The sequence below is a fragment of the Centroberyx affinis genome, unplaced genomic scaffold, assembly GCF_046629955.1.
Source record: "Centroberyx affinis isolate AG114_WGS23_722 - 3 ecotype Tasmania unplaced genomic scaffold, CSIRO-AGI_Caff_v1 ptg006039l_1, whole genome shotgun sequence".
NCBI lineage: Eukaryota > Metazoa > Chordata > Actinopteri > Beryciformes > Berycidae > Centroberyx > Centroberyx affinis.
Window position 1 is genome coordinate 1 of NW_027283070.1, and position 72,089 is coordinate 72,089.

The window sequence follows — 72,089 nt, forward strand, 5'->3', positions numbered from 1 at the left end:
ACTCTTAAAAGTGCCACATGTAGTGTTTTACCATCAATAAATGATGAACACTTTAATTTGAGACATTAGTATATTTATTACCAAACAGGCTGAATTCTGTCAGATTTAACATCCAACTGTTGTACTGACATGTACTTGTGTGTAAATTTGTTGTATTTTAATACTCAATGATAAAGCTTAAAGACAATGGTGAATTCATGTGGCTCCTGTTTGCATTTAAAGCAATATTCCACTTAGTTTTAACATGGAGGTTATTCAGCACTTGACCACTATGAAAACCACAATATAAACTACTCACCAAGATCAGATGCAGCTGGACGAGTTTGTAGTGTTAGGATTTTTACTTCCCATTCATTTGAATGAGGCCATGAAAATAGACTGAAAACTGACATTTAACACGTTGGTGAACAGATTCAACAACAGATCCTGCTGCTGTGATTTTCAACTGACATTTGGTCCAAAGTTTTAGAACGTAATTTTGCCAAATAGCATTTTTATTGATAGAAGAGAACATAGCGGAGGGATACCATTTAAGAGAGATAGTTCCTGTTTGGGAGACCGGATCTACTTTTATTTTTAAATACTACTTTTAGTGTAAACCAAGAATAGAAATGGAATAGAAAAGGACCCAGGATCTGTTGTTTCACCAACGTGTTAAATGTCAGTTTTCAGTCTATTTTTCGTGGCCTCATTCAAATGAATAGGAAGTAAAAAATCCTAACACTACAAACTCGTCCAGCTGCATCTGATCTTGGTGAGTAGTTTATATTGTGGTTTTCACAGTGGTTAAGAGCCAAATAACCCCCCATGTTAAAACTAAGTGGAATATTGCTTTAAATCTGAATTACGCCGCAATACCTGCTTTCAGATCAGCCGGTGCTGGCTTAATGGCTCCTGGCATTACTATTGAACAGACATCAAAACGATCGCTCGAGGGACGTCTTTGTAAACCACGAAAACTGAAACCTGCCCTTCTGTAAAACAACGGGGGGGACCGCTAGTATCAATATCGAGATTTGCAGAAGATATTCGGAAACAAGAACGAAACGGCAGCGTCTCGTGTTGTTTTCCCTCTCTCCCCCCCCCCCCCCCCCCCCCCCCCCCCCCCCCCCCCCATCCATCCCGCCGGGGACACACGGACGTCGTCGGCGTCCGGCCCGGGTGACATTCCTTTCCCAGTGCCAGCATTTGTGCCGGTGCTCAGAAAGCCCTCGGCCAACAGCTGTAAGCCAGTGGTGGGTCCGTCTCGGAGATGAACTCATCCCCGAACAGGCGGCGGGGTGGGGGGGTGGAGGTGGGGTGGGGGGTGGGCTCTCTCTCTCTCTGTCTCTCTCTCTTCGTCTGCCCATCTCTTATCTATTTCTCGCCGTGCCGTTGTTTGACTGACAGCGGCTGAAGACTAAACACGAGTCTCCGGGGGGGGGGGGGGGGGGGCAGCTTGTGAGTGAGATTGTGGGTGGGCCACTCTCGCTGACACACAAAAGCAAGCGCTCACTTTCTCTCTGTCTCTCTCTCTCTCTCTCACACGCATGCGCACATACACACACACACATATCGAATTTGGGAGAAATGGTGTCAGTAGTTTATAGAATAAAACAAAAATGTTCAGTTTACTCATTTTACTACATTTAACACATACCTATAAATAGTAAAACCAGAGAAACTGATAATTTTGCAATTTTCCAGAGCTGTATATTCTAAAATTAGTCAATACTGCACTGGTTGTCTATGGCAGTGGTTCTCAACGTGGGGTCCGGGGACCACCAGGGGTCCTTGAGGGGGTTCCAGAGGGTCCCCAGCAAATTTCTGAGTTGTTAAACTTCAGCATTATTTCATTCATAAGAAGTTAACACAATTAGAGAATGTAGAAGAATGACTATTTTGATCATAGTTTCTCTGTTATCTCTCTACCTGCAATGCAGATAGTCATGGAATTCTGGACCAAATCATATCTGACAATAAAAATATTCTCAGATTTGGGTTCGAGAGACAAGATCTCATCAAATGGGGGTCCGTGGCCCTAATGTGGACTAAATTAGGGGTCCTTGATATGAAAAAGGTTGAGAATCAGTGGTCTGTGGGAAACCCTTAACCTACATCCACCTTAATGTACATCCACGTTATCATCCTGGGTTTCAGTGGAGAGTTTTCGTGTCCCATGATGGTCTATAGTATATACCAGCGTCGGCCTTCGAAACCCCTCCCCCCCCACTCCATATCGGTCGAACACCCCCCCCCCCACCCCACCGCCAAACACACATCGCGCAGTTGGTGGTTTGTTTTTTTTTGTTTGAAGTGCTTCCCAGACATTCCCGAAAGGTCAGTAGCGATTTGGTCGAAGTGGTGCTCATCGGATTCCAAGCTCGGGTCGACAACAGGGGAGGAGGGGAGGGGGGGCTTTCGCGACCCGCCGCCCACACATTTCTGAGCGGGGCCCAATAAACGCGGCGCCATGCACTTTACCGACTTAGCGGCTCGCAATGCGCAGTATTCACCCCGCGCCATGTGTCGGCAAGCGGAGGTGGAGCTGTCGGTTTGGAGTCGGGGAAACAGTATGCCCTGTATGCCTATTCCCATGGATTTTACAATGTTATAAAATGACATTGCGTTAGGTGTAATGTTAAGTTTTGTCTATGTAAACTTAGCATTCTCGTTTTCAGTCTCATGATGATTTGGCAGCCCCCGTAATGTCCAGCTGCCCTTTTTTTTCCTGACAGCTATTGTTACCGTCAGGCCCGCTCCAGGAACTGCTGCCTGAGTTTTGTGTGTGTGTGTGTGTGTGTGTGTGTGTGTGTGTGTGTGTGTGTGTGTGTGTGTGTAAGAGAGAGGCAGAGGGAGTGAGCTCGATCCGTGTGTGTGTGTGTGTGTGTGTGTGCGAGCGATACCAGCATGACAAACACACACCCCCCCTGATCCCAGTCGCCTCCTGCTCCCTCTCTCTCTCTCTCTCTCTCTCTCTCTTCTCTCTCTCTCTCTCTCCCTCCCTCTCTCTCTCTCTGCCGGTGTTTATTTCTCTGTCTTGTTTCCCCCCTCTGCCTTTACCTGCCAGCGGGGCCCCCGAACCCTGCCAAGTCACGGCAAAAAAAAAAAAAAAAAAAAAAAAAAAGCCCCGAGCCTCGTCAGTCATCGCCTGGGCCAGTTCCGTTTATTTACAGGAGGCCCTTGGCTCCGATCCCTGTTTTCCTAACATCGCAAACTAAAGCGTATTAAGTGACACATAACACGCGCGGTCCCACCCCGGCCCCCTTTTTAATTGTTGCCGGGACGGCCGGTTAACGAAGCGCCGGATGCCAGAGGCTTGGGTGTCGGAGCTAAGCTCTCTCGTTGAGACGCATTGACTGACGTGTTGATGGTGGAGGCCGGGGATAGGAGGCCATTTTTTTCTTCCCCCCCCCCCCTTGTTGAGATGTTTGAATACAATTTCTTCTTGGCTGTGTATTCCACGATTGGTATTGATTGTGTTGTTTCTGTCCCTGAAATAGCAATTCAAGAAGAACCTGAAGGGAGTAAACGGAAACAAAGACTTTGACCAGGACATGTTGGAGGATATCTACAACGCTATCAAGTACGCTGATGTCACACAGTCACACCCACCTATTCACTTCAGGATATAAGGAAATGTAATCAAGCTAAGAAATAGAAATGTATACAAATAAACTGTACATAAAAATCTACAGGAATTCTATAAAACACATTTTTACATATACAGTATATATATATAGTAGGGTCCAAAAGTCTGAGACCACTGCCAAGAACTGTTTGTTTTCATCATTTATCAAAACCATTTATTTTACTCAGTTGATACTTCTTAATTCAAGAATACACTATTTAGAATATTATTTAGCATATTTAGAATTGATACAAATCAAAAAATTTCGATCTTTGAGAAATACCTCCTATGAAACTGAAATAGCCTATATCTGAATATCTTCACACACCATTTGGTAAGGTTTTCTCAATTTGCTGTCACACCATATGTTTAATTCAAAGTGTGATTAATTTAATTCACACAGTGTGAATTGTTCTTGGTAGTGGTCTCAGACTTTTGGACCCCACTGTATATATATATATATACAGTGGGGTCATACATATCGTTTTTCACTACTTTGCTTTGAAGTTATGGACATTATCAAAGATCCTCACAGCACCTCATGCTCCTGATTTCTGCCATCAGTAGTGCATAGACATAGTTCTCTAATAAACCCCTATAAAGCAGGTGCATTCATTAAAAACAAGTCCAGTTAATGTAATAATTTGTAATTATTTTAAAGTTTTTTTTGTAAGAGTCAAACCACACAGAGGAAGTCAATTCATAAAATTCCCACGCCCCCCCCCCCCCCCCCCCGCCCCGCAGGAACGAGGAGATCGTGATGCCGGACGAGCAGACGGGCCTGGTGAAGGAGAACTACGTGTGGAGCCTGCTGCTGCACCGCGGAGCCACACCCGAGGGCGTCTTCCTCCACGTGCCGCCCGGCAGCTACGACCACGACCTGTTCACCATGACCTGGGGCCCCACCATCGCCGCCCTCTCCTACGTCTTCGACAAGAGCCTGGAGGACACCATCATCCAGAAGGCCATCGCCGGCTTCAGGTACGCCCGAAAGGCCGAAATCCAGCTAGTAGCTAAAGTGTCGGGGCAGTGAGATCCTTTTGTCTTTGTTTGCTGCTGACACGTCTTCAGTGTAATATGGATTTAAAGGGACAACAAGTAGGATCTCTATTGTGAAAATGGGACTTTCAGGGTTCCTACACAGGTCTTGGGATCATTTCCAGGTCTTGAATAGTTTGGGAATTTGAAAAAATGGCTGGAAAAGTATGGAAAATGTTGCGGTTCAGGTCCGATACACACATAATTCTAGCTTTTATGTCGTTGTAGACAACATAAAAGTCGACAGTTTTTGTTGATGTGAAGAATAATGTTCAGATAGAGGGACGCTCTTATTGCCCAGCCGCTGTCAGCATGCATTATATCAAATACAGACCAAAATCAAATCCAGGCAAGAACATAGGGTCTGGGAAAAATATGGAATTTTAAAATGGAAACCGTGTAAGAACCCTGGACTTTATTGTGTCGATCACAGGCCACCGTAGTTCAAGTGGATGGGAGGGGTGGGGACCAGAGACTTTTTTTTTTAGGTGGAGATAAGTTCTATCAATGTTGTTACGATTCCCTCAGGTTGCCAGTAGAGGTCATAGATTGCGTAATGCCCCTTTAATATTAACAGATTAACATGAAGCATAAGAACAGGGCTGCCAGCTTGTGATTGTTGCTCTTAATTATCTTCCATGTAAAAACCTGTTCCAATGCGGCAACAGTAAAAAGGACCAGCTTTAGCCTCTCTACCATAATACTTTCAGTCCTTCAAACATGATATATTTTTTATATGTTTATTTATTTGTTAGTAAATGCACATAGACACTGTTGCAGGTTAAAAGCAAGAAACACATGCATTGCTTGAGGGTGACCGCTACATTCAAAATTGAAAAAGAAAAGAAAATACATTAAAGTACACTCTATTAAATGTGGAGAAAGATAGTGTTTACGAGTTTGATTCTGTTTAAGCCATTGTTTTACTCTTTTATTGTGAATGTTTTGAGTGTGTTCCATATGCTGCTTGTGTTTTTTTTTTTTTTTTAAGTCGAGGTATATATTGTTTCCGTCCACGCAGGAAATGTGCCATGATATCCGCTCACTACGGCTTCAGCGACGTGTTCGACAACCTGATCATCTCCCTGTGCAAGTTCACCACCCTGAGCAGTGAGGTGAGGCGCAAAACAAATACAAATCCAAAAAGAATACAACTCTATTGTTAACGCAAGGCGGAACCCAGGATCCTCACCTCGAATACGAAAAGAGACACTGATATTTTTTATTAAAAATCAGACCGGTCCAGTCGTCGTCCGATATCGTTCCTCTGATATGATGGATGTGATGCCGTTTGATCGATTACATGTTTAATGTAGAATTGATCAATACACCGGTTGTCTATGGGAAGACCTTAACCGGAATTGATGTGGCATTTTAATCAGATTCCAAGCAAGAATGCATCAATATGTTACAGTTATATTATATGTAGTAGGAGCAGTGGTAGTGTCATGCTGGGTTTCAGTGGAGAGTTTTAGTGTCCCATGATCTAAATGCTGGGGGAAACACTTTTTTGGCATGAAAATGGTCATATTTAAAGTGAATATTTGCACAAAATATTGGTATCTGCAACCCATATCGGTCGGCCCCTAATAATACCCGCATTGGCGTGTCCTCTCCCCCCCCCTTGCAGTCGGTGGAAAACCTTCCCACGGTGTTCGGCAGCAACGGCAAGGCGCAGGTGGCGGCGAAGACGGTGTTCCACCTCGCCCATCGCCACGGCGACATCCTGCGGGAGGGCTGGAAGAACATCATGGACTCCATGCTGCAGCTCTTCAGGGCCGAGCTCCTGCCCAAGGCCATGGTCGAGGTCAGGGCCTCCCGTTCCTTTTTGATTTGGCTTCAGATTTGCAGCTAGAATCCACGGGTCAGAATTCTAGTCTCAGGGTTCCTACATAGGTCTGGAAAGTCTAGAAAAGTATAAAAAATGGATTTGATCATTTCCAGGTCTTGAATAGTTTGGGAATTTGGAAAAATGTCTGGAAAAGTATGGAAAATGTTGCACACACACATAATTCACACATAATTGTAGCTTTTATGTTGTTGTGGAGCCACTTTGAGTCCACACTTTTTGTTGATGTGAAGAATAATGTTCAGATAGAGGGACGCTCTTATTACCCAGCTGCTGTCAGCATGCATTATATCAAATACCCACCAAAATCAAATCCGGTCAAGAACATAGGGTCTGGGAAAAACATGGAATTTTAAAATGGAAAGCGTGTAGGAACCCTGCCAATCATCTCACATATTCTGATATTTGTCGCTGTGAAGAACAATCTTCATCTATACAGTGATATGACCTAGTTAGCAGGGGCAAGATGTCTATCTGCGTAAATCATATTGAACACCAGACAAAATCTTCAAAACAAATCAAGGTCTGGAGAAAAAAAGTATGGAATTTTTTCATCGAAAATGTGTAGGAACCCTGTAGTCTGACTTTCTGAGGGGAGTTTCTAGATGGTTCTACTGCCACCTGCTGGCCCAATGCTGAAGCTCTTGTGCTGTGCTGTTTGCCTCAGGTGGAGGATTTTGTGGAGCCGAACGGCAAGATTTCCCTTCAAAGAGAGGAAACGCCTTCAAATCGGTAAGCACAAAATCTCCTCTGACACTCGCTATTACATGTGCTTCAGGAGCTCATGGGAAAAGGTTAAATCTCTTTACTGTTCCCAGACAAGATCCTCGTTGTATCATCATTTCTAATTTTCCTTCATTTGTACTCCATTCTTAGTATTTCATGTACGCTTTATTAAAGAGTTGAGCTAGATGTCTAATGAGCCGCAGACGACAGCAAAACCATTTAAATGACTTTCTCCCCCGGTGTGTGTCAGCGGTGAGTCGGCAGTGTTGAGTTTTGTCAACTGGTTGACCTTGAGCGGGGCCGAGCAGTCGGGACTCAGAGGGCCGTCCACGGAAAACCAGGAGGCCAAGCAGGCCGCCATCCTCTGCATCAAGGTACTGGACACTAGATGGGTGGACAGGATTTGATTTGATGTTTTATGATGCATGATGTGCAAGTTCACCCCAAAATGACACCTAAAAGTTAAACAAAGAGCGAGAATGTCAAATCTTGTCGTCTTGGGTATCATGTAAAATTCAACTTTCCCATTTGTATTTACCACTGAATCAATCAATCAATCAATGAAATATTGAACTTGTTGACTCAGTGCAATCGTTTGGCTTCAAAACACCTGAATTATGCTGCATGAGCTGTTTGGAGTAATAACCCACCATGTCCCGGACAGTTCTGTTGTTTTGGAGAAGGCTGACACGTTAAAAACTCTTGAAATATCTAAATTTACAGCATATGAAAGTATTAAAGGATAAGGCTGGTGTTTTTTAATGCATTGCTTACCGTCAACAAATCCTATGAAAATAACAAAATCAGCAATGATTTTGTTTTGCCAACAAGTCTCGTCCATGTAGCCGCCGCCCAATGAAGCCATGTCCCAGCAGCCATAGAACTCCATTGTATTAAAAAAACTATTAAACCACATCACTTTCATCATCACGATGCACCGGGCCGGACAACTTTTTCCTCAATCAACTTAATAAGCCGGCCGTAAACACGTTTTCCATCTCAGGAAAGTAGTTCCGTAGCACAGAAAATAGTCCCCGGCGTAATGAAGAATTTGTTCCCATTTGAATTTGATTTGGTAACAACTACAACAGCCTGACTTTTCATGGTAACAGTTAGTGATTTTTTAAATGTAATCTATGTCTTTGTGAGCTGTATTTAAAGGTTTTTAGCTTACAATTGGAGCCAATAACTTCCGGGTTGAAGGCTAAAAACGGAACATGGGAAGTCAGAAAGTAACGGGAGTAGAGCAAACACATTGTTGATTTTGTTATGTTCATAGGATTTGTTGACTATAAGAAATGCATTAAAAAACACCAGCATGTCCACTGTTATATTAATGCAGAACAGGGTTAGTAGTACAATCTTCATCCTATCTGCTTTACTAAACACAATTAGACTTCATGTCCCTTGGCAATTAATTTCCTGGAGTCCTTTTCTTATTCTAAACATTCATGAGCTGTGTTCAGTCAGAAATAGGCTGTTGCTGTATGTTTTTAAATTGCTTTTGAATTCCAGGCAGCATTAAAAATGTATTAAAAAGCCTTTTGGCTTGCTGAAATCTGCAGATACCTTGCATATGTTAAAGCATTAGTCAGGAGTAGAATGTTTAGTTTTTTTTATGTTATATTATGTTTTTTTCCCTCAGTTCCCTTCCTTCAGGGAACGGCAGGAATATTCCTTAACATCTGTTATGCTATATTATAGTCCTCCTTTCACTGTTTATTTGCTTTTTATTGTCCCTTGGGGATAAATATTGAACTGAATTGAATTTTATGTTAATGCTAGCGCATTAACATAAAATTCGTGGGATTAACAATTTGATTAACAAATTAGTGGGAGTTGGAAAGAGGTTTCTGTTCCAATGCCTGTTCCATATTTAGGTCATTTTCACTGTATAAAATGTGACATAATCATGATTTCATAATCATAATTTACTCCTGCAGCAATGCGACCCAGAGAAGTTGATCACAGAGAGTAAATTCCTACAGCTGGAGTCTCTACAGGAGCTAATGAAGGTAAATATTCATGACTTAATTATCAGCATGAAACATATTTGGAGTGTCCTACCTTGTATTGTTTTGTTGTGTTCACTAGATTTAGTGTTAACAGATAACACTAGTGTCATTTGAATTTTTCCCTATCACCATTAATGCCCATGAAAAGTCCAAACCCACAGTCAGAAGCTACTACTTACTATTGACTAACATAATCCATCATTTTAAACGTGTGTCTTTTCCTAACATGACTTTTTATTGCCACGATCATTGTATCAAAAGTAGTTCCATTATGCCAGAATTGAATGTGTAGAGATCATTGCGTGTATTTGCCCTTCTCTCTGCTCCTAGTTTTGTTTAGCCTATTCAGTAAGTGGTAGGTAATAGAAAAAGTGAAAATAGTCCTCATTAAACACAATAATTAGCTGCGTGATAAAGTTATGTTAGGAAAAACTGCAATACACCTGTTGTTCATCATGATGGATTACGTTAGTCAAGGCAGCAGTGTGTCTGTGAGTTGTTTTTAATGCATTTTTTTTTTTAAAACAATGCAAGGCAAACCTGCGGTAGAACAGACAGTAGTAGCTTCTGACTGTGGCAAACACATGTATGTGCTCGATAGGTGCTTTGGATAAAATTGTCCACCAAATGGCATTCCTATATTGCCTGGGTCCAGACCTTTGACTCCGCCCACTCCACCGAGTTGACTGATCTGGTCTGGCATCGTGACATGAAACAGCGGTTTCTCTCGGTTGAAAAATGATCGGTCCAATGAACGCCGGGGGGGACTAACGATTAGCCAATCAGCGCCACGGGCGGGACTAACGCCGTTGTCAAGCTGTTGTCAAGCGTTAGACACCTGTCCAGCTTAACCGACTACATGCTAACGCAGTGGTCGGCAACTAGCGGCCCGCGGGCCAAAACTGGCCCGCCTGTAATAGTATCTGGCCCGCCAGATGACACTGAAAATCTCTGATCTTGCCATGCTTTGTGTCGTGGTGCCGTCGTATATTGTATTCCTTGCAAACTGCAACAACTTCGTTGCAGATTAGACAGACTGGTTTGGCGTTAATAAAATCAGGTAAGATGAATGCATACTTTTCTTTCCATTCTTCTTTGTACGTCCTACCTTCGCTGTCAACTTTTCTTTTCATTGCTTTTGACAGTGACATTTTGTCTTGCTAGCTATCAATGTTTTACTAATGTCTCTGTGCACACAATGTAACCTCCCGCACAATAACGCGGGTAACGATGTAACGCGAGAGTAACGTACGTCGGATATCCAATCCTGAGTCCATAAAATAATTATTACAATACGTTAGTTAGGCTCAAAGAAGTAGTCATTTTCAAAATGGAAATGATACACATTTATTATTAACTGTGTGGAGAGGAGAAATATGAGATTTACACACATTCATGTCTTAAAAGACAGTCTGTCGGTGATTAAAGACAGCAGTCACATTATCAGCAGGTTACTATTATAAGCTGATTTATAACGCAGCCACAGAGTGGAGCAGGAGACAAAGCAGTAATAACACACTAATAACAGTCTGTAGCAAATTCAAGTTACTTTATTTTAAACAAATAACTTTCTTAAATTACTCTTTTGTACAATATATAATAGTATAGATTAGGAAAAAAAAGTTTTGTTTGGTAGAAAAAAAAGTTCTGTCCAAGATATTATGTTTTGGCCCACCATTCAGTTGCTTGGAAAAAAATTTGGCCTGAGGCCAAACGTACTTGCCGACCCCTGTGCTAACGTAACGTAACTACAGTATAACAAGTTGGGTTCTTTTGCCGCGTTTCCGTGGTGTCTTTGTTGGCGTGTCACGGTCCCTCTTCACTTCTCTTCTCGAGCCTTCCTCGTTTGTGTCCATAACGTTAAAGAGTAACTAAACCCCAAACCCAAATCTTTGGTGAACCCTGACACCTAATGGTGAAAAATAGGGTACTGAACTGGCTTTCTCCTATTGGCTGGTCTTTGTGCCAGGTGATGTCACCACCTGTTGTACTCTATAGAGCGTGACATCACAGGGCACAGAGACCAGCCAATAGCAGATGACCAGTTCGGTACCCTACTTTTCACCATTAGGTGTCAGGCTTCACCACAGATTTAGGTGGGGTTTAGTTACTCTTTAAGCTCAGATTGCCGTTTCTTTAGAATCATTGCGAATCTTCAACCCTGACAAGCAGTTTTAAACAAATCGGGTCTATATAGGAGAATTACCCCGACATCTCGGAAACGTTCGCTTAATGGCCTCTCTTTTGCGTTTTGGGATGCTTAATAATAATTTTGAATTTGATATGACCCCCTTGATTAACAAATTTATTTTACATAGACGGCATGTCCTCTCAATATCGCCCGACATCGTACTTTGTTTTTACTTGGCAAAGATGCTCTATACTTTCTGAACCGTCTCTGGTGTTGTCATGGCTACGCATCAGTGTCAGCTTAAAACGACGTTAGATTCAGGCGGATACGTCGCTCTCTAGTGATCGGTTAGGGAAAATCGAACCCCCCCTCCCCCACGGAAATCGGTCAGAGTGGAGGCAACGTCAGACTGAAGACGGAAACGGAGCGGAACGAGTCGACAGTTCTGTCTGATATCAGGCGAATTCCTACAATGAGTCGCGAGAGCTTTCGAGGCCGCGGTTGAAGAACTCGTTTCTGTCTCCTCAGGCTCTGATATCGGTCACCCCCGACGAGGAGACCTACGACGAAGAGGACGCCGCCTTCTGCCTGGAGATGCTGCTCCGCATCGTCCTGGAGAACAGGTAGGGGGGGGGATAAAACCGTTCTCCGCGTACTTGGTCGTCTACCTCCCCTAACGTAAAACCTAACGTCTCTTTTCTTTACCTCCGGCGCGTAGGGATCGCGTGGCGTGCGTGTGGCAGACGGTTCGCGACCACCTCTGCCACCTGTGCGTCCACCCCAACGAGAGCTGCTTCCTGGTGGAGAGGGCCGTGGTCGGGCTGCTGCGGCTGGCCATCCGCCTGCTGCGGCGGGAGGACATCAGCTCGCAGGTACGCTCAACACTCACACACACACACACACACACACACACATCAGGAGGGATTACTCATCACAGAAAGGTCACAGTGTCCCAGCAGCTGACGTCTGTCAATCAACCAGCCGTGTGTTTTGTCGAAGTGTCCTTGTCACTTTGGATATGAGCAGTGGTGGAATGTAACTAAGTATTTACTCAAGTACTGTGCTTAAGTACAGTTTAGAGGTACTTGTACTTTACTTGAGTATTTCCATTTCATGCTGCTTTATACTTCTACTCCACTACATTTCAGAGGGAAATATTGTACTTTCTACTCCACTACATTTATTTGACAGCTTTAGTTACTAGTTACTTTGCAGATTTAGATTATTAATACAAATTATAAATCAACTCATAAATTATGATATATTTTTATAGGTTAAGCTACCCAGTAATTCAAATTAGCTCCACCTTTACCAGCTGCAAAATTAAAGTGATGAACACATTAATGCATCAATAATTATAGTCCAATAACATGATATATATATGATTCTGAAATGGGCCATTCTGCATAATGACTACTTTTACTTTTGCTACTTTAAGTATATTTTGATGCTAATACTTTTGTACTTTGACTTAAGTAAGATTTTGAATGCAGGACTTTTACTTGTAACAGTATTTTTACACTGTGGTATTGCTACTTTTACTTTTAAGTCAAATATCTGAATACTTCTTCCACCACTGGATATGAGCTTCAGCTAAATACCTACAGCAAAATGGAGGGATGGGACGATATATCAGAATTCAATATATTTCACAATACAAAAATGTGACAATACGTATCGTGGGGCAGAAAAATGCATCGCGATATTAGCAACATTTTATTCTGCTGTAGTAATCACAAAATTCCACGTTTTTACATTTTTACATTCTGCTAAGTCGATGCCATCGCTAGAAAGATTTTCAGAAATAAACAGAATTCTGCACAGTCAGACTTTGTTGTCACTGAACTTTTTGTTTATTACATTGTTTCGTGGTTATATTGAATCGTGAACCCCATATCGCGTATCGAAATTGCATCGTTAGATAAGCGTCCCATCCTTGGTAAAATGTAAATGTTAGTTTCCAGCCCAGAAAGCTGGACAGAAAATTCAAGCCCACTTTATTATTATTATTATTATTATTATTTTATTTTTATATTATTTATTATTTAATTTAATTTAATTTGACAGCTAATGAACTTGCTGACCTTTTTAGGGAAGCTGCACATGTGCAGTACAATTGAATTGTAACTGGTCAATGTAGCTTGTTTACCTTCGCTTAATCCAGATTACATAAGTGGCTCATTTGGAGAGACCTAGTTCACAGAAGAATCCTCCCGGGACACTACAAGTAGGAACATAAGAGCTAATTAAACATCCAAGAGCCAATCAAATATCTGAGGAAAAGGAGAATGAGTCATTGGGTCGGCACCCAATGACCCAATCTCCTTTTCCTCAGATATTTGATTTCAGGTCAGGTTTTCATGTCATTTTTCTTGCAAGGTTAATAGGCTACTGATATAATCAGTCATTTAGGTCAGGAGGCCGCTGAGACCGGGTCACTCCTGAAAAGAGATGCTTCATGTGATGAACCATATAACCTATGGTATGATACAGTTCATAAACGGTGCAGTGAAAGATTGAGAACACTGATATTGGTGATTTAAAAAAAAAAATGCAGAAATGTGCTTTCAAATCTCACATAATACAGACGAAGAAGAAGAAGAAACTCACTCACACTATTACAGGTCTCCCACACAGGAAAGTGCACAAAACAAATTGCACAAAAAAACAACAGAAAAATATTGTTGTTCTGCACATTTTCTGTGGTTTGAGACTCCCGTCGCCTCACATTCTGCTGTCTGTTGCTGTGAAGCTGATGCTGCAGTGATATGGCAGAGTTAGTATGGGCAGGATGACTGTGTAAATCAGTGATTCTCTATCTTTTTCATATCAAGGACCCCTAATCTAGTCCACATTAGGGCGGCAGACCCCCATTTGATGAGATTTTGTCTCTTGGACCCAAATCTGAGAATATTTTTATTGTTAGATATGATTTTGTCCAGAATTCCACGACTATCTGTATTGTAGGCAGAGAGATAACAGAGAAACTATGATCAAAACAGTCATTCCTCTACATTCTCTAATTGTGTTGTATAGTAATGGTGAAGTGTAACACTTCATCAATTTGCTGCGGACCCCCTGGAACCCCCTCGAGGACCCCTGGTGGTCCCCGGACCCCACGTTGAGAATCACTAGTGTAAATCATACTGGACACCAACCAAAATCTTCAATCAATCAATCAATCAAACTTCAAATATAGCACCTTTCGTGCAAGATTGCAATACAAAGTGCTTCACAAGATAAGAAGATCAGTAAAGAGATACGACAAAAGAAGGAAAATCGGAATGATATATTAATAGTAATCGTGATAACAATAGTCATGCATGAAATTGGGAGCGGTGGGGAAACGGAGCACAGTAGCAGCACAGTAGAGCTGTAAAGTGAACCTCCATCGCTGGTGTCCAATCAAAAGACGGTAACCGGCGGGAGATGTGTCCCGATAAGGCGGCCAGTTTTAACGGTTGCGTGTGCTGACCTGACCTCATAGGAGGAGGGCGACCTACATTTAGACCCCATGATGTAACAGTGAAAAATCAGCGTAACGGTAGGACATTGCTTCACGCGGTGCCGTGCCCCGTCGAGCAGCGTGCACGTAACCACGGCTCAAGGTCTCAATGTGACAGGAAATCAGGTCAGAGTGCAGCCACGTGCCTTTATATAATGACTGGTCATGATAAAAAGCCATATGCTGTTTTTATGGCACATAGATAGATAGATAGATAGATAGATAGATAGATAGATAGAGTATTTTATTTATCCCCAAAGGGAAATTACAGTGTTGCAGCAGCAATTCACATAAATGACGAAAAACACATACAATGAGGTAGGTAAAAAGTCAGAACACAGAATTACAAAATATATATATAAACATCGAACAAAAGGTTCGGAAATTTGTGTTTGGTAGATTATTTCTCTGTTGTAACAATGCTTCTTGGCAATACATTTTATACCGTTGGAAAGCCTGTTTATTTCCCTTTTAAATGGTGCCTCCCTTGTGGGATGAGCAGCACAGCTGAGTATGTTGGGGGGGTTGCGCTCATGTAAAATTTGCCAAATCTTCTCTGCCAATGCCAAACAGCTTATTCTGCTGTTGCTATTGACTCTTGTTTGGTGGTGTTTGGTGGATTGGATGATTGAAGTCTATCAGTAACAAGGAAGAAACAAGACATATTGGCAATTTTACAATTTATTCATTTAACAAACAGTCAGGAGCCTCAGTAGCGTGTGGAGGAACCATACACAGCCACAACAGCCTGGCACCTCCTCCTCATGCTGGTCACCAGCCTGGTCACACACTGCTGTGGGATGGCATTCCACTCCTCAACCAGGATTTGTCGCAAGTCAGCCGACGTGGTTGTGTCGGTCACTCTAGCACGAACAGCACGCCCAAGCTGATCCCATAAGTGTTCAATTGGGTTGAGGTCAGGACTGTTGGCAGGCCATTCCATTCTCTCTACTCCCAAATTCTGGAGGTAGTCTCTGATAAACCCTGCTCTGTGGGGGCGAGCGTTGTCATCTTGGAGGATGGAGTTCGGTCCCAGACTGTGGAGATATGGGATCGCCACTGGTTGCGGAATCTCATCTCGATATCTCTCTGCATTGAGATCGCCTCCGATGATGACAAGCCTCGTTTTTCCAGTGATGGAGATGCCGCCCCACACCATCACACTGCCTCCACCAAAAGGTGTTACTCTATCGGTGCAGCAATCAGCATAGCGTTCTCCCCGTCTTCTCCACACTTTGACCCTACGATCCAACTTCCCTAGGCAGAATCTGGACTCATCGCTGAACATAACGTTCCTCCACATGTTCAGGTTCCAGTGCAGGTGCCAATCAGGTACCTGATTGTCAGCACCTGGGGGTACCGGAAGCTCAAAACAAGAGTCAATAGCAACAGCAGAATAAGCTGTTTGGCATTGGCAGAGAAGATTTGGCAAATTTTTCATGAGCGCAACCCACATACTCAGCAGTGCTGCTCATCCCACAAATGCATGTTCCTTACAAATGGGGCACCATTTAAAAGGGAAATAAACAGGCTTTCCAACGGTATAAAATGTATTGTCAAGAAGCATTGTTACAACAGAGAAATAATCTACCAAACACAAATTTCCGAACTTTTTGTTCGATGTTTATATATATACACAAATATATATATATACAAAAACTACACTACAACTACTATAAACTATACAACTACCAAATACTATACAACTACGCTACACTACAACTACTATGAACTATACAACTACTAAATACTATACAACTACACTACACTACAACTACTATAAACTATACAACTACTAAATACTATACAACTACACTACACTACAACTACTATAAACTATACAACTACTAAATACTATACAACTACACTACACTACAACTACTATACTAGATAAAAATAAATAGAATAAAAAGTAGAATTTTTAACTATCAGATGAGATATTGCTATTAATGTGCATATTAAATGTAAATTTGGGTGAGCATCTACGTTCTCCACATGTGACTCTACATTTTCTTACAGCACTTGTTTACATGCTTAGTCACTTTCTGTGCATAGAGCGGTTCATGTTAATACAATGCACATCTTGCACATCATGTATATAAACTTAGAAATTCACATATTTTCTTCACATTCTTTCTCATTTGTATGCCTTACATATATCTCAGGTAGCTTTTATACTTTTCATATTGGATAGATTTAATTTCTGGGTGTATTTGTTCTGTTTATTTGTGTATAATGCTTTTATTCATATGTTTTCATACTTTCACATTTCTACTGACGTGTTGAAATTGTCAGTTCCGTTATGTAATAACCTCTATTTGCTATATTCTTATTTATATTCTAGTTTTATCTTATCTTAGGGCTGGGCGATATGGTTGAAATCAATATGATAATCATAAGGATTTTTCTCGATATCAATATATATCACGTTATGGTTCATGGATGCAAAATCACGTTAAATAATCAAATTAATGTTCATTTCATTGAACCAAATGGTAATGTTAGGTGTGATGTCAAACAAAACAGAAATATTCAAATAATATTCCTACCATGCCTCATTTTATGAGAGTTTTTAAGTAAATTTTGCTTGTCATCATCAATTCAGACAGCAGAAATGTGTGTCACGATATCAAAATATCTTCATATCATCGTGATATGATTCCACTGAAAGACGATAAACGATAATATTGAATTATCGCCCAGCCCTATCTTATCTTATTACATTATTGCAATTGTATTGGAATCAACAGATTGGATTTTGTTCATTTTGTTCATATTGGGAGTTGTCACACACACACAAATAATTGTCCGTGAAAAGTCAGTTTTCTGTGTGAATCTATCAGAGTTCCGGTTCCTGGAATTCCTGGAATATGATAGAATTAATAGTTGTATTCCAGGAAGGGCAAATCAGGGGATTTGATAAATTCTCTGGGGAAGTCAGGAAATATCAGCTAATTTTACAAATGGGTCACTTTACAGGAATACAGCAGTATGTATTATCCGACTTGTTTTGCACAGTCATTGTATTCGATGGTTTTCAGCCCAACTGGAGTGGAAATCGGACTGAAAAAAAAATAATTTTGGTCATGGAAGCGCTCCGGTTTTGTCGCAGAACGTCGCGGAAACATCAACGCCCAACAACGGGAACCCCCGATCTAAAGCGAGAACGCATCTCCCCCCCCCTACCCCTACCCCTACACCCACAGGTTCTCCTCTCCCTGCGCCTCCTGCTGATGATGAAGCCGCACGTCCTGTCCCGGGTGAGCCGGGAGGTGGCGTACGGCCTCCACGAGCTGCTGAAGACCAACGCGGCCAACATCCACTGCACCGACGACTGGTACACCCTCTTCTCCCTGCTGGAGTGCATCGGGGCCGGGGTGAAGCCTCCCGCCTCCTTCCAGCTCACCTCCGCCAACAGCGACCACGACACGGGTACGGGTGTTGTTAGTGTTCCGTTTTATTTCAATTTGGAACGAAAAGGAAACACGAGATTTGTCTGCTTGGTCTGTCCTCAGGCGCCCAGTCGGACAGCGAGCTGCCGTCCCACCACCCCAGCGACGTGAGCTCGGACCGGGGCTACACGTCCGACTCGGGGGTCTACACCGAGCACGGCAAGTCCAGGATGCCTCGGTCCACAACCGACGTGGACGTAGCAAGCAGCGGATGGCTGGTGGTCAGTACACACACTCTCACACACACACTCACACGTATACATATAGCGTAGGCCTGAATGATGAGCTGCGACGCACATGTACATGCGTGCCGCGGTGAAACAGCAGGAATCAGATTTGCCATTGAATAAAACAGACAAATGAAGCGAGGGTGAAATAGGTTAAGGCCTGGGGGCCGGTTGCACAAAACACCTTAAGTTAAGATTTTCCTGAAAGTCCGAGTTAAGGTTTCCTTAAAATAAAATCGGTTGCACAAAACACCCTTAAGTCTTCTCCTTAACGTTTCCTCAAATGTTCACTTAAGTATTTAAGGTTTTCTCCTAGGGCTGAACAATGAATTGAAATTTTATCGAAATCGCAATATGGCCTACTGCAATTTTCAAATCACAGGAGGCGCAATATTTGTTAAAGGTGAAATGTGTGTCAAAATACCATTTTAAATGAAATATTGTGGTGCTGCAGAGATGTCTTGGCCTACGCATCATATTCTACAGACTTAAGAAAACATCTTTGTTTGGTACAGATCCCCGCAAAAATCGCACCATAATCATTTTAATATGTTTGTCAATGAAAATGAGAATAATGATGTAAAAATGATCATTCCCTCTAATATCGCAAATCATATCGCAATTGCAATATCAGTCAAAATAATCGCAATTAGATATTTTTTCAAAATCGTTCAGCCCTATTTTCTCCTTATCTTGGTCTTATACTTAAGGAGTCCCTTAAACTTAGTTAAACCGTTGCACAAAAGACCCTAGCAACCAAAGTAAGGAAAAAAGCTTAAGGTACCTCTGACTCTATCTTAACCGCAACATGGCAGAGTTTATGGTGATAAATGAAGAAAATGAACGCATCCCGAGAAGAGTGTTCCGCGACCAGGAGAATCCAGTGGATTCGCTTAACGACGAGCAATTGATTTTACACTGTAGATTTGACCGGCAGTCAATTCATGATTTGTCCGACCGTCTCGAGTTGGATCACTCTACTTTGCGGCTCAAATTTACTTTTTAGTATGTGCTTTCTTTTATTGTATTCCTCCAGAAATGTAATCTTTTCCTCCTCTTTTCCTCCCAGTTTGGTTTTCTTGTCTTCTTTTCTTCTGCCATTTTTTTTTTACTATCTATAGGGCAACTTTGTGAGACGATAACAGGTGAGGCGATAACAGGTATCACAAGCGCAAGTGCAAGCAAACAAACGGTCTCCATGGAAACTGTCGAATTTTACCGCTGTAAAATCTCTTTCAATGCAGTAAACGCCTTAACGTGTTTCCTTAACTAAGGAAACCTTTTAAGGGATTCTGTGCAACACCCTTAAGTAAGTCCCTCAGCTAAGGAGAAATTAAGTCTTAAGTGTCATACTTAAGGAGAAAACTTAAGGTGTTTTGTGCAATCGGCCCCTGTGTTTTCTAAATGTATTTTTTAAGAATGGGATTTAAAAGATGACACTGACTTCACCAGCCTATGTTTCTCAGGCAGGGCGCCTTATCATCAATCCCTCATTTCCACAAGTGAATCAAAGCCTCGCACATATTCCTATTCACTTTTTTTTTTGTCCTCTTAGGTCGGCAAAGATGACCTGGAGACCAGTAAGACCCCACCAGTGAGCTCCAAGGCGCCCCTGAACCACCCGCTGGTAAACCAGTACAGCCTGACGCTGGGCCAGGACCTGGGCCAGCACGACACCAAGTCCCTCATCAAGTGCGTGGAGACGCTGTCCTTCATCGTCCGCGACGCCGCCCACGTCACGCCCGACAACTTCGAGCTGTGCGTCAAGGCCATCCGGGTCTTCGTGGAGGCCAGCCTCAACGGAGGTGAGACCGACTTCATCTAGACTTCAGCTAGTTCAGAACGCAGCGGCTAGGCTTCTTACTGGTTCTAACAATCCTTGCTTCTCTCCACTGGCTCCCTGTTCGGTTTAGAATCGATTTTAAGATTTTACTGATCACTTTTAAAGCACGTTTGGGTCTGGCTCCAAGCTACATAACAGACATGTTGACCAGCCTTAGATCCTCAGGCGGGCCCTTCTGGCTGTTCCAAAGTCTAGACTTAAAACTAAAGGTGACCGTGCTTTTTCCATCGGGGCCCCTCGGCTCTGGAACGACCTGCCTGAGGAGAGAGGGCTAGCAGAATCAGTCACTTCTTTTAAATCACTTCTTAAAACCCATTTTTATAGACTTGCTTTTATGTGATGTCTTTTTATCGTCTTTTTATCTTTTATCGGCTTTTTATTGTCTCTTTATTGGCTTTTTATCATCTTTCTATTGTCTTTTTACGTCTTTTATCTTAACTCTGTCTTAATTCTATCTTACTTTTATTCTATTTTACTGTTTATCTTGGTTTTCATCCTACCATCCCTGTTTATTATTTTTTCATTGCCTTTTAAATTCATAATTTGAGTATTCTGCTTTTATTTTGTCTGTCAAAGCACTTTGTACACTCTGTTTTTAAAGGTGTTATATAAATAAGTTATTATTATCATCATAATAATAATAATGATAATGATGATCACCTGCCATTTCCCATTACTGTAACTACTTCTTGAAGCCAATATACAGTTGTATAGCAGGATAAATTAAACCATACTTTAATGATGACTTATCATTAAAGTACGGTTTCTGCCTTATTCTCCCACCCTACACTCCTCTGTTTCCTGTCTCTCCACCTCCACCTTTCTTCCTCCTCACCATCTGTCCCCCGAACCCTCTTCTCTCCTCCCCCCCCCTCCTTTCCGTTCGTCCCGCCCTCGTTCCGTTTCTGATCTTACAGTAAGACGGCAGGATTAAGCTCGGGGGAAATGGCAGGCGGCGCACTTTTGACTTTGGCGTGGCTGACGGGGCCCATTCATTTTCTCTCCCAAGCGTCCCCCCGGGCCATTGGATACGCACTGTCAACACAGCTTTACACAGACAGAACAAAAAACGATGGGTCGATCAAAGCGGCGGGCTAAGGCACGGCGCTAATCTGTATGAGATACTAATAGAAAGTGCAAAACCCGCCATTACCTTTCGGAGCCTTTGTGGCCCGCGCTCACATCCTTTTGTTAAAGGCGGCTTCGAGATAAATGGGAATTCTTGAAAAAGTGCCACGGCGCGGCGGTCGTTTTGAGGAGTGTTCGTTCAAACGTCGGGCCGACCTTGGGTGTAATTAACTTCATGACAGTCTCTATTGGCATGATGATGGACTGCACCGCGTACACAGGGGCGTGGGCCCGGGCCGCATGCCAGCAGAAATGGGGTGTACCAAATATGCACCGGTGTGAACGTGTCTTCTGCAATCCTTCATAGTCAGTGTCAAAATGAAGCCTAATTTCTACTTTTTATATGCCTGCTGCATTTCTACTCCACCCCCAAGGAGAATTTTGGGGGGAAATCCTGCAGTGTTAACAGAGCGTAGATGCAGGGTGGGTGGAGCCCCGCAATGGTTACCAATGTGTGCAAAACCGCTGTAGGATAGCGTCACCATCTAGGCTGTAGTGGCTAATAGTGAAGAGCAGGTCTTTGTTTTTTAAATGTTTACCGTATTTCCTCTAATAGTGGCCGGTAGTCAATTAAAAGCCGGGTCTCTGATAATGGCCGGGGCCGTGGTCGACGAACAAATAAAGGCCGGCCCCAAATACAGGCCGGGGAACAAAAACAAAGGAAAAATCAATGGTGGATACCAGTAAACTCCTGGTGCCTGTTATATAATGTAACTGTAGTTTGTAGTAACGTACAAGTGCCACAAGATGGCAGTATGCCACAAGACGGCTCGGCCGGCAGAAGTCTCTGGAGCGTGCCGTCCTCGATTACCGTAATTATCGGTAATGCACTGCAGTAACAAAAAAACGGCTACCTAACGAACCCCAACAGAAGCAGATCAGAAAACAAGGAGGCTTCGTACTAAAATATGAGCAAATATACTTATCAAACAGAGGGAATTAGAAATAAAGGCCTGTCTCTAATATAAGCCAAGCTTCCAATAAAGGCCTGGTACCCTCTGCAATTGAGGTAAATAAAGGCCTGGGCCAGTATTAGAGGAAATACGGTATTTATCCAGGGAAAGTCGATTTTTTTTCAGTGTTTAAAGTCAGAATTCTGAGTTTTTTTCATAGAATTCTGACTTTAATCTCAGAATTTTGACTTTAAACTCAGAACTCAAACACATTTTTCACTAATCCTCTTCCCTACTATGCCTACATCCCCTGTTTGTTTCACGCAAAACTTTGTTTTTGGTTTTTTTTTTCCCTATCCATCCGCCCACTCAGGCTACCGCAACCACGACAAGAAGAAGAGCCACAAGTATGACTCCAAGTCGCGGGCGCGGCGGAAGGCGGGCGGCCGGGAGAAGGAGGGCGGAGGCGGGGCGAGGCGGGGGGGCGGCGGCGGCCGGACGTCCGGCCAGCGCCCGTCGCGCTCGCACAGCGACGACGAGGAGGACGAGGGCGTCCCGGCCAGCTACCACACGGTGTCATTACAGGTTAGTCAGGACGTAAGTACAGCAGCCCTCTTTACCCTTTATACCTCTTGTTACTCTGAGCCCGGCTCTCCCAAAAGCATCTGTTCCCGCAAATGTTTCTGAGCGGGGGCTGAAAGGCCTCTGAAAGACCCTTCCGAGACCATGTGACACTAAAAGACTTCATTTAAACCAATAGATATGTAACTCCCACCGTGTCTATCAAGCGGTAGGGGAGTTTAAGGTGATTTTAGCGCTAAGATGCTTTTGGGAAACCAGGGCTTTAGCTCCCAAGGTGACATTTAGGAGGAGTGCAATGTGAAAAACTGTTTATGTATTCAAGCTCTCCTGCACATCTGCCATGCAGAGCAAAGATGGCATGTAGCATTATGACCAGTGGTGGAAGAAGTACTCTGATCCTTTACTTAAGTAAAAGTACCAATACAGCAATGTAAAAAATACTCCATTACAAGTAAAAGTCCTGCATGAAAAATCCTACTTAAGTAAAAGTACATAAGTATTAGCAGCAAAATGGAGTTAAAGTATTAAAGTAAAAGTAGTGGTTTGGTCCCTCTGACTGATATTTTATTATATATGACATCATTAGATTATTAATACTGAAGCATCAGTGTGTAAGCAGCATGTTACTGTTGTAGCTGCTGGAGGTGGAGCTAGTTTGAACTACTTTATATACAGTTAGCTAGTTTAGTCCAGTGGTTCCCAACCTAGGGCTCGGGCCCCTCCAAAGGGTCACCAGATAAATCTGAGGGGTCGTGAGATGATTAATGGGAGAGGAAAGAAGAAATAACAAAGTTCTGACTTTTTCTCTAATCTTTGATTTTTGCTGAAATATTGGATCATGTACTTAGATTGGAAATGTACTTAGTTACTTTCCACCACTGGTTATGACATTATGACATAGGACATTGCACCCCTCCTAATAGCCTCCCATTTGTCGTGTGCTCCTGGTGAGGTGTATTTACGGTTAAACTGTGTTGGGGGCGGTGACCTGACAGCACTCTCTTTTTTCTCTCTTTCTACACACACACACACACAGACAAAGCTTTACCCACTTGTTATTGTGTGTGTCGTGCGGTTGAGAGAAAAGCCCCGTCTTCACCATTAGCGATTTCATATTCCTGCTTCTGGTCTCGTTTCCCGGCGTTGCCACGGCTACGGAGTCTTATTTCCCCGACTTCACGGCGAGCAAGAGCTTTTTCATCACTCATTTAAAATGAATCTTAAAATGAATCTGATGGGATTTCCTCCTTATGGTTAACTAACACGGACTCAAAGGCTCTTTTTAAGATCTCATTACCTATTTTAAAGAGGGCTGTTTTCTAGTAATACACTTAAAGCCTTGTATTAAGTGTAAAGTTACAGGTTTATTTGTTCACAGTCCACCAGCTGCAAAATTTAATGTCAGTTGTTAAATCCCCCGTCAACTTGAATGTATTAAATTGTTGTATGACACCAATATACCACAATATTACTTTATTTACAAACTCATAATCCACTTATTTATTGACTCCAGTGGCTTCAGTTCAGTCTCATTGCCCAACATTTGGCAAGTCTTCTAGATGTGAAGCAGCGTTAACACTGGTGTGGCTTTCTGTGCCGGTGCAGCTGTTAGACCTGATGCACACACTACACACCCGGGCCGCCAGCATCTACAGCTCCTGGGCAGAGGAGCAGCGCCACCTTGAGGCCGCGGGGAGGAAGATCGAGGCGGACTCCCAGACCTTGTGGACCAGCTGCTGGTGCCCGCTGCTGCAAGGTTGGGCTTCCTCACAGTATACGTAACTTCCAGTTGGCGTTTATGTAGAATTACACTACTTTCAAAGTGTGTAAAGGTGTATTGTGAGGGGAAAAATGTTGAATGGGGTCAATTTGAACCCATTCAACATTTAACGTCTCTAAAATCATGATTAGCAGTATTTTTCCAGCTTGATGCTTCATGACTGTTTCTAATTTCATGTAAAATTTAACGTGATACGTTTTCAAGGTCCTGTATACCAGTGATTCTCAACCTTTTTCATCTCAAGGACCCCTAATTTAGTCCACATTTGATATGATTTTGTCCAGAATTCCAAGACTATCTGTATTGTAGGTAGAGAGATAACAGAGAAACTATGAAAAAACAGTCATTCTTCTACATTCTCTAATTGTGTTAACTTCTTATAAATGAAATAATGGTGAAGTTTAACAATTCATCAATTTGCTGGGGACCCCCTGGAACTCCCTCAAGGACCCCTGGTGGTCCCCGGACCCCACGTTGAGAACCACTGCTGTATACACTTTGTATACAACAGTAGCTTTATAAAACCACAGCAAATCTAAAAGCTTTCCACATATTTTCTTTGTTTGTTTTGACTGATACCGGGGGAACGTTCCCATGCAATTTTTGGATCTTTCAAAAATGTTCCCATGCTGTAGGGCCCTAACATCAGACGTGCAGTTTTATCAAGTTTTTATAGAGTTTTATCATTCAAAATGGAAGTTACTTATTTTATTGACCTTTCCCACGCCTTTCCACCTGGTACCTGGGGTGATACCTCAGACACTCACTCGTCTAATTTTGACAAAACTTGGCAGGATGATGCATCTTTCCACTGTGTTCCAGCATTTAAAAAAAAAAATCATAGCAATTGGCTGTAATTATAGGTCAAAATTTTGAATTTTTAAAGGCCCCCCCAACTCCTACAAGTCCAGCTGGCACTCATCCAGTTATCCTTAACAATTACAATGATTGGCCTAATGAGGGTGTTAGAATTAAATGTCGACATTTTAAACTCAAGTAGGATATCTCAGACACTTGGAGGGATGATGCGTCTTGGCACTTTGTTCTGGCTTTTAAAAAAAAATACACTGATTGGCCTGATGGAGACGCTAAAGGTAAAGGTCAAAATTTTGGAAGGCCCTAACTGCTACACCACCAGTCCGACATGTTTACTGTTGCCTTGTTTAAAAATGTTGCTTCTTGGTATTGCTCTTACCTGTAGGGATGCATGTAGGGAAAAAAAAACTCTTAGCTTCAGCACCCAAGTCACTTATGAGCTTCTCCCAGATTGAATGGCAGGCTGAATCTCCCTCTGCGGCTCATTTCGTTCTGTTCCGTTGTTCTCCCCCCCCCCCCCCCCCCTCAAGGCATCGCTTGGCTGTGCTGCGACGCCAGGCGGCAGGTCCGCATGCAGGCCCTCACCTACCTCCAGAGGGCGCTGCTGGTCCACGATCTGCAGACACTAGACGCCACCGAGTGGGAGTCCTGCTTCAACAAGGTAAGGGGGAGGACAAGTTACATCTTTGGCATTGGTTTCCTTCTCTTTCACTCAGTGTCAAAGCTTCTATCTGCTGACAATTTTCATCCTGGTCTGCAGGTCCTTAAAATGTTTAGAAAAGTCCTAAATTCAAGGCCTTAAAAGCCTTAAAATGTCCTCTGTAAAGTAGTAATTAGACGTCATTTTGATGCAGCTGTAAAATTAGTCAAAGTCAAAGCAAAGTCAACTTTATTGTCAATTCTGCCATATGTACAGGACATACAGAGGATCGAAATGCCGTTTCTCTCAGATCACGGTGCAGGCAAATACAAGTACAAAACAACAAGGGTATAAAAATACTAGGATAAAAAGGACTAAAAATTTAAATAATTATAAGTTAAGATGGGGTCTAGAAGGACAATAACAAGGCACAGATCAAGAACAAAGGAACTGCAATAATAACAGTAGTGCAAGTAGTCATAAAAGGATTTGTAAGTAATAATAAGTCATCCACAGGATGAGTAGTAGCAGCAGTTTTTGGAGTAAACCTTTGTACAAAGTAGCAGGTGCTGAGTGTAGGCGTATGTGTGGGAGGGGGGGAAGGGGGTGGGATGGGTGGGTTACAGTCCAGACTTTTTGAAAGCAGAAGAGAGAGAGTTCAGCATCCTGACAGCCTGATGGATGAAGCTGTTACCCAGTCTGGTGGAGCAGGCCCGGAGGGTTAGAAACTTCGACAGTGGTATTAAGGGATTCTTCGACAGTGGTATTAAGAGATTCTTAGACATTGGTATTAACAGATTCTTAGACAGTGGTATTAACAGATTCTTAGACAGTGGTATTAACAGATTCTTAGACAGTGGTATTAACAGATTCTTAGACAGTGGTATTAACAGATTCTTAGACAGTGGTATTAACAGATTCTTCACATTCAGTGACAATTAGTCAAGTTGGAAAATAAGGCAAATGAAACTAGAAGGGCACTCAGAGAGCACAGACCTCCAAGGTTCGTGCTATTATTGCTTGTTCGTGAGTCGGATCTGGATCCGCTCCAAAATGTAATGGGTTCTTCCTTGGCCCATGCTACACCCTTCCACCAAGTTTCATAAAAATCGGGCCAGTAGTTTTTCTGTAATTCTGCTAACAGACAAACAAGCAGACAAACAAACAAACAGCACTGAAAACATAACCTCCTTGGCGGAGGTAATAAGACAAATACCATGAATTGTGTAGTTTCCCCAAAAGATGTGAATGGCCTTACTGCACTTTCCAGATGGTCACAGTAAGTTTGTCCTGTCCAGTCTTAGACGAATGCAGAACAGGGTCAATACAATATACCAAACATGTTGGACATCATGTCCCTAAACATTTAATTTCCTGGTGTCATTTTTCTTATTCTGCCCATTTATAGTTTCAGAACATTCATTAGCTTTGTTCAATTGAAAATAGTTTTGACAGAGTTTTGTTTCTTTATTATGGCTGTCAAATTGGTCTAAAAATTTAATTCTGACTATGTTGCATTCCCAGGATGCAACAAAGTCGAAAGCATGTGTTCGAGGATGTAATTGACTTTCAACTGTAACTGGTTTAATTTATGCTAGATTGATGATACAGTATGTAATAGTGGTGGCTGATATAGCCAACATTTTATATCACAATATCAATTTTTTTTATATTGTTTTTAAATTTTATATATCACAATGTTTTTTGTTATGTCACAGTATAAAATGTTGGACAGTAACGGTATATATAACAGTATAGTGTTTTTTCTGGTAAATCATGTTGAAAAATGGTTTATGAATGAAAGAGCCCTCTGAAAATGCCTATTTTCGGCTTAAAGTATAAACACTCCAGTTGACTGAATATTTGGCAAATAAAAGGTATCCTATCACACTTGAAGTATTTAGTCTTCTTTTATCTACTTAGCCTTGAGTGTTTTACTCATTGTTGTTTTCTCAAATTAGTTTTCAAATGTATCAACAGTCGAGCCCCAGAGCCTCTTTCCAGATATATCCAAAGACTGGAACACATTACCAACTGAAATCAAATTAATTCCAGATATAAAATCTTTTACAACAAAGGTTAAGTGCTGGCTAAAAGCAAACCAGAGCTGTACTCATTTTTAGCTAATCGGACTCTAAATTACTAAGCGTGTATGGTGTATGTGTATTGGTGTATTGTGGTATGTGTATTTTATTGTATTTCCATATCTGTAGTGTATTGTGGTTTTATGATACTGAAAGCTGTATATTTTAATTACACTGTACATGTAAAAGTCCAACTAGGGACAAGAGTTGAAAATTAGCAATAGCTATAAACTCTCTGTGCAGCACATCAGTTTCATGCTCTGTATTGGAACTATGTTAAATTGCATCGTCCCTATCAAATAAAATTCAAATAAAATCAAATAAAATTTTGGAGCATTCACCAAACTTTATGATGAAATAGAAACCGAAGATAAGATTATAAAATGATTGCAAAACAAATAAAATAATTTGTGAGTGTCGGGCAGGTTTACACATCTCCGATAACGAAAACGTTACTGTTTTAACGCTCAACCGAGGTAGAAACAGTGTTGCTAAACCACCACCATTATGTAATAATGAATTCACAGTGTAGATCTATTATGTTGATGTGTGTGTGTGTGTGTGTGTTCCCAGGTGCTTTTCCCCCTGCTGACTAAACTGCTCGACAACATCAGTCCAGCAGACGTGGGCGGCATGGAGGAGACCAGGATGAGAGCCTGCACCCTGCTGTCGAAGGTCTGAAAACGTTCTAATCCGCAACACTCTCATAAAACGACATGTCCGTTTTTCTACCGACACACCAGTGATTGAACCTGTAGCCAGTTCATGAAAGCTTTTCCATCTCTTTTTCCATTCCTCCAGGTGTTCCTGCAGCACCTTTCCCCCCTGCTGTCCCTGCCTACCTTCGCCGCGCTGTGGCTCACCATTCTGGATTTCATGGACAAGTACATGCACGCCGGCTCCAGCGACCTCCTGGTGAGGACACACAGTGATCCAATAGGAAAGGGTTTACCTGAAATGCCTATGAAATGAGATATCCGTAACAGGGTGACACCTAGCCCGTATATCGGGCTGATATTGGCCTTTTATTCAAACTTGGCTATATGGTCCAGTGAGTGTCGTCCACCTCTGATATGATGCAGTTTGTTTGATTTGATATTTATTGTATAATTCATCCAATTGTCAAATGGAAAGTCCTTAACCACCCATGGTCTAAAGGCAGTTTCAGAGGCTTTTCCACCTTGACCAAGAGTCAAATTTAGGGAGAAACACTGAAAACCTGTAATTTTTTTTACTTATTACGTATTTTTTTTTAACTTTTTACGTATTTTTTTCCAATTTGAACATGGTCAAATATTTATATATCTGCAGCTTCAGTCCAAAATTATCAGTACCGGCCTTAAAAACCCATATTGATCAAACCTTAATTTCTTTAATTAGTCTATTTAAGTGTTTTTATTCACTCTGATCGGAAATACAATCAGTTGTAATTGTCTATCATTGTCGAGACTGTGATAATGAAAAACTAGAAATCCACCACAGCATATCGATTGCCTTTCAGCGCTGGCACACAAATAAAATGGTAAATAAAGGGAACGTTTGCCAAGACTTCAAAGCAGGAGAGCGTTATTGATTCACAGCTGATTCAGTCTCTCACCTCGGCGATATCGCGCCTCTCTCCGTTTCCGTCCGCAGCTGGAGGCCATCCCCGAGTCGCTGAAGAACATGCTGCTGGTGATGGACACGGCGGGGATCTTCCACAGCGCCGACTCCCGGACGGGATACTCCGACCTGTGGGAAATCACCTGGGAGCGGATCGTCTGCTTCCTGCCTCACCTGAGGGAGGAGCTCTTCAAGCAGACCGTCATACCAGGTACACAGCAGCCACGCATGGAGAGAGGGAACCGAACGTGAAAATATCTAGTTCAAGTCATTTCAAATGTGGTGTGTGAAGCATTTTTAAACATCAATATATATACTTGTGAAGTTAAGTGTGATACCTTGGTGTAAATACCGTAAACCAGAGGTGGGGACTCGAGTCACATGACTCACTTGACTCCCAGTTTGAATTGCTTGAGACTTGATTTGATGCATGAAGAGAAGACTTGAGACTTGACTTGACTTGGGTTCTGGTGACTTGGGACTCGACTCTGACTTGTACTCTGATGACTTGAAAAGGTTTCTAAAGTCTTGACTTGAGATCTTGTGTTTGTGTAAATGACTTAGATTGAAAGTGATGAGATTTGTTCCAGCGGACGACTGAATTTAAATTCTGTTTTCTGAATTTGTATGGAATGATTGAATTTATTGAAGTTGAAACTGATTATAGAAATCAAACTCATGATGCTCTTACCAAGTTTTTATCCTATTAAAACCATATTGCATTGAAAAGTCCTAGATATTTAGTTTTCTTTAAGATATTAAATTGATACTGGACTCTTGATTTGTTCGGACTTGACTTGCTGTTCTACATTTAGATTTGAGACTTGACATTAATGACATGGACTTGACTTGGACTTGACTTGGTGATCTACATTTAGACTTGAGACTTGACTTGAGCCTCAAGACTTGAGACTGGCTTGGGACTCAAGCAAAGTTGACTCGGTCACTCCTCTGCCATAAACACACGAGACCACGGTGGAGACGATTGGTAGCCTCTACCTCACTCTAGTGGTATTGTTAGTTCTAGTGTTACTCAAAATTAAGACCACATTCCCCATAAGCCCCGTTGTTTCCTGCCCCCCTCCCCCTCTCTGAAGAGAATAAACATGTCAGAAGTGATTTCTTTTTCCATGTGCCTTTCCCTCTACCTAATAAACGACTCGATACTTGTATCAGTTCTGAAAAATGATCAGTGTATCTCTACATTGGTAGAACATAACGCCAGAACTTTAAACCCCAATCCACTTTCACATCACATAGCCAGACAAAAGGGAAGATGTAGATCATGGGAATCTGTTTGCAGCTTTCTGTTTTTCCCTATCTGTTTGTGTAATAATTGTCAGGAACTTGAACAAAAGCCACGAATCTGTACACTGGAATAATTATTAACTTTCACAGAAACAAGATAATTGGTGGGCAATTTTTGTTAAACGATAATGTGTGACAGGAAACAAAGACGGGATGGAGAGGAGATTAAATATAACAAAAGCCTCGTCCAGATGGGATTTGTATTAAAGGGGCTTGGTAACGTCATTTAGTACATTTGTATTTCAGTGATTTTTAATGAGCGATATGTTCATGCGTCTCACCCCGCAGAGCCGGCAGAGCCAGTCCAACCGCCGGCGCCCCCCGCAGGCCGGTCTCCCTCCCCTCAGGTCTCTCCGCCGCCCGCCCAGGCCCCCTCCCCGGTCCCGGTACCGGTCCCAGTCGCCCCCACAGAGCCAAAGACCCCCAGCAGGCCAGCGTCGCCCCAGGAGCCACCGCCACCCAGTGCCAACGGTAACCACACAAAACATATCCAGTCATGCTGTCACACTCTAATTTATATGTAATCTGTTATCAAGCAGTATTACTGTACTGAGCTAGAATTAAGATGTTAATATATTGATTGATTGATTCATATATTGATTAAACTATCCACTATCACTGTGTGAGAGATGAAGGTTTGATTGATTCAGGTGACTTTGCATAGGGTTTCTGATATTTGAAAGCATGACAGGTGTGATTTTTCGCCAATAGCTGATATTTTATTTTGATATCTAATATAAATAATAATAACATAATAATAAATATCTTTAAATGTGACAATTTTCATGCCAACAAAATGTAAAGGATTCAGTGTTTCGCCCTGAAATTTTATTTTAAACTCTCCATTGTAACCAAGGATAATGATAATACATATTCATGCACACTTGTGTGTAATCTAATCAAAATGTCTCATTAGAATCAGTTCAGGTTAAGGGCTTCCCATAGAGCAGTGGTTCTCAACGTGGGGTCCGGGGACCACCAGGGGTCCTTGAGGGGGTTCCAGGGGGTCCCCAGCAAACTGATGAATTGTTAAACTTCAGCATTATTTCATTTACAAGAAGTTAACACAATTAGAGAATGTAGAAGAATGACTGTTTTGATCATAGTTTCTCTGTTATCTCTCTACCTACAATACAGACAGTCATGGAATTCCAGACAAAATCATATCTAACAATAAGAATATTCTTAGATTTGGGTCAGAGAGACAAAATCTCATCAAAAGGGGTCTGTGGCTCTAATGTGGACTAAATTAGGGGTCCTTGATATGAAAAAGGTTGAGAATCACTGCCATAGAGAACCCGTGTAATATTGATTAATTCATATCCATCATATCAGAGATGGACGACACTGACTGGACCAGATCAGATTTTTAATAAAAGCCCAATACTGTCCCAGTATATCGCTCTAACCCTAATTACTTAACTACCATAACATTAATTTGTAGACTAGGCATTGAAATTTTTGTTTTTTGTCGTCTTCTGTGTGTTTTCCAGGAATGGACCGCTCGTCCCCGGTCCCGCCGTCGCCTCCCCCGGCGCCGCTCCCGGCGAAGGCGTCCCCGGCCCCGGCCCCGGCGCCCTCGCCCCTGAGCCAGTCGCCCCTCATCCTGCAGCCGCTCGCCTCCCCGCTCCAGGTGGGCGTGCCCCCCATGTCCCTGCCCATCATCCTGAACCCGGCGCTCATCGAGGCCACCTCCCCCGTGCCGCTGCTGCCCGGGCCCCGGCCCACCAGCCCGTCTGACGAGGTCAAGTGAGAGTCTGTCCTCCTCGTCTGTCGTCTATCCAACGACCCCCCCCCCCCCCCCACCCCCTTCTAATAGTATCTCTGGCACAGATAGAACACCCTGCCGAACAGCTGGACCCGACACACTTTAGCTTTGCCCTCGATCTCCTCCTAACAACTTCACTACGTCGACCGCTAGTTACCGATTTGTTGGAACGACTGGATATTTATTCTAATGCGAGTAAGACGTGCGACAAAGTGAAGGGCACCAAGCCAACGAGTCCATCAGCAAACATGGGAACGACAGCACCACTACTAATAAATTTAGTCAGAAAGAAAAACTTAGCCTGAATGAATTACACCGCATTTTTATAAAAAATTCACCATAAAACACTCTAACACTGTTAAAAAAAAAAAAACTGATATTGGTGATGTACCTTTCATTTCTGGATGTGTTTTGTTGCTTGGTGGTGTATTTTTCCCGTGGCCAAAGTTTGATAGCAGAAAAAAAAAAAAAATCGGTAAACGTCAGATTTTGATGTCAGTCCCTCAGAATCAAAGAGCGAGGGCTTCTTTCTAGAGCCGCCATTTTGCACCAAGAGACGTTCCAACAATCATACAGGGAGAAATCAGAAATCAGAGAGAGACCAGTTTCTCCACCCACAGGAGCCTCAATAGACCAGAATGCAGTGCAGCCACAAGACAATTCTGGGAAACGCATTAAAAGTAGAAGTACCCGAGGCAGGTCGAGGGGAAAAAAGCAAACTACAACACTTCATCACAAAATAATTGAACGTCACTAATAAATGAAATATAACGGTGTAAAAGTGTCCAAAGGTGGATTTAATAAGAAGTTGTATGGATCAGCGTCATTCCCATGTTTTGTCATTGAGTCGTCGGAAGTCGTTTTGTAGTTCTTGGCTCAGCACCCAACCAAAAGAAGAAGAAAACATGTCACCCGCAGGGCCGCAGCGTTTCCGTTTCGGTTCTCACCCTCCCCGTTCGGTTTGAACTCGAGAAGACGAGGTCGACCTCATCGCTACGCTAGTATGCCTGTGCTTCATATTAACCTAGAGACTTTCTGGCAGGGACGTTGAAGATCCTCACGAGTAACTCGTTTGGTTTGTTTTGTTTTTTTAGGTACTGCATGTTGTCGATTGAACAGGATGTACAGAGCTTTTCTTCTAGTCAGATTGTTATCGGGGGTTAGGGCGCCGTGTCTTAAACGGAGGTGTTCTATCATTCGCTGTTATCGCAATTGAAACTGGCCCACATTGGTTTTTTTGTACCTTTTCTTTTAAATTGATGCTTCTAAATGACCTTATTTGCCCAAGAGAACAAAAAACAAATTATGATTTAGGGCACCTAGTGAACCCACCCCCCAACCCAATGCAACGCAAAATGACGAGGGATGTGCACGTTAAGCCTTGTTCAGATGGATCGGAGATGTCGCCGCATCTAGAACATTCCAAAATGTACATACTCGGGTCCGCAACCGCGGTCGGTCCGCTGTACGGAGGACGCTTTGGATTCAAAATAGTGACTTTTTATGGTATATGGTATGGTCTAACAATGAGATTATTTAAAGAGTACAGTATCGACTTCATTTTGTCACGTCTGTCAGGGTGCGTTGTCGTCTCGTTTTTGCGTCTCGGGCGCGTCCGTCATCGTACAGATCATGGATACCTAGGGCCGGAGGAGCTGTTGGTGTCGCGTTTTTTTAGGGACTGGAGCATTTTGTCATATCAGAACTAAATCTATCCACGTCGATGAATGCATGCCGATGAGATGTACTGTAATATATTTGATAGCAGAGCAAGCGTTGGAACAGGATGCAGGATATCTCACCTAGGATACAGCATAGATTCGGTCGAAAACCCCGGCAGCCTTTATATTTTCAACACCATCAAAATCCCCGCTTCTCACAACCTGAACACCGGCCCTAGGATTCTCTCAGTAATATTTTATCTTATTTATTCAGGTAGGAAAGATCAGTCGGACTATTCTGTTGCAGCACAATTGATAGAGACATCTGCCTCTCGGTCAGGTCACACTATTATTCTACAAATGTACTGCCTTATGTCAGAGCAGCCAGAATCTGGTCATCAGTCTTTGCATCGCCAACACAAAGACGGCAAAGGAGATTTTGTAAGCCGTTAATGTTCATTTGTCGTACTGCATTCTTAGTTATATCAGGAGCTGATTCTTGCTTGAACAGGAAATTACATGAATATAATGTATATATAAATGAAAGGTAATGTACTTTTTACAATGTAATAAATATAATGTAAAGAAAATGCTTGTGTTGTTTTTTTTTCCCCCCATAAAAGGAGATTGCTGTTATTCGGAGATTGATTAATTTGCTAAATCTGCCGTTTCTAAAAGGATATTCTTCTGAAAATGACAGACTGAGTGAGATTCTGACTGAGTGAGTGAATGAATGAATATGTGAGTGAGTTACTTTCTAGATCCACGAGGTGCTTCGTATCAAAAAAACGATTGGTGAAACAAGGTAAGTCAGTCCGAGCTGCATCTCTGGTGTAAAACATCTGGATTTTTATTTCAAAGCAGAATGAGAAACACAGTTTTTCTTAGTAAACTAACTGTATCAGAAACTACAGAGAAGACCTGGCCAGGAAAAAAAAAAACGGTCATATTTGTACATGGAATGTAAAAACATCAGAAACAAGGAACCGTAATGGCAAACGGTACGGATTAAATTATCTAATCTAAAAAGAATGCAATCTCTTTAAAGGACAGTGTAACATAAACGTGAACAATACTCACAAATTTGATTTTTTTTTTTCCCCTCTTCTAACCGAGGCAGATTCCACATCAAAACCCCTACTTTCGTCACCTATCTACACCGTCTGCGAAAAAAAAAACCCAAACCATCTTGAAATACGACTGCAACAGTTAGAAAAAACACCCCCCCCTAAAACGAGAACCTCGTCCTCACTTGGCGTCCAGCTTGGCCATTTCCTGAAGGTATATTCCAATGCTCTCGCTGTCGAACAGAACAAAGTAAATGTTTTTCAGGGAGGAGGTGGTGGACGACACGAAATGGTTGGAGATGGCCTTGAGGATGAGCTGGGCCGCCGTTTGCTTTGGGAATCCGTTCCTGTGTCGGGAGAGAGAGGGAGAGATTCGTTCGAGATTGGAACGTGAAATAAATCTGTAGTCGGCGGTGGAAAGAGGAAAAGGGTCTCTAATAGAGTTCAATGTGGGAAGGGAACAAAGAGTAAGAGCGGCAGCTAAAAGCCACCTCTCACCACTTGACTACCATTGCCCTGCGCTTAACAGAAATTTCAGGGTAATGTGGTCGACTGCTATTTTCCTGCATTTAACAGTATTTTCGGACCGATGCGGTTTCATGCAGCGGGGCTGCAGCTGAAAACAACCCAGTTGTTAATGTAAACTGTTGTGAATTGTCCCTAATGGATGGAGTTGCACAAAAAACATGTTCCTTTTTCAGTCTCCCTCTGCAATTACATGACCGTATCCTTCCTGTCCAAGACCCAGCTTGAATTGCCTTTCCCAATCACATGGTAGTGTTAAGCAAAGGACATGTTAATATAAAGTTACCCAAAATATTATAACTGTTAGTGTTGTGGAAATTTGACAAATCCTTTGAGAAACTCTCCTCCTGGTTGTCAACAGAATCGAACGGTTTTATTTCCTGGGGCCAGTTGCATAAAGCTAGTTTAAGACTAGTCTTAGACTGGTCTTAGATTCTCAGGGTAGATTAGTCTAATTTACACTGCAATTTGCTTAAATATTAAGACTGACTAATTTGAGGCTGGCTAAGCTTGGGTTAAGAACTTTGTTTCTATAGCAACGAGTCAGTCTAACTGTCATAGTGGGAAGTTTAAATACTGTAGCTATTTTATAAAAGATGGCAAATCTTTGGTTTTTGGAAAGAGCCCGAAGAAGAGAGTGAGTCTTTAGAGACAGAAACAACCCATTAGAGCTCTACAGCAATCAAGAAGTAGTAGTAACAGGTATAAGTGTCTATAGTACGCTTGACTTGACGCTTGAGGTCAGATTTAAGTCTAAGACTAGGTCTATCTTTATTCAACTGGCCCCTGGTGTAAATTACATCAAATATACACTAGATTTAATGAATGTTCTGATTGGTTGTCAGTATGCATAGTTACTGAGGTGCCCCGTGGTCTGTCAGATGGTAAGAGACAGACTAAAATAATCAAAATCGCCATGCTTATTATTTGTCGATGGGTGTCGAAGTTCCAACACTGGATATTTGTTCCGCAAGGATTAAAAATATCAGTATGCAGTGAATGACACAATTAGAGGGAAAGATTAGGCTCACTCTGTTTTACAAGCTTTGTTTGCACGTAACCATTTTCAGAAGGTGGACTACAACAACTAGCATCAAACACTTGGTCAGTAATTTGATGTTGAAGAAAAGCAGTACAAACTCAGAGGTAAGTGACTCTAACTTGTCTAGTTAGACAAATAAGCAAAGCCAGACATCCCCCACTGGATTTCCTTAGGTAATGCTAACCATATGGACCTAACAAGGTTTTCTTGGGAGGTTTTTCCTTTTATGCATTAAGGGTCTAAGGCTGGTGGAGCTGGGTAGGCTAGGCCAGTGATTCTCAACCTTTTTCATATCAAGGACCCCTAATTTACTACACATCAGAGCCACGGACCCCCACTTGATGAGATTTTGTCTCTCGGACCCAAATCTGAGAATATTTTTATTGTTAGTTTTGATTTTGTCCAGAATTCCATGACTATCTCTGTTGTAGGTAGAGAGATAACAGAGAAACTATGATCAAAACAGTCATTCTTCTACATTCTCTAATTGTCTTAACTTCTTGTAAATGAAATAACAGTGAACTTTAACAATTCATCAATTTTCTGGGGACCCCCTGGAACTCCCTCAAGGACCCCTGGTGGTCCCTGGACCCCACGTTGAGAAACACTGGGCTAGGCTATGTAAAATAGGTAGACTGTTATGTCTTGATAAAATCTGCTTTTGAGTGTCTTGTGCTTTTCCTGATGTTTGTCCTGTATCGTTCTGTTCTATGGTTGCTTGTTGATCAGTTAGATCTTAGGCTCATTCTCTGTAAAGTCCTTTGAGACTTGCATGTGATAAAGAGCTATAGAAATAAACTTGAACTGAACTTGAACCTCAATCTACTGACAACAGGCTGAGCGAGGGCCACTTCAGCAGCTACAACAACTTAGATGAACCATCAAAAACTGAAAAAGTGAAACCTAGCTTAGCCCTAGTTACATGCTTGTCAGCTCTGAGTGGCGAATAAAATAAGTGCGACTCAGTCATGGACAAACATCCGTGATCTTTTATCCTACAGCCACTTCGCGACTTCAGGGGATCAAGATGGGTCTGGGACGCAGATGCCAATAACGACCCTCCTCGCGTTAGAAATGCATGACAAGCTTTTCCTGACTGAACTGAAATCACCCATCGGGTCTGTAAACTAGCTGAAAGCGGAGCGTCGGCTCACCGTCCGGCGGGAAGCGAGGGGAAGGCTACAGATTTCAGCTTCTTCTCCTCCGCCGCCGAGAGGCAGTTCTTCACCGTCTTCTCCAGCTGGTCCTCGCACTTCTCCGAGCCCCACTGAGGAACGTTACAGTGGATGACGAAGCGCGCCGCCATCCCGCTGGCCTGGCTCACCGCCACTGCGGGGTGGAAAAAGAACAGAGATTAGGACATTTCTTTCATTAGAGGTCGATGAATGGGTCGCTTCGAGGTAAAATACAGTAACATGGCATCTGGTGGGCAGCTTTATCCTAAGTACCTTACCGTGTCATGAGCAGTGATTTCAATTTGTTACACGTCTTATCCTCTCCTACCTTAAAAAGTCAGGATAAACCAGTTCCCTCTCCTGTAAATGATTAGGACGACTCAATTGCGTTGACGTCTAATGTTCTTGTTGTCCTTTTACTGGATGAAATCAAAGCACCGGGAATACTTCCACCCAGAGAAAGTCCACTTTTCTACCATTTCTCATCCAAGTAGTGGGAATACTTCCACCCAGAGAGAGGGTCAACTTTTCTAGGGCTGCAACTAACGATTATTTTCATTGTCGATTAATCTGTTGATTATTTTCTCGATTAATCGATTAGTTGTTTGGTCTATAAAATGTCAGAAAATGGTGAAAAATGTGGATCAGTGTTTCCCAAAGCCCAAGATGACGTCCTCAAATGTCTTGTTTGTCCACAACCCAAAGATATTCAGTTTACTGTCATAGAGGAGTAAAGAAACCAGAAAATATTCACATTTAAGAAGCTGGAATCAGAGAATTTTGACGTATTTTTCTTAAAAAAATACTCAAACCGATTATCAAAATAATTGGCGATTAATTTAATAGTTGACAACTAATCGATTAATCGTTGCAGCTCTAAACACATTACCACCCAACACTGAGATTGATGATTGATGACAATGAGATTCATATTCAGATTCATTTTTAGCATGGCTGGCCCCACTGAGTTTTGAGCCCCTGACACTGGAACTTCCGTCCTCTATCCATCGAGCAATACAGGACCACGTTGGTTTGGTTAATTCCAAAACAACGTAACAGAATTTATTCTGCAAAAGCTAAATTAAGCATTTATATTACACATAGTTCATAAAGCTCTTCAAACCTATCCAGGATGTTTCCATTCCACTGTTTAATATGGGTGTAAACCAGCCACTTATCCGGGTTTCTCATCATCGGAGTCAGTGTTTCCCATTAATTACCTAGACTATGGCGGCACGCCATAGTCTAGGTCTTGCACGCTCACACACACGCACACTGGAACGTTCCTGGCTGCACCCGACTCGACACCTTTGTTGAGGACACAACATCGTTTGGGGTAAGTAACGTCAACTAACGTTAAGAGTATCCACTAAAGTTATCCGCTAGTCCAAACACAATTTATCATTAGCAATGTACGACAGCAAACAGATAAGAATGCCCAGTCGCCAAGGGCCTGTACACCTTTTGTGCGACCTACAGGTTTGTGGCATCAGTGTACCTCCAGGCTGACATATTGCCACATCTTGCACGGCTGTCAAAAGTCTTCCAACGGGCAAATGTCAACTTCCTTCACATCAAGGAGCAGGTGTGTTATGATTAGTTTATAATATTTTAGAGTTTCTGTTTATGTTATATCTTTCTATGATACTGTTACCATTGGAGACATTATACTATAAGACAGCAATCTGATGCCAACACTAACATCTCTTTAACTTTAGGTTCCCATCACAATTGAGACCCTCAGACGCATCAAGGATGCAGGTGAGACTCCACTCCCTGGGTCCTTCCTGTCCCGTCTCCACCAAGACCTTGATGACCCCCTTGGACTTGGAGCCTTCACCATCCATCATGAGGAGGAGAGGAACAGGAGAGGACAGGGTGAGGACGTACCACGGGAGGAGAAGTGGACAAGATTCGTGAGACAGGTAAATGTTTTTGTTTTTTTGTTTTTTTGTTTCGGAGTCTGGTTTTAAACTTGTTCGTTTGAACATGCCATTTTCAATGAAGGCAGTTTCAATGAAGAGTTTGGGGTTTTTATTTTTTTTCTGCTAATTGTAGGTTGCCAGTCCTTACATCAGTGGCCTGATACACCACCTAGAAAGCAGGTTCCAGAATCTGAATATCATTGGGGCCTTCAGCGTTTTGGGACCACAGGCAGCTGCGTTAGGTGATGATGATCAGAACAACTCCCACCTTCAGACCCTGGCAAGAAGGTTTCTCCCTGGAAAGGAGACCTTGATACTCCAGGAGTGGCAGTCCTTCAAGGAGCACATGCGTGGAGGAGGGGCATTCAAGGTGGATGAATGATACTGATATTGCACCATGATCCTCAACATAAACATTATATCTCATTTTATGTATTCATTTACTTTTTGTCAGAATTAGTCATTCTTCTACAGCAGGATTCAAAGTTTTTATAACCTACAAATCCCCAAATCTACCTAATGCTTATCACTACGCTGAACCTAATACACTTACCTTTATACTTACCTGTTGGGAAATTTCCTATTGTAAATAAATACAACTCACTTTGCACTTACCTGTCATACTTACCTGTAAAGAGAAATCCAAGCAAATCCTAGTACTCTGTCTCAATTTTCTTCATATTTGGTCTTTAAAAAAGTCTTAAAAATTATTCAATTTAACCTGCAGACACACCTTGTTTAATTTAAATAATGTAAATTAACATCTCTTTAAAATTATTTCCCTAGGACAAGAACCAAGCCGAAATAATGACCCTGCTAGCCAGTGAGTGCGACGAATGGGGACAGATCTACCCATTACTCAGCCGTTTGGCAGCAATTGCACTTGTCATTCCGGTGTCAAGTGTCAACTGTGAGAGAGACTTCTCCACAATGAACAGGGTAAGGACAGAGGGCATGGCAGTACGACTGAAGTTGCCGAGATGTGTGCCAAACATTTAACCCATTGCACTTATATGATAAACTGCATACTCTTCTTAACTAAAAGAAGAGTACAGTGTGCTCCAAATGCACCTTTTATTTTCATTCATTTGGCTAATTGTAGTTACCTTCATTTTCAGGTCAAATCAGACCTTCGCAACAGGCTGCAAGGAGAGCACCTGGCTGCCTGCCTGAGGGTCTCCATCAATGGGCCAAGCACAGAGGAATTCAACTACAAAAGGGCATTAGAACTGTTTTTCTCAAAGCCCAGGAAAATTAAATGTCCAAATTAACGGTGCAAAGTTTGCCAATAGGGATGTAGGGAGAGTTGATCTGTAAATCTGTATTAAAGGCCCCCACGCCTGAAATATGGACTTTTCAATTCAGTTTGGTTCGGCCCCAAAAAATGTTTTAGGTCGAAATATGTCTATTTTTGGCAAAAAGCTTAAGTTTTTGTACTACATGTTGAACAAAAATGTTTTTCTAAAAAATAAACCAGTTCAACGCAGGTAACCACTTTTGCTTCATTTCTTTGATGGCTCAAATGTATGCTCTAGTCGATTTTGTGTTTTGACCATTTGTGAACTGCGTTAAACTCCGTCTCGTTTACCATGCTTTGTGGGTGTGAATTTTATTAATTTTATAATGCTGAACTTGAACAATTTGTCAATTTGTTGCGGACCCCCTGGAACCCCCTCAGACCCCACGTTGAGAACCACTGAGTTAAGGAACTGCGTTAAATGCTGCATTCACATCACATCAGAAGCAGTGGTCACAGGACGACATCTCGTTGCTACAACTTAGAAGCATTCACGTGTTTTCACTGAAGTGCCGATAGCGATCATAAGGGCAATTGTTGTCATTTATAAGTTACTTTAAAATCAACCATAAACAAACTGCAGCAGATATTGCTCGCATTTTGTAAGTAGAGCTGATTGTATTAGTGTGAGCTGAACTGATCATTTTGATTTGTATTACCTTGAACTGCTGAAATCGGCGGATTCGCTGCCATGTTTGTCACCTGTGTTGACGCACTTCCGCAATTTGTGATGCCAAGTGGGGGATATCGGAGCCTACGAAAAAATTCCCACGTGTCCTACTTGTAATTACCGCTAGGAGGCTGACGTCTCCGTACCTGATGCGACCTCCAAGGGCCCCTGTGCTTTTCGCAGCTCCTTGACAGCGTCCAGGAACTCTCGGCCGCCGGCTTTCTCCAGGGCGTTGCCTGCAAACGGACCACAGCAGCAACAGGTAAGCGGGAGAGAACTGGATATGCAGTGGGTTTTCCTAAGCTGATTCATTAATATCATATACATATGATTTATTGTGTCCCACTTACCCACTCCATCTTTGAGGTCCATCTCTGCATTTGTAGGGTTAATTATTCCCTCAACCTTAATTGTCCCGATTTTGCTTATTTCACTCTCTGTTAGTGAAAGCTGTGAAAGTACAAAGTCATGAACACAGTTTTAGCAAACAATTGCTTTTCTTGCCTTAATTATATGATGATGCACTAGGGCAGTGGTTCTCAACGTGGGGTCCGGGGACCACCAGGGGTCCTTGAGGGCATTTCAGGGGGTCCCCAGCAAATTGATTGTTAAACTTCATTATTTTGTCATTTTAGAATGACTATTTTGATCATAGTTTCACTGTTATCTCTCTACCTACAGTACAGATAGTCATGGAATTCTGGACAAGATCATATCTGACAATAAAAATATTCTCAAATTTGGGTCCGAGAGACAAAATCTCATCAAATGGGGGTCCGTGGCTCTAATGTGGACTAAATTAGGGGTCCTTGATATGAAAAAGGTTGAGAACCACTGCACTAGGGCTAGACTGATCCGTTGGTTGGCCTCATATTGTCCACTTCTAATATGATGTATATGATGCAGTTTGTTTGATTATATATTTATTGTAGAATTGATCAATGCTACACTGATTGTCTATGGGAAGAGCTTAACCTGAACTAATTCTGAGACATTTTGATTGGATTCCACACAAATATACATCAACATGTTTTATTATTATTGCGAATATTGCTGCAAAATATCAGCAGCTTAAATCCAAAAAAAAGTTCAAAACCCATATCAGTCACACATTTTTTAACTCATCCCAGTGGCAGATATGTTACCTTTTGTCCGAGGAACAGGCTTTTTGCTGAGAGGATGGTGAATCCGTCTCCTGGGCCATCTTCCGCTGTGGAGTTTGGTACGGCCTCTTTGTCGTTTTCCGTGTTCTTTGCCAGATGGAGAAAAACGGTACATTTGAATCCCATTTACATGATGACAAGATTTACAGCTAAAACAAATAGTTAAAGGAATACACCAAGTTTTATGGACATTGACAACTATCTACCAGTGACACATGGATGAATGTCTATGTTGTCATCACAGGTAAGTTGATCAATGGGCTAATCCTTTAAGTATGACGTACAGTACAGTATATTCATGCCACAGTCAGGTTGCTATAATCCTGAAGCCCTATTGAGACGGGATGAGTTTTCAAGACAATGTGCGTAAAGTAATTGTTACCACAGGACATCTGTAATGTTAATGGCCAGTTCGCATGGGATAAGAGATCTAATCAGTCTCCAAAATTACAGAGATGTCTACTCTATTTGCACCAAAAATGTACCATGCATCATACGCAACTGATGTTAATGACTTTTAGGTCTGATCTCAGTTTGGGGTGAAGTGAAGTTTCCCAGTGACATAGTATTTGCCAACAATCTCAGGGATGTCAATTTGGATGGGACTAGTTTTACCCCATTACTCCACCTCCCCTTGTAAAACTAATCCCGTCCAAAGAGGGCTCATTTCTACTAACCCTTGGCTTGCGGCCCGGTTTGCCTTTGCCTTTTTTGATGGATTTGATGGGTTTCTTCATGCTCTTGGAGCGTTGCTCTCGCTTCTCGGGGACCGTCACCTGGGTGTCCACCTTCACCCGGGCTCCCCTCTTCTTGGAAAGCAGCTCTGGGTGGATCCGAGGCAGAACCCCTCCATTTGATATGGTCACCCCTCTCAGAAGCTGAGGGAGAAGTCACAGAATAACAAAAACATGGAGGTGTTGATGTATTCACCTTGTAACTGGGCACTAACTATTCCTAGAATTTCCTTCTTTCTGTTCTTTCCATCATCCTCCATGCAAACTGCGGATGCACCATTATTATCACAACTGTCTTAGGTGAATGACGTAAGACTAACTTATTGTTATGGTGAAGATGACAAATTCCAATTTCAGCATTCAAATACAAGTGGCATGTAGGTCGCATGGCTCAGGATCCGATTTTGTACAACATATCCATGTGGTCGAGATCAGATTTGGAAAAGATGCGACTCCATGCAGCTTTTTGCTGTTCACGCTGATTAGAAAACATCAGATCTGTGTCACATGGGAGGGGGAAAAAAACAGAATTGGGACACACTTGCAGCCTTAATTTGTTTCTTAGGGAGGGTACAAAAGGAAGTCATTGAACTCATTACACTTGATGTGGGGGGTACAATTCAGCTCTACAGTGGCCTTTCTTAAAAATGAACAAAGATTATAGATCCTGCCAGTATATCTCATCACCTAATCTTCTCTGGATCATACTTTAGGGGGGGGTTTGTGCACTGGCGGCCCTGGAGACCCATAGTCACCACACTACTTTCCTTTCATTTTGAAAACCGAAAAATCTTATTTCGAAACAGGTATACAATCGGGACCCAAGTGCACCCAAGGTAATATAAATTCATTAAGTGTTCGGGGACCTTGTACTCTTACTACTCCTGAAGAAGTAATGTTGGCTTTTTGCAATTATCGATATTAAGAGAATACCGGTGGGAGCTAGTGTCGGAGGTTGACTGCCGCTTAAATTCTAATGAGGTGTGCAATTCTTAATTGTTACGTTTTCACCAAAGTGAAGTCTCGCTTCAAAGGGGAACACCGTTCGATTGAAGGATTCCGTTTTGTTATTCCTATGGTGTAGGACAGTCCAATCAATATTTGTGTCTCCCACAGCCCAAAGCCAGAGAAGACCTGGCTGCACCACGGAGAATGAATTGGGGAAGATGATGAAGGTGACTTTGACAGCACCCTGGGGATTTTCCGGTTCAGTACTGCTGACGCTACAATAGAACTAAAGTTCAGAAATGCAAAAAAATGTTCCAAGGCACTCGCTATGCGTTTCTGCGACCCTGCCTTCATCACCGACTCGCTGATGAAGGTAATGTCGCCGAAATGAATAGGTGTGCTTTAGGATCTCTGCCTATCTGGGCCTCTTGACCTGTTTCTAACTTTTTCTATTACGATATAGCCAAGAAAATGAAGCCTTTTTAACTTTACACTTGAGTACCTTGGAATTATTTCTTGCATTTCAATGCTATTTTTGCCTCTCCAAAGAGCACTTTTGAGCGAGGAAGTACTTTCTGAACATTCATGAGGCCCAGTTGACCCTTTGAGCGCCTCAATCTTTTCCTAATCTTTAGAAATAAAGTTAATTTGGGTATATAAACTCAAACATCCTGTGAATCCTCAGACTTTATACACGGTGGCATCACAGATCTGGGGCCGAATTCACCAATGTGTTCTTAAGATAGATCTTAAGAAATGACATAAGAGGAAATTAGGAAGTTCTTAAGAAGGCTCTTAAGTGCAATTCCTCAATATTTTCTTAGTAACAGTCTCTTACGAATATCTTTAATTTTCCAAGAACTTCTCAAAATAGGGCCTGAAGTAATTCTGGTTAATAAACTTTAGGTTTACTTCCATTGAGGCTAGGAGACAAGGCTAGGAGGCAACCCAAAGTGCTTCCATCTACAAAACAATTGGGTAAAAACCTATTTAGGACAACTAGAGCAAAGATTTAAACATTGGTTGCTGTTGGTAACTGTAAAATTTGCAGCTTATTTCCAACAGACATGAGACAGAGGCCTACTTGACCCTACACCAAATAAAGCTTTACAATACATGTTAGTCTTAATGTTTGAACTATAACCTACTTGTCTAAAATGTGTTTAAATATATGATATTAGAGGCTTACCTTTTCACTGTAGGAATTTTAAGACAGGTGAAGGGCCGTCTTAAAGTTAAGTACCAAATTTGAGAACTTTCAAGAAAACCATTTATTCCTACGTTTTTTCTTAGGAAGAAACATAAGAAGAAAGTTAAGAAAATATATAAGAACTGTTTTTGAGAATAGCATTTTTCTATTTTTTTTTCCCTTAAGACTAAAGTTAAGAAAAAAATGGCACTTGAGAAGATTTTTTTTCTTAAGAAGGTTTTGTGAATCCGGCCTCCTGCTTCTTAGCTCTCTGTGTTCTAGCTTTGGGAGAGAGTTCTTCATGTACACAAATACTGAGTAGACGGCCGCACACCATAACCATAACACACCTGAATTCTTCAAGAGAGCGCCATTCTCCTTTAAGAAACAGTCTCGTGTGTGTATAGGAGATGTGACTCAACCGCGGCTGTTCCAAGGCGAGGTTAACCAATAACCACAGCGTTGTGGCAGTTCACGCCTGCTGAAACATTAGCTGCTACACACACCGTCTGGTGTCAACCGAAACCTTCATTAACTGCCAGTCTCGCCATACATATGCCTTGGACTTGAGGAGAGGGACTTTTCCTGCATTGAAATGCGATATTACGGTGAAAGCATAATGCCTTATTTCTAATATTAAAATATTTACAGCATTATAGTATTGCTGAAGTCTCATTTATCAAGCAGTGTTTGCATTTGTATGCAGAGGATTTTAATATATGCAAAGAAATCAAAAATCTGCTGCAGATCAGACCGCACTCAGTCTTGGTGTGCATGTCTTATTTAATAGAGGGGTTTTTTTTTAATCAGCATTGTTTAATGTTTGACACTTTTGGACAAACTCACACACTGACGGTGTCATCACCCAAATGACAGTGAGAGCTAACTGCTGAAATGTTGAAGACTTCATTACCCAGAAATCCTCTATGGTGACGTCAGTAAACTAAATGTCTTCTTCTTAGTGTGTGTGTGTGTGAGGGGGCAGGTTGGAGGTAAATCCAGCTTTCTCTGGACAGAGAGCTCGCTGCTGTTTAGGAGACTCTTTTGGATTTCAATCTTGTTTTGATCGGTCACTTTCTGTGTGGAGAACATTTCCCACAAGTGTCCATACCAACACCAGAATTTAATCTGAGCAAATAGGGTGAATATACATAAATTAGAGCTGCAACGATTAACCGATTAGTTGTCAACTATTAAATTAATCGCCAACTATTTTGATAATCGATTAATCGGTTTGAGTAATTTTTTAAGAAAAATAAGTCAAAATTCTCTGATTCCAGCTTCTTAAATGTGAATATTTTCTGGTTTCTTTCCTCCTCTATGACAGTAAACTAGTAATCTTTGGGTTGTGGACAAAACAAGACATTTGAGGACGTCATCTTGGGCTTTGGGAAACACTGATCCACATTTTTCACCATTTTCTGACATTTTATAGACCAAACAACTAATCGATTAATCGAGAAAATAATCGACAGATTAATCGACAATGAAAATAATCGTTAGTTGCAGCCCTAGTCTGAATTAGTGGGAGAGGGACGCTCTTCTCTCTTGCAGCCCCTTATCCTGATTTAGACTTATGAGTGTAATTTTATATAAAGATCTTGCCTAGTGCAGCTTTAACGTATCACCTACTTTTGAGTGTCAAACTACCTGAGCTCTAAAAGTATAAATAGAAATATCTAAACCACCCACTTGAGAGGCCACTTGTACAGTACAGTTTTCTGTTACCTGGTTGAGCTCCTCATCGTTGGCCACTGCCAGCTTGATGTGCCTGGGAGTTATTCTGCCTTTCTTGTTGTCTCGCGCCGCATTGCCTGCCAACTCCAAGATCTCAGCTAAAGGGAGAGAATGCAATATTTGGAAATAGTATTGTTTACTTCCCACCCCATCAGGAATAGGAATTCAACAGTCAATAACATTAGATGAAACTTCAATGATCCCCGTGGGGAAAATTGGGTTGTTGTGGCAGTAAATAGCGGTAGGACACAGCAAAGAAAAATTATATTAAGAAGAATATCGCAAATGAAGGGTATTAAACGTAATGCAACCAACGATTACAACATCACGTTTTAAGTAGAACTATAAGAATGAAAAGTATGAATTATATGAATAACGGTTTATGCAAAATCACAGCAATAGCTTATACGGAGACAAAGAAATTATTGAATTATGTACAATATAAAAAAAAACAAATGTATTCAGTATGAAAATTAAAAATCTTAAAAAATCAAGATATTTGCAATACATAACATGGAAAAAATTACAATATTAAGAAATAATATGAATACATACAGTGTAAGCGTGCAAAATATGCATTGTATGACGAACATGATGGCAAATGACTGAGTGTGTTTGTGCACTAGCTGACGCCGACCGACCTGCCAGGTACTCGATGACGGCTGCCATGTAGACGGGCGCCCCCATGCCGATGCGGTACTTGTGCGTCCCGGTGCGAAGGTACCTCATCATCCTCCCCACGGGGAAGATGACGCCCGCCCTGGCCGAGCGGGACAGCTTGGTGGCCTTCTTCTTTCCTCCTCGGGCTGACATCCTGCCTTAGCTCGCTCTGGGCGGAGGAAGCAGGCAGCAGGGGGAAAATAACTGTGTAATAAATGTATTTAATATGTGCTTTTTTTTTTTAAAAAGTTCTCAATATCAATATATCATTGTCAAAGCAGTTGTGATGCCTTGGTGTAATTACTGTAAACAAATGAGACCACGGTGGAGATGATTGCTTCTATCTCACACCACTGGTATTGTTAGCGCTCGCGTCTCTCAAATTAAGACTATATTTCCCATAAACCCTGTTGCTTCCTGTCCCCCCTCCCCCCTAACTGAAGAGGATCGACATGTTGGAAGTGATTTCTCCATCGGCCTTTCACTCCTTCCGCCATCTGCCGTTGCCAGAAACTCTGAAAGCTTTAGCTCCGCTCAAAACTGTTTTGTGCCGTAAAGCAATCCAGCAGATTTCCCGCCAAATCCGACCCGGTGTCACACAATGTAAAATGCATTGTAAAGACTGCCAATCTTCAGCGATGGACTTATTTGTTTACAGGAATTATACTAACGTCTCAAAAATGATGTTAAAACTATAGATGGAGCACCATTAAGACATTCAGTGACTTCTAATATCATGGGTAGTTTTGGTGGCTATATGGGTGAGAGACTGTCCTTTAACCATAAGGTCTCAGGTTCAGTCCCATCAGCAGCCATGAGTACTGCCAAAGTGCCATTGAGCAAGGCACTGACTCCCTATCTCCTTATTCATTTTAAATTGCTCTGGATTTGAGCATCAGCTAAATGACTAAACTGTAAATATATGTATATACATGGCTTTACAAATCACCGGTTTTCATTTTAAGAGTTGAATTATGTGGAATAACGTGGAATACACAAGGTGCTAAGGCAGCTGTGACTTTCAATGTTAGATTTAGTTTTTCTAATTGGATCTGACATAAGTAGACTGCACTATTTTAAGTGTCAACCTTTAACTCCAAATGTTTTCTCCGGTGTAAAACCAGTAGTGAGAACATTATGGCCCCTGTCATGTGCATCTGACAGCTGCACTGGCATACACTCAGACTGTTGCAGATTGAACACATCAATCCAAGGTGTAATACCAGCAGAATACCAGACGATCAGCAGAAATCCCGCTGTAAATCCAACAGGAATAGGCATAAAACTGAATTTTAGGAAGCGTTTGAAAATGAGAACCCTTGAGACTCTCTGCCAGATCCCATTCATTCAAAGCCTTATGTTCTCATTGCAACCTTCAATAAGCCAACAGAGACCTCCTGAATGGAGCGGTGAATGAGGATTTGTCTTAAACAGACTTCTCACCGAGAGATTAACATAAATTATGCACGGGTAAGTGATTTAACATGAAGTGTGTTGCGTTTTACAATCATAATGGTGATGTATTATGGGGGGGGGAAATGGTCTCGTCGGAATAAAAAGCGGTTGCAGTGATGTCAGGTCCAAATCATTTCATGGGTGTTATAACGAAGCCGAGGCGTTTTTATTCAAACCATATGTTCACCGAGGATGTACAGCGGAAAGGTTACCGCTTCCCTAGAGGTTTCCATGTAAACAAGCCCCGGTCCTGTACTGACACCGATAGGCTGCGGCCTGTAGAAACGCCACTGGAAGTCATACATAATTTGCATGCATTCATAATGTGATATGTGACTTCAACGCTGGCATAAAAGGCGGAGTAGTAGTATCTTTGAATGTTCGCTATCTTCGACGCACTAAGCGAAATGGGAAAGAAAAAAAAAAAACTGGGAATGTGATCGGGCCACCTACTGTACTTGAACCTACAGTGCAAGCAACAGCACACAGAGGCGTTTAGCTAACCGAGGGGGGGTTTCGGTCATATAAAACGTCGAAAAAGCCCCTCAATTTCACGCACGAGTGTATTTATGTGCACTAATCCAGCAGGAAAAAACAAAACAAAGCGGGAATTTGTTCGTGAATTTTCCGGCTCGGCTGCGCGTACACTCGATTATTCTGCACACCTTTTCCAACCGCGGGGCCTCGCTTTGACTGTTATTATACAATAGAGATGTTAACCGTCACATTTTTTAAAATAACGTCCCCCCTCCCTCCCTCGCTCTCCCGTCTTCATTTTGCCTCCAATCCATTGCATGTGTATGTGTGTGTGTGCGCGCGTGTGTGTAATCTCATCAGACATGGAAAGTAAAGCGTCCCCGTGAATCCGGATATGCGCCGAGGCATGAAAATGAAAAAAAATCCTCCAAGTTTCTACCTGTTTTGTCCTCCTTTCACACGAAACAACGCGGGCCTGACGTCCTCCTCTCTGGAAGAAAAAACAAATCCCCCCGAGGAATGACTGTAGGGTTTTTGTTGTATTTGTTCGCTGTCCTTGTGCGTATCGTGTTTCCCAACGTTAAAAAAAAAAACACAACTCCGGCCAGAAGCAGCGTAGTCTGTTCGGAGGCTGGCTCTGTGCTACTGATGCTGCAAAGGGGAAAAATTCAGTAGAGGGAAAAATAGAGTGAAAACGCCCCCTTAACATGGCTTCAATTGGAAAAATGGTGGTTGAAAGGAACGCGATGTGCTTAAGAGATAAACGCGTGCATTTCGGCTGTGTTAATACTGCGTTATCTATACATATTTGGGGAGGAAAATGTAATTTGCAGTTGTTCTATGGTGTCCAGCAGATCCAAAATGCTGCCCTAACATGACTGATCCAGCCTTCAAACCAGGCCTTATATTCCACTATACCTCTGCTGTAATGTCTTAGTGATTTTTATTTGCTAAGATGCAAAAAAAAAAACAACAACAACCCAAAGCTTCCCAGCATGACTGCAGGTTTAACAAGTACTGAAACTCTAAATCAAAAAGGTATGCATTGAACTTGCAGGCTTGTGAAAACTGAATCAGACAGATGATCCTCCCAGCCTGCTTGATGCATCAGAGGGGAAATCACTGGGGACTGGAGAGAGTCGGAGGAGCCAATCAGATCACTTGACTCCATCTTTGATCTGTCAAAGCCAATAGCTTCATGAAGTAGAGAGGGCGGGGGGGATGACAGCCATACACACTCACTGAGTATTTGGCGCCATGTATTACTCGGGCTATCCGTTTATTCACTCAGAGTTTAGCATTGCTGAATCAACGAGTGTAAATGGTAGTATTGCACATAGTATATGTGCATGGTGTAATACAGTGGTTCTCAACGTGGGGTCCGGGGACCACCAGGGGTCCTTGAGGGCTTTCCAGGGGGTCCCCAGCAAAGTGATGAATTGTTAAACATTATTTTGTCATTTTAGAATGACTATTTTGATCATGGTTTCTCTGTTATCTCTCTACTGACAGTACAGATAGTCATGGAATTCTGGACAAAATCATATCGGACAATAAAAATATTCTCAGATTTGGGTCCGAGAGAAAAAATCTCATCAAATGGGGGTCTGTCGCTGTAATGTGGACTAAATTAGGGTCCTTGATATGAAAAAGTTTGAGAACCACTGGTGTAATACATTAGTGTTCAAATGATGTGGGGTTTTGAATGTCCGATACCAATATTTATTAGATGGAAGTTGCCGAATGCTGATATTTTGTGACAAGGTTCAATATCTTTAAAATTGAAAATTGTCATGCCGAAAAGTATTTAGTGTTTCACCCAGAACTTCTCGTCAAGGTGCGTGCACACACACACACACACACACACACACCTTGGTTGTGAAACTCTGGGATAGGGTGACCCGGTGGTTATCAGGTCAACTGGAAGACCTTGGTTAATCCACCGACACCGGCTGGCTTGAGCAAGACACTGAATCTCTACCAGCTCCAGGACTGTTCTGTAGCTGAAGGTCAATCACGTTCATTAGATTGACCTTCACACGGCAGCCATTTTGAACACTCAGGAAACTACCTGGAAGTACAACCCCGCTACTGTTGTGTTCTACACACAAACATTCGTCATTCCCCACTGAAAAACATATTAGAAACAAATGGACCTTAAGAATCCAGAGGGGTATAGGTTAACATTTTAATATATTTGGCGTATTATTGCTATAGCTACCACAGTCTAGCCTAGTAGCTTAAGTTCAAGTTCATTTATTCGATAGCCCTTCATCACAAGCATCTTAAAGGACAGAGAATGAGTCTAACTAGATCTCGGAACCCATCGTCTATCGGTCTAACGACGATTATACTCTGGCGGCGATGGCCAATATTTTGGGGTTTCATCCGGGCCAAGACTTCCTCTTCCATGCGCCGGTCATTGTTTACAGTCCGATTAGCAACTTGAGATGCGAGAGTCAAACGTTTCTCCACGCAACACACAAACATCTATACTTTTTGTAGGTGTTTTAGGTCCAGACGACATTTCGGCTAATCTCTATAAACAGATCTGCATATGAGACGTCGTCTCTCAACTCCAACTCCATTCTCGCATCTCAAGTTGCTAATAGGACTGTAAACAATGACCGGCGCACGGAAGAGAACGTCTTGGCCCGGATGTCCGCTGGCTACACCGGAAACCCCGAAATATTGGCCGTCGCCCCCAGAGTCTAATCGTTGTCAGACCGATAGACGATGGGTTCCGAGATTGAACTAGATCTAACTGATCAACAATCAACCATACAGACACACAATAGCAAGTTTTAGCAAGACAGCCTAGCCTAGCTATTCTATCCTAACCTAACCTACCTGGCACCACCAGCTTTACCTTCAATGCATACATGGAAAATCTCCCAACAAAACCTTGTTAGGAAAAAGAGTGGAAGAAACCTTGGATGAGCCAAGTCAATAAAGGTTGACTTGAGGTGATGGCACTATATGTCCACAGAAACAATGGCAGTGGCCGCACCACAGCCAGGTGTTATAACCTAGCTACCTAACTTCCCCGCTAAATTCAAGCTAGTCGTGGCTGTTGTTCCCGAGAATGGTAGCGAATTTGATAACTGGTAGGTCTATCTTAAGCCCTCACTTATATGTTGTAACAAACAGTTTTATATCTATATATGCCATATTCCAGGTAGAGTTTTCCACCCTGAGTGTTCAAAATGGCCACAGTCTAAATAGGCTAATGGGTGTTTTGGATCTTAAAGCATCACGCAGCAGGTTGATCAGTCTATTGTTTGTTTCCAAGTAGTAGGCTATACTACACCTACACAATTCCTTGTCTTCGAATTTGACTTTATTAATTCATGCATGCAGTAAAGTCTACTGAAACAGAGCAGGATTTTACATAAAAACACTGAATCCATAAAAGAGCATAGTTGGACACATGGAGATGAAGATCAGCAGAATATAATTTCAAAAAGGTAGGCTATATACATATATATACTTAATATATACACACACCTCTAGGGAACTGTACAATAGGTGAAAAAGATTTTGAATTCCTTGTGAGCTGCTACACTTTAGCACTAAACTGCTAAACATTTTCATTGGGATAGGTGTATTTTATGTCTCTGCTGTTCACAAGTAGTATGTGGTCCATGGATTGCTCCTCTGGATCCACAGCCATCTTGACATGTGATTTTGATGGCTGTCCTCTGTTACATGGCTGTGATGCCTGGCAGCAGCCTATAAACAACCATTACACCCCAATAATGCCATATGCCTTGTTTTTACCAGAGTGGAGCCCCATCTAGGTCTAGTTTTATGTACTGCTAACATTCAGTGTAATTATTAAAGGCTCATTCCATAATAATCCAAATGTAATTCCAAAATATGGGAGTTGAGGTAGGGGTTTTTTCTGTTCAGATTTATTGATGGCTCTTGATATGAGCATTCTGAAACTGTAATTTTTTTTTTTTTTGTTAAAGTAAACTTCCCACACATCTCCCTTCCCACTTGAGTTTAACATTTAAAGTGATGCAACAAGAAACGGTGCTGTTTGATATAGCCCTGCTGCTTGTCTTTTCTCAACATGCTTCAGACTTAGGCTATTTAGAAATATAACCTGGCATTTATACCTTTATTCAGGTTCCATTTTATCAAGTGAAATGCGACAGTTTCATTTGATTACATTCTATTTTATTGATTTTTTGGTTGTTTATATTATTGGATTATTATTACTGTTTTTATTGCTTTTTTTATATATATAGTTGTGTGGTTCTATTTCCATTTCCCTGCTGAATCCTATTACTTTTGCTGCTGCAACATGGTAATGGTTAATGCTTAATGGTTACACCCTAGTAGATATTATTGTGAAACCCTAACAAGATCTTTTCAGAAGACCTGCTGTTTGACTAACAGTATCAGTGGACAATGACAATGGGAGACACTGACTCCCTTATTAAAAGTTAAATTGAATGTATTATTTAAATGACATAAATGCCAGGCAGCCTATATAGTGTCTATAGAGGGCAGTAAACACCATGTTTGAGAGGCTTTGTGTTCCCAAAATGGACACCTCTGTCCTTAATCATACTGTAGTGTTTTCTATGGATAGTTAATAACTTCATTCACATCATTTAATACCATTCACAAAATGATTATGAATGAGATCATTTCATTTGAGATATATTTAGAATAGACACAGTCATACTGATAGTATTTCCTTCCCTGTTGCTGTATTTTACTTGCTGACCAGTAGAGGTCAATACATGACTGAGTTTAAACCCTCTGTAGAGCTGCTGGACACCAGCAGGTATTTCTGCACCCATGACCATCAACAGCAGCTCTACTGGGAATGTTGACCCCTCTAAAAGTGTCAGTGGATACAGAAGAGCGTAGGAAAACAAGAATACTCTATCATAGCGGAACACCTCTGAGGGTTTTTAAATGTCTTTATTAGCAGAAGAGAAAGGTAGTTATAATTCACAGTGATGCACATTGTAAGTACCGCAATATGGGACTCTTCAGCACTTCTTCTTCACACCTGAGTATTATCAGGGTATTGTTCATAATGCAAGTCTGACTAGGCCAAGGAAATACACCAAGTTAACTGATCTGGCTGAAAGCAATAAAACACTCACAGATGATATGGAGCAGGTCTGACTGCCAAAGTTCTTATCTGGTGGTAGAACAAATAGGTTGTTGAAATGACCCACAAACGGTTGTCATATCCAATAGAGGCCATCATTGGATGCTTCGAAGGCAAACCTAATTTTCTCTCAATTTAGAAAAACTTTTAGGATGAGGTTGAGGGCAGGTTTAGAGATTTCCAAGCTAAGCGTATCCTTCTGGCCAAGAGAGTAGTGAGAGTACTAATGGCGAAAGGCTAGACGGCACCTCAAAAGAGAACCAAAGCCCGTCAGATTTTGCGCAGGACCAGTACATGTGTGTAATGTCTGCTTGAGGGCCACCGCGGCAGTAACATTTTGGATCAGTTTCGGGATATATTTCAATTTCTGGATTTACTTAGGTGGACTCTGTGGACTGCTTTTAGCTGGATTAGCCTAAGTCGTGCACATGAAGAAGATGAATTGACCCTGTCCAAAGCTCCATCCCACCAATCATCTTTTAGCTCTACCGCCAGTTCTTCTTTCCATTTCGATCTGCTTTTGGACACACTGCTTAGGAGCATAGTATTGAAAGATATATTGGAAATAAGGCTCCTCGGCTTTGGCAAAAGAGTCAGACATCCTTCCCATGAAGATTCTGGGGGAAAGAAACAGCTTTGTATTAAAGCGGCTGAGTTGAAAGTATCTAAATAGTTGTACCTGTAAATGTTCAATCTAAAACAAAGGGATTGAACAAGGGATTATTGTTAAAGGAGGCCTGTGTGGATGCTAAAGGGACTCAAAATCAAAATTAAATCCAAATCTGTAGAGGTGAAAACTGTAGGATTGGATGAGTGGGGGGAGGGAGTACCGGGAGAGATGGGAAAAACTAAGGCAGCCAAACTGGACAACAGGAAGGATCGAGCTTCCAGACTGCACCAATTGGTGTCAGAGACATGTAGCCAATAGATAAATACTAGTGTATGAAGTTAGGAAGCGAAATAGTGCCTGCATTCCTTGCTCTTTCCCGTCAATTTTAGGAGAATTATTACCTCATCAAAGCAGTTAAAGCAGCTTTGACATCTCTCTCTGGACAGTGGAAAAAGGAGTTTACCCAAGAAATTAGAGTGTCGCCAAAACCAAACATCTGTCAAACTAAAAACAAACCCAATCCAATTTCATCCAGTCGAAAGCCTCCTCTATGTCTAAAGTGATTAACTTCCAGAGGGAGACGGGGCTGTGTGGTATAGATAAGTTTCAAGTCTTCAGATATTGGAAAACAAATAGCGGCCTTTGATGAATCCTGTTTGCTCTTCAGAAATTACCTCTGGAAGGACAGACTCAAGGCACCGAGATAGCACTTTGAACAAACAACAATTGAACAATATGAACCACATTCTGTAGAATCTTTATAACACCTCCAAGCAATGACTCTCATTCCACAAAAGAGTGGAGTCTCAGTCTGCTTTAGTGACCATTGACTGCTGTCTTCTGTCGCCAGAAAAAAGAGGTATTTGTCCCACCTCCACTGAGAATGAGCTCTAAAAATGGAAAGTTGCATTGGCAGCACGACTACATTCGGAACCTTGTGTGATTGTAAAATGTCAAGCATTGTATGATTTTGAAACATCACTCCCATTCATTGTCAATGGAGCAGCCCTGATCTGTACGCCAATCTCTGGGTTCTAGCTTTGGAAGAAAGTTGATCACGTTCACAAATACTGATTGAACTCTCCTAGGCAATGACCGAAACAGATGTGCATCCTTAAATTAGGCACAATTCCTCTTTAATTCTGTCTTTTTGGGAGCAGCTCAATCATCCCAGCTTTTCCTTCTGATTTAGACATTAAAATATGGTCCAGATTGTCCTTAAGTAGCACACCACAGCCTGTCAGACTGATGAATATGGTGCAGTGGATGGGGTAAAACTTCCGTACACACAGCTGTAAATATAGGGAATACGAAACTACAAAAGAGTGGAATTATTTTTGTATCTTCCTGTAACGGCAGTCCACAGTCATCGGACAGGCAGACTAAAGAGTTCCGGATCTGTGGAATCTATAAAGTACAATATCTCCAGATGTCCGGTGTGTCACGATGAGCAGGCACCCGTGCGCTCGTGAGCATTAACGTTCAGGCTCAGTCATCATTGAGGGGGATTCTGCAGGATGCTGGATCCGGTTTAATGACCTTAACCTACTCTGTGGACTCGGGAGCGCGATCAGCCCGGTCTGCGTCGTGTCCATAGGTAGGACGGTTCGAGATACTACTGTACCAGATGCTGCCTGCCTCGGCATCCTCCTCCAGAGGGGCCCGTCAGATGGCTTCCCCAGCCCCGCTGTCTGAGCTCTTCTAAAGGGATGCTTCAGGGAGGGAGAGGGGCCCCAGAGCCTCCCAACGAAAGGGGCACGGACGCTCTTAGTCAGCATCCACTCTGAATGGAGAAAACACCTGGGTACAGAAGGCAGTCTAAACAAACCCCGCGCCTAGTGATGAAAAGACTGGACCCGTTCCCCTTGGCTGGGAGGCAGGAGGAAGCTGTGTGGATTGTATTGTGCTGGAGTATACGTGCTGGTGGTCATTTCGTTGGGTTTGGATTTCATGCCACAGAAACTATGATAATGTAGTGATGTGTGATTGGGATAGACAGGAATTGGCCATAACAAATCACGGTTTACTGGATGTGATATGCGATCTTGCTGACTCATTCTGAGCATCATCTGGGCCAGAGAAAGAGAACAAAACTCCTTTTATATAAAAAAAAAAAGTAAGAATTACGGTTTGAAAGAGTAAAATGGAATTGATTCCAACACAATACAATGTAGTTGCAGTTACTTTTCTCAGGCAAACGGTTTTTTTTTTGTCTTTTCAAAAACACAATATGAATCTGGTAGAAAAGCGCACAATTTTTACTTTTCATAGGGGAAACATTACATTCACTAGGACAGAATTATTTCCCCCCTGCAGGTACTTCAGGAATACTAATGTCACATCTCCCCCGATTGGACTCCATTTGAAATGCAGATGAAAGTGCTACTCCTCTACGAATCCATCACGATGAAACCGCGACATGAGAAATGAGTTTTTTAAAAGATGAACATGAAGGCGCCTTGACAAATGAGCATCCACCGAGGATAGAGCAGCATAAGAAAGCAACGTCTTAACAGGTTTATCTACTGGCGGGCCTAGTGTATGACTCCATGTTATCCTATGGCCCACAAGGGTGTCTGGCTAATCATTTAGCATGGGGAGATAAAGCCTTCCCTCTTGTTGGTTTTAGCTTGTATCCACGCAGCAGACGGTAGCCACGTGTCTCGCACGGTGAATGATGTTTCTCTGTAGGTGCTGTGGGGTTATTTATTTTAGCCCCAACATACAGCTTGTCTTGTTCTGGTGCCATGTTTTGGGTGAGTTGCTGGGAATTCTTAATCTGCTGTTATGCAGTATAGTGGAACATGGAATACTTGCTCAATGTCTTGGATTGTTTACTCCAAGTGGTGCTTATCTAGATGTCTGGACCTCGGAAAAACAACGTAGAGATGAACGGAGCTTGGTTTTTATACTCTATTCTCCCTCTCTCCATTGACTGTTGAGATTTTCCTGTCAGTCAAAATAATAATACCAATGAAATACTGAATGTTGCCCTTGCAATCTCCAATACATAGAAAAAACAAGTGGACCAGTTAAAACACATATTAAAACACATATTATAAAAACCAGTTAAAACACATATTTTTTGGTCACTTTTGCACATTATGCAAAGACATTTTTTGCATCATTTGGCCACATTTGTTGATTTTTCAATCAGTGTGCAGTGTTCTTGCTGGATTCTTTTAGTCAAAATATTGAGGAAATTCAATTCTAGCTTCCATTCATTCCATGCTCCTCTATCTCACCCTGGGAAAGTGACCCTGCTGGCCAGCCGGGTGGGACTTCCTACCATCCCTTTCCCCAGACTATCTCATCACCTTGCCACATCTGACACAAGAGGGAAACCCTGCCTTTCCTCCCCTCACTGTTTATAGACAAATATCATGACAGGCTGAGGGGGTCAATGTGTCTATTTCAATGCCTTTGTACTTTGTTGCGTGACCCGTAAGCTGGAGGTCAGGGAGAATGTGATGGAGGGTTTGTTAGGTCCTACCTATGGAGGTTTTGTAATCGGAGGACTTGGGCACTTTGTACAACAACAAAGACCACTTGGCCCTGATTAGAGTGGGGAGCGGTGACGTATGATAGCTTGACGTTTGTTATTTCCTACTGTGGTCGCGGCTGATTTGTTTCTTAACCTTCAGCTCTTGGGTTCACCATAGTTGTTGTGGTGTATCTCCTCCTGGCTGCTTTCCAGAATGTGCTCGCCCAGGCCTCTTAGTGGTGGACAGGCCTAGATAGGTAATCCTCAGTTGTGACCACCTTACCTCTCAGCTGTGAATCCATGTTTATCTTGATCCATTAGTGCATCCAAAATTAGTATTAGCTGTGCAATGCCATAACATACCACAAAGGATAAAGATGTTACATGTAGGATTTTGTATTTCTCAAAATTAAGACCACATATCCCATAAACCTGTTGCTTCCTGTTTCAAAGAGGATGTTGCCACTTCACCTTCCCTGGCATGGCTGTTTTGAAGAGCCAGAAGGATAAGAGTCGCTAAGAGCCAATATGCATTCTAACCAGGTAGGGTAACATGAAGTTGAAAGTATGCAGTTAGAATAGTGGAACTGGAATAAAGTTGTGTATTCGGTTCCTTTTTTTAAAAAAAAGAAAAGAAAAAAAGCATAACAAAAAGCTGCTGTAAAGCATTACAGCAGATGTCTCACCAAATCTGAGCCAGTGGCACACAATGTAAAATGCAGTGCAGAGGCTGCTAGAGGCTGACAGTCTTCTCAATGATGGTCTCTTTTGTTTACACAAATTATACCAATGTCTCAAAATTAATGTGGTAATGATTTATTGATGTTAACATGCTCCACATAGCACCTTTAACTATTTCCACAGAACAAGAACACTGAGTTCAATTCATTTCTTAAAGGAATAGTTCACCCAAAAATGAAAATTCTGTCATCATCTACTCACCCTCATGCCAAATGAAACACAGGTGAAATTTGTTAGTCCATATAACACACAGGGAGGTTGCCAGCACAACTTGGTAGCACTCTTCTCCAAAACAACTGAAGTCAATGGGGACCTGTTCTTTAGAGTTCCAAAACAAAAACAGCCAAACAATCACGCTGTGAATAGAAAGACCTATACACCATTATTTGTTGCATATCAATCAGCTGTAGTTAAGATTTGCACTAAATGATGGTGTAAATATACTGTAGGTCTTTTTGGAACTCTGAAGAACTGGTCCCCACTGACTTCAGTAGTTTTGGAGAAGGCTGCTATGGAGTTGCGCTGGCAACCTCCCTGTGTGTTATATGGACAAACTTCACCTGTGTTTCAACTGGCATGAGAATGAGTAGATGATGACAGAATTTTTATTTTTGGGTGAACTATTCCTTTAAGGGCAAACGGATGAGTCCATATCTGTTCTTCTGTTCCTCTGTTACCGCATGTCTCTAAATGCATTAAGCTGTGTCAGCAGTACCATAAACCAATTCAGCATGTTTGATCTCGCTAACGTCCCGTGGTTTTGTTATGTTCGCCATTATTAAAGTCAGATGGAGCCCATTTTTTGTTCTCCAGCACCAGTTGATTCAGGCCTGCCTGTGTGACAAACGCATCAGCGACAGCATATGGGATGGGCTTCAAGCCATTTCCCAGCAGAGGAGCCCCTTTAAAAGAGCCTCTTCCAAACCGCACTCAGGTGGCACCATTAAGAGGCAGCTGGAAAAGCCATCCGAGTGTTTACTCTCCGACTGTTTGGACCACCTTTCCCATGCATTTATGACTCAGATGGAATCTAATTTAAGATTACTTTTGGAGGTTAGTAAGGTACTTTTTCTGCCTGAGGGTCAAAAGACACTATGAGATTTCCGGCATTTTTCTTCTTTATCTAATTAAGCTCTTAAGCCAAGAACTCAAGATCAGTGTTATTTAAAGCAGTGGTATTCGATCATGTGCACATCAAGGCCTGAGAGTCTGCAGGTTTTCATTCCACCCAAACAGCTCAATTTACTGATTAAAACACCTTCAACCAAAGAAGAGGGACTAATTAGTGAAATCAGCTGCTGTAGTGTTCGGTTGGAATGAAATACTCTCGGGCCTTGATGGTGCATGGTTGAGAACCGCTGTTTTAAAGGTATGCTTCACCACTGGGAAGCAAAGGTGATTTATTATGTGCATAGTCTCAATTCTGACAAAAATCCTCAAACTGTGAGCAGTCTGGCATAAATTAATTTGGTCTGAGCGTCTGGATTTATTCAAGCGATGCTATCTGGGGGACCGTGTGGTGTTAAAGACAGCTCAAGTGAAAACTACTGAAGTGAAAACTAGGTTTCTATGCAATTTTCCCCTTGACGACAGCATGGGAAACCTGATCTCTGCCACAAAGGGTTAAAAGTCAGATCATACAGTATATACCTACGTAATTCCAGTCCACTTGATTCTGTTCATCCATGCAACACCCTCCTACTCTGAGCTGTTAGAAGCTCGGACAGCTTGATATTAAGAGGCATACAGGTATTGTTTTGATGATGAAGGCAACATACTTGATATCCCACATGCCACGCTATGACTTCTGTAAAACTCTATCCCACATAATTAGGGCTCTATTAGATTTGGCTTATCCTCGTCTAGGCCTGCTGAAAGATCGCTTCAGCAGAAACACATGCACATCTCTTCAGAATGAGGTTTGGCAATGGATCTACTATGAAAGAATACCTGTGGGGGAAAGACCGATAGGAACTCGGCTCAAAATGTGGGGTAGAGATTAGCAACGCATAAGGAGAAGCACCAGGGGGCTTAGCGTTGGTGACACACTCCAGTTACTGTGGATTGGAGGCTGGAGTGATGTGGATCCACCTTTTATTTGAGTTGGAATCAGTCAGAGTTAGACTGTTATATTTGCTATACATCACTCTCTTGACAATGTTAGATGAACCTGTCCTCTGACGTCTGGAAGGATGTTGAGTAACATTCAGAATGGCAGCGCTGGGAAGACCCGGGGCCGTTCGAGGATGTGAACTTGGACGGGGAGAAACATTTTGATAGGCGCTGGAGGGGTCGTGCGGACGAGGCACTGTCACTGAAGTATGAATAGGAATGTGAAAATGTAATTCATACAGAAGTGGCGGCACCTGCTCATGATTTAGTGGTAAATGAGGAATGGTCAGGTAATGAAACACAGGCCCGCGACGACGCCAAGACGGCGTCAATCAGAAAGCGTGCGTTCGTGCTGCGAGTCGGCTGAGGAAAGTTGGAAGTTTTCGCAGTCATTGGCCATCGTCAGCCAATCAGATTTCCGCACTTCCTTGGTTCCCTACCGATGTGATTTTGCTTCATGAACAATAGCACGTGCAAAATGGACAAGAAGTCGATTACAGCCAATGAAAGCTTCCCAGTTCTCTACAACTCTCATCTGAAAGACTCCAGGGTTAAAGGTCTTGAATATGCTTGGAAAACAGTTGCATACATTGTTTGTGCTCAAACGTCGGAGCTGCAGATCGCTACATAGATGCAATCTGAGCCTCTCGCACCGCCCACATTGGTCAGAATAGAGCGACCCATCAATCAAGTTGCTCGCAGTGCTAAATCATGCTAGGAGCCATCGCACATTCATGAGCCATCACAGAAAGAGGAGGCGGGGCAGGATGTGAAGACGTTTGAAGTTAGAACAAGCTGTCCCGGCAGTGCCTTATGAAAAAGAACCGCTTACAAAATTGACCAATCATGCGGTCTTGGCCCGGACACCTATCACAGGTATTTATAGCAACCAGACAAGTCAGTGATGGTGTCGGTGGTGGGCTGAAAAAAACAGGACCCAGGGCCCTCAGAAGACTCTCCCCAAGGACCCCAGGAATAGCGCCCCAAAATCCCCCTCTCATCCGCTCTTGGAGCCTCCGCATCTATCCCCCAAAAAACGCTCCCAGAACAAAATAGGAGATTAAAGAGGAGCTGAACCAAGGAGCCGGGTTCGGGTTTCGTTCAGACGGTCCTCTCGTGTCAAAATAGGCCCTCGGAGTGGCGACAAGGCCCGGGCCACCAACCTGTCGCTGCTGCCAAGGCCTGCATTCCAGCTGGGTATTTTTAGTGCTGGCATTTAAACTTGGCAACACGTTACATACCCAGACCATCTGCACTATTTCCTGTTCCTGTGAAAGATTGGGGGGTTTGGAGCACAAACCACCAGCCTGTTAAAAAATGTGCACCTAAAACTGTACACTTTTCCTCATACCCTCCTAAACACCTCAGGGTCTGATGCTTTTCACCAAGGCTGGAAAGAGTACTGAAATATTCTACTTAAGCAGAAGTACTGTTACTTGACATTTTAGAAATTGTAGAAATTATTATTTCTACTATTATTATTATTTACTTAAATAAAAGTAAAATGCAGCTAATTTTAAATGTACTCAGAGTGAAAGTAACTGCAGAAAAGAATATTGTTACATATGATCTTGCACTTGCAATAAAAGGGTGAGAACACAATTTGGCCAGATTCTGATGCTGATGGAGAGACATAAGCATACATAGTCAAAAAAATACCTAAAAAAAAGTACAAGTACACAAAAAAGCTACTCAATTCTAAATGTACTTACTTCCACCCTTTCTTTCACTGATAACTTTTGTTTTCCTCACTGCCGGGTCGGCTGGTGATTTGACGGTAGCCGTTATTTATGCTCCAGCTACACATAAACGGAATGCAGCGACACCCAAACGAATGCGCATCATGATATGTCAGCCATTTCACGAATGTAATCCGACTCCCGGTTTGAAACTCTGAGCAGACCAAACCGTCCTGCTCTGCCTCTGAGAAGGCAAATGCTGATGTCTGTGCACCCCCCCAACTTGGGAAACTAGGTTGACCCACTCCCATCTCTCACCCCATCTAGCAGAGAGCTGCCTTTGTTTATATGATACATCACTGCTCTCTTTTCAGTGTAGTCCAAAAGAGGAATGGGGATGGGTGGAGAGAGACAGGGGATCGAAGGATAGGAAGAAACAGATGGATAAGTAGAATCCCAGTCATAGTAAATCACTTTATGAATCAGAACAAAGCCGCTGACTAGTGAATGATGCATGAAAAAAAAGTGCATTTGTCATCAATGTTTTGCCCTGTACAGTCAGGCGAAAAATGAAAAATCAAACAGTTACAGTTGTGTCACAAATCTCAAACCCTGTCTGGCCAGGCTAGAAGAAGATGGTGTAGATCCAGCAGTAACAAAGTGAAGAGTCTGATAAGTTCCATTGGTTCCAAATGTAGGTTACTGTGACACAGTAAACTGTCTTGTCTTTAGCCCTAGTCTCTATTGTAAAACACTTGAGAAGAGTCAGCTCAGTTAACCTGAACAAACCCACTGAGCAATTTTACATTGATTAGACATTTAAAACACATCAAAATGGCCCATAGCCGTCTAGGCTAAATTAAGTTTAAATGGGGTTGAAAAGTGAAAGTTTATTAGATGTCTATACATAGACAAAATTATCCTAGGCTATATGAGAGCTACGCATAGACTGTTGAAATTACTGCTTGTGCTTAGATAATTATCTTGTAGGCTAGTCTACAGGACTTCTCTGGTGCATATTTTTGGTATTTACAGATGTTAATTCATTGTAATAATGAATGTATTTACTGCTTGGTCTAAAATAGGTCTATACATAGCCGTAATGATCCTGGGCTATATGAGAGCTAAAGCATAGACGCGACGTTGAAATCACGTCTTTTGCTCAGTGGGAACTGTTGATTTTTGGCTTTGTTAGCTAGCTAGCTAGACAGCAATGTAAAGCCACTGAGCGACTACTAGCTACTAGGCTACATACAGTATGTTGTGTTAACAACAACCACCAGTTTTATCAGAGGTGAAATGATCAGTTGCCAGTCAAAAATAGCACAGAATCTAACCATGTCTACTGAATGCTGTTGAGACAAGCTAGGCCCTCCAATATGGCTGCCAGAAGGTTATGTCACCTGAAAAGAGTTTGTCGTCACTGTTTTTAGTGTTGGTTTGTTCACCTTCTCACTCATCACGGCCAGAGAGTCTCTTTTACTATGACCGTTATGGAGAGCTATAACTGATAATCCCAATCAGTCACATGAATTGGAATAAGGCTCACACGATAAGGCAGTGGCGTTTCCACCCTGCTCTCTCAACAGTAGCTCTTTGGCCCATGTGAGCTGTGAGTCCCACTTGGGAACACAGGGCTTTTTCTGTTTCCATTCCAGGCCTGCTCACCAGCGAGCAGAGGGCCGAGGATACACTCTGTTCACACTATCACCTTCTTCGTCACTTATTTCTAATCCAGTGCTGTTGCAGAGATATTAGATACAGACTTATGTGCTGCTGGCGAACGCAAACCGGCCCCGAAATGTTAAATGAATTAAAATGCTTCCCACCCGCTACGCTAACAAGGCCGCAGCACTAAAATAGTCTTCGAATGTCACGGATTTTTGAATAAGTGCCTGATTTTCTGGCTGTCAAGTAGGACCTGAGGTGTTGACAGCACGTTTCCTAAAGACTCTGTTTTCCATGACACTGAGTAATTAGCGATGATAGGCTGAACAGGGCGCTGGCATGGCCGGATTTGATTTTATGACCCGAGCCTCTGTCCTGCCAGCACTCCATATTTCCCTCCATAAAACAGTGAGTGCTACATTCTTTGTTAAGTTAAAACGAGATCTAAAAAAATCTCGAGTGACGATTTTCCATTGTGCCATACAAGAGGCAATGTGGATTTTAACTTAAGCACATAAAACTACATTTTGACTGTTTCAAATACATCAAAAATCTCCATCCAGGATGTGCCTGTGCTCGCAATCAATTAAATTTACTATTTACAGATGATTAAAAAGGAAGGTGACTCATGTGAGTTATAATACGAAGCAGCTGTAATATTTCAAAATAGAATACTGCTACATTTTGTAGCCCGCATGATTTACCTGTCTTTAATCCTTTAAGTATTGAAATATTTGTGCTTGCTAAAACATCTGCTTCTTATGAAAACTGAGTACATCAAACACCTTCCTACTGTCCAGAAGATGGACTCACACAAGGAGGCAAAGCTGTAAGTCACTTGCCAGCCTGCTGCTCTTGGTACTTAAAGGCATGAGGTGGAAATCCTCCGTCAACACACACACACACACACAGTGTGACAGGGAGACTTTGCACCATCTCCAACAGACTGAGTTGTGGCTTGAGCTGCAGTAGGTACTGTAAGATCCTGCAGCAGTCAAGCATCCATCTGGAAAAGAAGTCAAGCTCATAAATCATGAAGTGCAGCACCATGGGTTGGCAAACCACTCCAAAAACCATAAATGTGTGTCTATTGCAAAAAAGGCATAGAGAATTTACTGCATCAACATATAGAATTGCCCTCATACAAATACAGATGTTTCTTGAGGAGCGACATGTTCCCAGCAGCAGTGAACAGTGATGCCGCCTGTGAAAGCACTTACCCTACCTGGCCCTAATTAAGCTACTGCTGCATATGGCATTGACCTGCATATACTAATAGATTAGAATTAAAGGATAATGCTCACGTTTTTAACTTCTTGCCAAGTTTTCTTCATTATACTTCTATTTTTCGTTCATTCTCATTCAATAGCTTTGCATGACTTGGGACACTGATTTATCTATCTGCATAAACAACATGGACATCCGTGTTTTATGGCTATGACAGGCATCATTGGGATAATTGATGGAGTTTTTACATTTAAAATAATAATCATATAAATAAACATCTGTTTTGCTATGCTCTATCACTGGAAGAGAGTGTTTGAAATAACTTGAAACTTGTTTATTAGCTGCAGTCTACATTGAGTCTCTTTATTAATATGTTGGGCATATTCATGATAGAGGAAATGATAGAGTAGCACAGAATAACTGTTTTGATTTGTCTTTATTGAATAATGTGGTGTAAAGAATGATTAGACTTGACTGTAAATAATAATGTCGCCTATTGGTTACCATACATATGTGAACGTAGGCATGTGTCCATACATGAGTTTGTGAGCAGGCAAACACACACTCATGCCTGCACTCTCTCTCTCACACACTCTCACACACACACACACACACTCCAAAATTGATAGTATTGAGCTATTGTTGAATATGATCAGTATATAGCTATTTTATTAATTTTTATCTGAAAAATACAACTGTCTGTAATCTGTTATGTTTTCTGTCATGTCTTGGTGCAGTCGTTTTAATTTTTGTTTTTTTCTTGTTTAAAATTATATATGCAATCATTTTCTAGTATAGAGTGAGATAATCATTTTCTAGTATATAGTGATTAGACTTGACTGTAAATATTAATATTAATGTTTTGGTTACCCTAGACCACATACATGTGAACGTAGGCACGTGCCCGTACACGAGTGTGCCTGCTCGCTCTCTCTCTGTATCACACACAAGCACGCACACACACACACACTTCACACACACTTTCAAATCTGGAATTCACAGCAAGTAACCCCAACCACATAGTATATATCCAACAGCAGGTGGCTGCTGCACAAGTTCGTACACGTTTGACGCATCGATCGCATATTCAAACCTCTCTGATTCAGCGTATTCTTCAATACGTGCACGGCTTTAAAATTGCCTAGTAACTTTCTTCTTAACGTGTGCATTTGCCTATTTAGGGGTGCTTGTTTATGAGCCTGTCAGGATGATGGACAGTCACCCCAACAACATCACATAACAGTGTTGGATTTCAAAGGCGCTGTCGGCATGCCGGCCTCTTATGTGGGCATCCCTTTGAAGCCCATGTCTGGTACTGGATACCAAAACAATACCAGGTAAATATAGAGGCTCCGGAGCAGGTATTAGAGACCGGAGCGCTCCTTACATGTGTCCAAATCTGCGTTCTTCTGGCCGTTACCGGTTTACACAGATTTACAGTCAATTAGAAGTTGTTCACTGCGAAAGCTGAGATGCGTTTATATTTATAGTTTTGTTTCCTTAAATGGTACTTAAGATTTTCAAGTCGAGGAGCCCGTTTGATACGATTCTGTCCCAGCGATCCATATGGGAACATTTTAGCCGTTGATTTAGTATTGAATTGTACAACTGTCTACATTGTAGATGGAGGAGATAATAGTGGTGAAAGTGAAACCCATGATTGCAATAGACGTGCTCATATAATCTACAACTGGGATAATTTCTAGTGAATTCAATTATGTTGAAATTGAACTATTCCTCATTTTGCTGGGGACCCTCTGGAACCCCCTTAAGGGCCCCTGGGGGGTCCCCAGACCCCACTATAACAGACCTCCACTGTCGCTTATGTGCTTCTTCTGCATTTACCACATGCATTTCAGGCAAATGCAACTTGTGATAATAAATTATGACACTATAAATGGTTTTGTTAGAAAGTTACTGCAATACTAATTGAATAACCTTGTGGTGTTTACTCGTTTTCTTTGCCGTCTGTTATGCTGTGCATGTTGGAACGGTTACTAAGAGCTATTCCAGCTTGTCCAAGAGTCATTTCTCAGATGTGTCAGTATGAGAGCCAGTAGGTGGCGTGCTACCATGCAGACTGACCAGGGGCTTGGTGTCAAAACCCCTTTGGCAAGCCCCCACTTTCCCACTCATCCTCCCTCCCTCTTGGTAACACTTTCTATGACTGCCATACACTTCACTATAAGGGCTCTCATGTTCCTAAGAACACTTAATGCTTACTGATGTGTTATATCAGCACTCATAAAACATTAGATATAGAGATACATATCACAGGTTGTCCCATTGAGATTAAAAGGCTGTCTGACAATCTCTGATAGATAAACACTAAGACACTTGTACTTAGAATTCATCAAGTTATATCTGTACTGTTTTTTCTGATACAAAGCCTCAGTAAGCAGTATGTGTTCTAATAAACATATGACCATTATACTTCCTTATAACTGCATTATAGAGGTGGTAGCCATAGAAAGTGTTAACCTCTACTTCTCTCAACATCTTACCTTTTCCTTCTCTTTTTCTGTCCATCCTCTCTTTTTTTTCTTTTTTCTCGCTCCCTGCCAGTTACACTGACTTAGTCAATGCCTGCATTTAAAAAAACAGATTTTTAGGAATTCTGGTGGTTTCAACCTAGGTGTTATTTTCCAATTTTGCCATTATGATGATTGATTGTGTTCAAAATCTTGTCACTTACTTCACCAACCTCCTCTCCAGCAGTTGAACCCAAAAAGTGATTAAAACACACCATTTCAACACAATAAAACTCACACTGCAATGGGACCTGCCTGAAACTTGTGTAAATTGCAGTATTAGATACGTTACATGTTATGTACTCTCCGGCATTATCCTTTAAAGACATACTCTGCAACATCTTCATATAAATAAATGTCTATTTTGCTACTCTCTATCACTGACTGATGCAACACAATATAGTGATTCAACCTACAACCAGTTCATGAAAGCTTTTGCATTTGCTGTTCTGACCACTGGGTGTCTGGCAGGTCTTTCCTGGGAAAAATCCTCTGGCGCACAGGAAGTGATGCGTTTCCGGTTTGTTTGGAATAAACAGAAGAAGAAGAACTGGGTAGTTAGCATGAGCAGTGATAGCCACCATGGTTGAACAGGCAAAGAAAAGAGAAACTCAAACTGCATCAACAGAAAATCCAAGGAATAAGACGTCGCACTGGACACTGTTTGATTGACAGGTGATCTGTGGGAAGTACCACTTTAAACAGGGAAGACGACACCATGTGGTTTTCTGTGCTGCAAAGTTTAAAAAAAAATCACATCTTTTATGCTTCTGTAAATCGAGCGTGTGCACAAGCAGCCTGTTGCAGACACATTGACTGTTCCTTCAGCTGAAACCCGATCCCAGTCCTTGACCAGGAAGGGAGTTAAGAGGTGCTGGGGGTCGCACAGCCACTCCAGTCATCCACTTCAGGCATCAGTTGTGTGACACCTTTCCTCTTTGGGCGCTGAAGCAAGGAGAACGAGTCCGGAGTACTGAGAAGGTCCACTTGGGTGTTTTCTGTCTTCAGCTCGCAAAAATGTCTCCGGAAAAACGGACATGTCTTCCATTAATAGTTACATTAGTTGTCGAGGGGCTGCTTCAGTGATTGGAAACATGCAGCTGGAGAAATTTTCTTTTTGCGAGCACTCACATCACCGTTTCGCTGTTACAGGATTGATGATACCCGCGAAATCTGACAAAGTACCGCTGGCGCACAACAATAGTCCGACCACAACACAGCGCACGGACAATCCCCGATATTAACAGAACGCTTGGCGCAGGGACAGATCAGAACAAAAAAGGGGATGACATAAACTAGGCTTCCGCTTGTCCTCAATCTAAGCCTCCTGTCCTCAGCCCTATCATGTTCCCCATCCCTCCGCAGCTATGATGAACTGCTGGTATTGCGGTTTTGCATATCGCGGCACGACACGTCATATGCTGCCGTCCTTACGCTTAAGCCCCCACCACGGCCCTAAAAAACGTTCACCCTCCGGTGTTGCTCTAAAAACAGTTCCTCCGCCCCCGGGCCTGGCTACTTCTGGTTGCTAAGGCCTTAGTGGCTCTTGATTTATGGATACAGCTGTGGGCTGGCGATAAAGACACCTGTCCTGCCCTCCGTCAGCACTTCCTTCCCACACTGAAGAGCCCTTGTGCTAACCTGGGCTGGAATGTCACCTTGGCGACCTCGGGGTCAAGAGAGCGCTGTTCCATCGACAGCTTGGCCGCGTTCGCCCGCACTCGCTTCCCCGGGCCCTGTGCCAATGTTGACCGAACCGCAGTCACAACTTTTACTGAGGAATGGCAACTGCTGAGGCTTTAGTCACAGGTGAGACTGAAGAGTGCACTGCAATCAGTTCTTCAAAAGATAATAAGATAAACGAAGATAAGAAAATGATTTACAATAAAGTAAGAGACTGAGATGTTCAGCTGAAACTTTATAGGGAGAAATTAGGTTGTTGCAGCAGTGAAAGTGATTGGATTCAATAGGGAAAAAGATATACTGAACAAAAATATAAAATATCTGATATATAAAGCATCTTGATATGCCACACCTGTCAGGTGGATGGATTATCTTGGCAAAGGAGAAGTGCTCACTAACACGGATTTGAACAAATTTGTGAACAAAATTTGAGAGAAATAAGCCTTTTGTGTGCATAGAAAAAGTCTTAGATCTTTTATTTCAACTCATGAAAAA

General features: G+C 42.1%; 2 protein-coding genes across 2 annotated transcripts; one reads left to right on the forward strand and one right to left on the reverse strand.

Annotated features, from left to right (window-relative positions):
• Positions 1-2,452: 2,452 nt before the first annotated feature.
• Positions 2,453-33,012, forward strand: gbf1 (golgi brefeldin A resistant guanine nucleotide exchange factor 1). The gene is made up of 21 exons (XM_071512048.1): positions 2,453-2,533; positions 3,483-3,565; positions 4,355-4,591; positions 5,670-5,763; positions 6,279-6,455; positions 7,165-7,229; positions 7,474-7,597; positions 9,167-9,238; positions 11,898-11,992; positions 12,088-12,241; positions 18,081-18,306; positions 18,390-18,547; positions 20,109-20,358; positions 22,791-23,002; positions 24,605-24,755; positions 26,126-26,256; positions 28,893-28,994; positions 29,121-29,234; positions 29,955-30,132; positions 31,518-31,700; positions 32,723-33,012. Exons 1-21 carry the CDS (start codon positions 2,453-2,455, stop codon positions 32,980-32,982), a joined length of 3,147 nt encoding a protein of 1,048 aa, XP_071368149.1. The 3' UTR covers positions 32,983-33,012.
• Positions 33,013-35,485: 2,473 nt separating this feature from the next.
• macroh2a2 (macroH2A.2 histone) lies at positions 35,486-51,344 on the reverse strand. The gene is made up of 9 exons (XM_071512049.1): positions 51,162-51,344; positions 48,772-48,959; positions 48,122-48,228; positions 44,200-44,400; positions 43,505-43,609; positions 42,710-42,809; positions 42,506-42,595; positions 38,447-38,621; positions 35,486-36,072 (listed from the first exon to the last, which is right to left on the reverse strand). Exons 2-9 carry the CDS (start codon positions 48,941-48,943, stop codon positions 35,907-35,909), a joined length of 1,116 nt encoding a protein of 371 aa, XP_071368150.1. The 5' UTR covers positions 48,944-48,959; positions 51,162-51,344; the 3' UTR covers positions 35,486-35,906.
• Positions 51,345-72,089: the final 20,745 nt, after the last annotated feature.

Excerpts from the sequence above, each read along its gene's own strand:
- gbf1 (XM_071512048.1), top strand. The coding sequence starts at position 2,453 with ATGCACTTTACCGACTTAGCGGCTCGCAATGCGCAGTATTCACCCCGC. Across the intron at positions 11,993-12,087 it reads CGCATCGTCCTGGAGAACAG|GGATCGCGTGGCGTGCGTGT; the intron begins GTAGGGGGGGGG and ends TCCGGCGCGTAG. Across the intron at positions 29,235-29,954 it reads CCGGCTCCAGCGACCTCCTG|CTGGAGGCCATCCCCGAGTC; the intron begins GTGAGGACACAC and ends TTCCGTCCGCAG.
- macroh2a2 (XM_071512049.1), bottom strand. The coding sequence starts at position 48,943 with ATGTCAGCCCGAGGAGGAAAGAAGAAGGCCACCAAGCTGTCCCGCTCG. Across the intron at positions 44,401-48,121 it reads ACGATGAGGAGCTCAACCAG|CTTCTGAGAGGGGTGACCAT; the intron begins GTAACAGAAAAC and ends CTTCTCCCTCAG. Across the intron at positions 42,596-42,709 it reads GGACCTCAAAGATGGAGTGG|GCAACGCCCTGGAGAAAGCC; the intron begins GTAAGTGGGACA and ends GTCCGTTTGCAG.